This window comes from Lagopus leucura, unplaced genomic scaffold (genome assembly GCF_019238085.1).
Source record: "Lagopus leucura isolate 7727_CA_CO unplaced genomic scaffold, USGS_WTPT01 Super-Scaffold_100030, whole genome shotgun sequence".
NCBI lineage: Eukaryota > Metazoa > Chordata > Aves > Galliformes > Phasianidae > Lagopus > Lagopus leucura.
This window is the reverse complement of record NW_024962281.1, coordinates 2,157,940-2,228,199: the sequence shown is the minus strand read 5'-3', so window position 1 is coordinate 2,228,199 and position 70,260 is coordinate 2,157,940. Positions and strand designations below refer to the sequence as shown.

Below are 70,260 nucleotides of genomic sequence, written 5' to 3'. Positions count from 1 at the left end.
GAACTATTTCATATTCTAATTTTCTTTCCTAATTTTCTTTCCCTGTATTGAGCCTAAGTTTCATTCAGCTGCCTCTAATTTCTCCCAGTGATCCATCCTAGCCTGAGCACTTCCCTCTTCTCTCAGCTTATACCTGTCAGATATCCCAAACGATTTCCCTTGGTCAAAGACACGTGTATGCAATTCCCTAATCTCCCCTCTGCCATTCATTTCCCTCCCAGCTCTTCATCACTTTGCTGGCTCTGCCCTGAACCCTTTCCCGTTTATAATACCACTTTCTGACGATGTCTGAGCTGCACACAGTGCCCTGCTGCCCGTGGACACAGCTCACAATGCTGTGCTTTGTGCACAGACCCTGCTGAGCCCATTGTCTCGGCTCTGCCCTGCAAACAGGAGCCCAGCACGTCAATACTGCTTGCTGGTAAATATTGGCCCAGAATAAAGCATTGATGGCTGAAGACAGATAGTTTTTTCCTAATCACTTAAAAATCCTTTTCTGAAAGACTGAAAGCTTGCACAGCCCTTCTGCAGCGGGAGCAGTTGCTGAGGCACAGCTCGAAGTCATGCAGCTTGCTTTTTAAATGACTGTTTATTTTCCATCGATATTGTGTGCTGGGTGCACAACACGGTCAGTGCTTTCACTGTGCATGTCTCATACGTGCTGGGATTCTTGCTGTTGTCTTAACAATAAGGAAATGCAGTGTGTGTCTGATGGGGTGTGGTGGCTGTGCCTGAGTTGTTGTTTTAAGGGCTTTTAAGCTCGTCCGGAAAATAAATGGTTAGAGAGTCTGCAAGCGAAGTTTTTGGGTAAGAACTTTTTGAGACTTGACTTTGGCTTAGTCTCTGATATAACATTTGGGTTTCTTTCTGTAATGGGCGAGGAAGGCTGGAGAAATGTATGTTTAGGAGTCTTTTTATAGTAAACGAAATATGTTAATACATAGAACAGAAAACAACTTTTAAAACCACTAAGTGCTAGCAGTAAAGCACGATGACCACCAAGCATTCACTGCTGAAAATAGACCACCACCAGAGAATTACGTTTCAAAACGCTTTGCCGACAGAGCTGGTTTCTAGGAAGTTAATCTTTACAAGAACAAAAGGAAAGGCTTGAACAATAAGTCTGCATGAAATAATTGTGTAAGTAAATATCAAGAGAGCTAAGGGAGCAAAACTCGACTGAACCTCGTGCGCACGGCGGCCCTTGGAGAACAATGAGGCAGATGGGGACTGAGGTGTGTGGGCAGACCCTGCTTTGAGTGAACGAATGCCAGCATGTGAGGATGTGGCCCGGGGTTTGGGGTTACAATGGCTCACTCCTGGCTGGACTTCTGCTGACTGTGTACCTTTGCCTTGCCCTGTTTTGAGCAGAATAAGGGAAGGATGTAAGTGGAAGGCAGAGACTTTGCTTCACCTAAGTGCTGTCCGGTGCCTGTTTGGCATTTGTTACTCATCATTTTGCTGCTTAATGTCTTCATTTCCTTCAGTGTTTGTATCAAAGCTTATCTCAGCTGTGATCTTCCCTCTAATGCCATGGAATGGATGTCATGTGGGAGGGAGGGATTCTGTCTCCCTTCTTCAACAAAGCCTGAGCATTCTCTTCAACAGAGCTCAGCTCTGGAGGTGGTAGAATGGGGTAAAAGACGATCAGATGGGTACAGGATTGGAAGTAGGCTGATGTGGCACTGGCAGATGTCTTAGATCCTTTTGGTTTGTTTGTTTTCTTAGAAAAAAGAAAATAAAGAAGAAATCATGAGATCGAATGTGCCACGGAAATCCCTTAGTGTCACTGGAGCTCCATCCTTCTCACTCATACTAAGCCAATTCCTGGGTGAATCTGTAGCTCTGGGACTGAAAAACAATCAAAGTGGACTCTTCCCTATTCCCACCAAAGGCTTCTGTCAGCAGAGTGGAATTGCATCATCTCAGTGAAGCTTCCGGGCAAGGTTGGCCACTAACTATTGTTGCGGGTTTAAATATCCAGAAAGTTGTATCATAACAACATCCGTGGATCTGCAGTTGCACTGCACTTGGTTAAATGTTAGCTTTGATCTTCCCAGAAAACCTAACCATGGCCAGCTATTTAATGAGCAAGGGAAGGGTTTCTCAGGTCTGCTGGCCCATCCCCTGAACCACTGCAGAAAAAACGTCCGCTGTTGTTCCATTGAGAAACCTTGAAATCTGCTCTTGCAGTCCTCTCATGACGGGAACTCACATCTCCTCCATGCAAGCTGTTGCAGGGATCCCTTGAGAGTTTCCCTAAAGTTTGTAGTCTTGAGTCTTTCCTGCCAAGGTTGAAGGCTGTCCTCCTCCATTGTGCGTTGTGTTCACTACCATCTTTTCACCAGCTGCATCTGCTGGTGTCTATTGGTGCTCACTCTTTTTTGTAATGCTTATCCTGCCCATGATGAACCTCCTCTGTTGTTATTTCTGTTGTAATGATCATACTGAACTTTGGTCTTGCCCTTCAATATACTGGCAATTCCAGTATATTGAATTCAATTCCACAGTCCTATCATCTGTAAAACTAAAGATGCCCTTTCTTCTGATCATCCCTGAGTTTAGGGAAAGCACTGAACAAAACTGAGATAGTTTCCTGCAGAACTTCACTTGATGTGTGCACTTGACAGTGAGTTGCTGATGCTCACCCTCTGGGTGTGACTGGGAATGGGTGTCTGCTTTGGCTCCTGTGCTGAAGATTTACTCAAACCTTATGGAACGTACAGAGCTAAAAGTGGCCAAACAGCTCCAACTGTTCTACCTGAACCTGATGAAATGGGATGCTTTCGTGCCTGAAAAATTATAGTTCTTGCCAGTTCAGAATGGGAGTTACTGAAATCCTCTGAGGGCACAAGCACTGCCTTCTTTGGGAACTGGAAACAACCTGAGAGCCGCTGTCTCATGAGATTTCCAGCTCATAAAAACATAAAAACAGCTCCTGTGTGGGTAGGAAGCATTGTGGTAAAGGGATCTGAAGATGAGAAAGGGGCAGAAAACTTTTGAACCCAAAGTGTGAGCTGAAGCTCATTCAGATTGATGGAAAGTCTGTGAGTGGCAGCTCGTGGCCATGCAGAGCGGGGAGAGAAAAAATAAACTTGTTGAAGCAAACAGACTGTTGAGATAGGAGAGAAAAATGTATCTCTGCAGAAACTTCAAGGGTTATGAGAAAACATCCTTCCAAAGGCCACTTGAAATGTGCAGAGAAAGCTCTTTCCAGTTAAGTAATGATAATATAGGACCCAAAAAAGGGAGAGAGAGAAGGCGGGACAGAGCAGCAATAATAACAAAAATACAACAAATGCAGAAAAATTAAACCAAGTGAACTTCTGGCGTTCTGATGCTCCAGGTTGTGCCAGCCTTGCCGTGCTCATGGTTGTGTGCTGAGGATTAACCTTCTCCTGTCTGTGTGCTGGGAGAGCTGGGCTTGGCCTGGGAGTGCCTTTGGGACTCAGTGCCATGCAGATTCTTTCCTGTTCTCCTCTTGACAGCTGCATTTTGCACCCGTTGAAATAAAGGTGCTGTGGTTTGACGCGGCTTCCCTGTGTTTTCCCCAAGCAGACAATCTTGTGCCTCATGTCTCACCCTGTTAATTGCTATTAGAAGTGATGCTGCTGAGTCCCTTTTGAGGGGCTGCGTATGTGTGTGTGTTTATATGAAAGTCTGGGGGCAGAATCTGCCCTTTAACGTTTTATCAGCAGCAGCATAGCAATCAGAGGAGAATCAGACCCTAGCAGCTGTTCGGTTTCTAGTGCCTGTAGCCTGACTGCTTGTTACAATAACGAGAAATGCAAGTAAGCAGCCTCACATCAGCACTTGTAATCCCACTTTCTATTGCCGTCATCAAAGGGTTTGGGAAAGATTGCATTCAGTGCAGTTTGTTGATTTATTTTTTTAATAATACATATATGCATTTGCACAGTATTGTCTGGGAAATCCTGCACTATAAATGGCAGCTTCTGTGTAAGGCATGATTTAGGTTTGGACTCTTGGTCCAGTGGTCAAGGCCAGGTGAGAGCCAGGACTGGGAGCAGCAGGTCAAGGTAAGTGCAGAGGGTGGATGGAAAAAGCGTGGCTGGGAGCTGAATCACAGCTAGAAAGCTGAAGGAAGGTGGAGTTGTACCACCAGATGTGTGATGGTGATGTGGATTTCAAAACAACTGGGATCGTCCCAACAAAAAGCACACACACTTAGAGGCCTGTAGGTATCTTGAAAGTGAAAATCACCAAGAAGTTTGATAGGAATAAGAAATTAATCAACTGAAAAGTGCCTTCTACAACTGAGAAGTAACCTTTTGCTTAGAAAGAGCAAGGAATTTTATTAATCCCTTTTGCTCCTTTTTGCTTACTATTATCCCACCAGCCTGGAATAAAATAAAGCAAGGGATTGCCACAAAGTCTGTGCAGCTTTCATAGCTCACATGCAGTTTGAAGAGAGGCATAAATAGGGGATCCTTAAGCTGGCCTCACATCTGAGTGTCAACTTTTACTTCTGGCGAATGCTAAATGTTCATTTAGCTGAAGGTGAAGCACAACAATTCTGTTTGAGGACCTAATCCAGTTACTTGTGTGCCTGCCTGCATGGCAGGTTTGCACTTGGAGACTGTGTCTGGTTCCCAAGAAGCTCTGAGGAGGCTGGGAAAAGCTTTCAGCCTGTTTGTTGATGTCTGCTTCCCATTCTGATTTTACAGACAGGTTTACTTGTCTACTTACCCAAGTTGTGCTTTTTATCATCTGTTACAAAGACCCAAAGTTGTGTTTTTCATCATCTGTTACAAAGACCAAGAAGCCATCAATCACAGTTAAAACCAAACTACAGACTATGAGAGAAGGAGAAAGCTCTTTAAGCCATCCGAAAACGGAGTTAGTCAGAGTCATCATCTGGGTTTTATTGGATTGATTTCCCTTCATTAATTTTTAAAGATTGGTTGCAAAGAAATAGATCCTCTTCGGAACTGTGTGACTATTGGAATGAATATTTAACACACGATTCCCAGAGAGACGGGGATTTGAAACACACACAATGTTGTAGTTATTACTAATTAATGAATGTTCTCTTAAATATTTCTGTTTTATATCTTTGCTTCCTTTAAGCCTTGCCAGCAGAGGGGAAAAGAAAGCTTAATAAAAATAAGCAAATTGCTTTTCGGTTTGCTGGGAGTGATTAATTTCCATGGACAGCTGAATGGCTCTTTCAGCAGTGCTGGGAAACTGGGCAGGGATCTTGTGGGATCTCAGGTCCTGCAGCCTGAAGTTGTGTTTGAGTTGCCATGGCCTTGAATGGCATGAAAACGAAACGGAATCACAGGATCGTAGAATGGTTTGGGTTGGAAGGGAGCCTTCCAGGCCACCTGGTCCCACTCTCGCAATGTGCAGAGATGCCCAGAGCTCCATCAGCTGCTCCAGCCTGACGCTGGATGCCTGCACCTCTCCAGGCAGCCCGTGTCAGTGCCTCACCGCCCTTAACATAAGCACCATCTGTCTTACATCCAGTCTGAATCTCCCTTCTTTCTTGCCTTAGCTCTGCTCCAGCTCTTCCATGTTACAACCACTCCGCTTGACAATTCAGACCTCATTTTCCCGCTAAAAAGTTTCGCATGCTGATTGAAATATGTGATCAAAGATATTTATTTCACAGTTAGGTATTTAGCTGTGTTCCAGCTGTGGCCAAAGCATCCCATGTGAGCCGGGTGTGCGGCCAGCTGGCACCACGGAGGGCTTTCAAAGCTTTGTGCTGAAGAAGTAAGAGATACATTGGGACTTCAGTACAACGCTACAGATTTTAAAAGTTTCCATTGTTTACTTATCTAATGAAGCATCTATCTCCATACAGGCACATGAACGGCAGGTACGAGTCTATCTAGATGTCTATCTTTGTTCCACTGTACGTTTGCCAGTAGGTCTCTATACATAGAAACATAAAACGGCGTGTATATCCTGCTGGCTTTTGAAACTTACAGAAAATTACCAACAGTTTCTTTTCTCTAGTTTGCTCAAATGCTTGTGGTTAGGTATTCTGAAAGTATAGAATAAAAAAAAAAATAGAGAAAAGAGAAAATTCAGACGCTTTGAAAATCTGTTGCTTAAAATCTTTTTAAAAAAATGCTTTTTTTAAAAACAAATTCTATTTTTTCCTAATAAACCAACACAATTCTTGACTTCTGCTTGTCCTGTTCTGATGAGATGAAGCCAGGTAATGGGCAGTGCTGGGGTCACGAGTGCTGTGTGGCACCCATGGGGATCCAGGAGCAGTTTGGTGGCACTTTGGGTTCTGCATTGGGCGTTTGCTGCCTGCAGCCCGGCTGTACGAGATGAAGGCTTTGCTCAAAGCACACAGAGCCCCATTACGTCTTATTAACTGTCTCAAAATCCAACGTGTAAAACAAGCTGAAAGTTGAAAAGGGAGAATTTGAATAAGTCTGAGGGATATTCCTTGTAATTTTTTATTCAAATCAGAATCAAAACATTTGGTAGCAGCACTTAAACATGAAGAGTTAAATAAAAGGGGAAAATTCCTCGGTGAAATCATACCTAATGAACATAATGAGCACAAATCATATTTAATAATTGACTTAATCTGGCTTTCTTATCTCTTGGTTAAATTTGATTCTTTTCCCAAATGTAGGATTTGAATATTAATGGCTAAGGAGTGTAAACACACCTGGCCTTATTATTTGCTCAAATGAGAGTGAATCAGTGGGGAGCACTTGGAATGGAATAGTTTGCATCGGTGCTTGAAATCTCAAAAGGAACAAAGACCCGTAATGTGTTGTTTTAAACAGTTTCACTTTGAAAGTTATTCCAAAACTGTCCACAAATTAGTATCCAGGCAAAGGAAAACCCTCCACACCGGTGGATTTATGGTGCTGCAGTGTTCCTACTTCCAAACATCTTTCTCTCTGCTGTGTTGTGTGCTGAACGAATTCCGTACTATTCCTAGTTATGAATCTGCAGGGTTTTCTTACTCTTGATTTTGTTAGTTCTAATTTATATCCATTTCTGATGATTTTAGTATGGACTCCTACCAAAAAGAATTAATGGCTGAATCCTGGTGTTCTCCAATAAATGATGGGGCAGTGGCTTCAGTGGAAGGAAGATCAGTCCTGTTTCTTTTCGTGCTCACAGCCCCGTTCAGGTGCACCGTTAAGCACAGGCAGGAAGGTAAACACCTGCTCAAATCCCAGCGATTCTGGGGGTGTTTCAGGATCAGAGTGTTGGGAACATTTAGTCAATATTGCATTTCAGTGCCAGCTGCGCCAGAACTGTTGCAATCCAGCTGCCAAAATTGATCAGCTTTGTGTGGTACCAAAAATCTTCTCTAAGTTTATAGAAACGAACGCAGAAAATGGTGAATTTGTCTAAAAGGGTCCCAGCTCTTTCAGAAATGAGGACAAACCCAGCACCCAGTGCTGCAAGGGATGGTCCTTGTCCAGTTTTTCTTTTCCTCCAGCTGGGTGCTCTGCGAAGGGCTGAGCATCAGGTGTCTGAGGAGTGCCTCCAGATAGTCTTTTGCAATCAGAGTTCATTTGTGAGTAGCCCAGATCTGAAAGCCCAATTACTGGGCAGCAGTGGCTGGCTCTGTTGGTGGGAATTGCTCTTTTTTTTGATTGAATTGTTTAACTTTTCGCTTTGTTTCCATTGCTTCCATGGCTGCGCTCAAAACGACTATTTGCTTTCTGTAAGCACTCACACTGTTGGAGAAAAGAGCAATAAATCTTGACAGAATGTTGGGGAGCAGGCAGAAATGAGCAAGATCCAGTTTGTAGGGTGCTGAGCAGGACGCAGCCCAGCTGATCTGGCAGTGCCTCGGTGTGGTGGTTCCATGGGAAGGGTCACAGTGGTGATGCCCTTCTGGAGAGCCACATCTGGGCATCGTATGCCTGAGCAGAGCTGCCTTTGGTCTCAGGGAGAGCATTTCAGGTGATTCAGTTTGAGCTGTGATGGCATGGGATGACTGCATGGGGCTCTGAGCAGCCTGCTCTAGAGAGAGGTGTCCCTGCCTGCTGCAGGGGGGTTGGAACTGGATGACCTTAAAGGTCCCTTCCAACCCAAACCATTCTGTGACTCTATGGATGAGGGGTCTGTGCTTTGGAGGAGAGTTTTGTTAATGGGCCACAACAGCCCTAAGTTGTACGGGGAGTCTACGAACCAGCTATATCCCCAGATATGACTTTGATTTATCAGAGCTTCGGGAGGTCTTGTCTTAGCAGAATTTCTGGAAAAGATGGCTTGCATTAAAGAAAGCTGAGGGTTAGTTTTGTGCGTGCAAAGTTTTGGGATCTGCTGCTTGCAGGGGGCGTTTGAGCAGTGCTCTCTGTTCCCTTCTGGGACCTTGGCTGGAGGGACTGATGCTGCCCTGCTGGCGTGGGATCATAGGATCAGAGAATCCTTAGAGATGAAGGGACCTGTGAAGTCCAACTCCCCTTCAGTGAGCAGGGACACCGCAGGCAGAATGGGATGAAAGTGGCTCCTGGGCTCCTGCCACCAGCACAGGGCAGCGAGGACAAAGCCCGGCGTTCAGAGCCGCCACCTCCCTCACCTCCCTGCTTTCAGATCGATCTCTTTCAGCCGTTCTGTTAGTGAGAATCGCAAGGAGGGAAAGTTTTCATCTGAGCGTTCAGACACACGCACACAAATACGAATGATCTGGAAAAAATCCCCCAAACTCCTCTCGCCTGCCCCGCGCCGTGAGATGGAAACAGGGGCGGCTGCCGCCTGTACTCGACAACGCTGCGACGTGTGATATTTTCGGAGGTATCTCGGGAGCATCTACCACATTTACAGCATGTGAGCCATATCATCTGGAGCCGTTTTGATCTCCCCTAAGCCGTTCTCAAACGCACACATCTCATAACAGGCCCCGCGCGGCGATAAGCATCTCCCAGTTTCTTCTGCGCAGTATCTGCAAACAATTCAAAGCTGTTCCACACAAACAAATGTGAGAACCCCCTGACCACAGACTGCCTTTAGAGCAGACCAAGATTTGATGTTACTCATATCTTCCAGTACCTGTCAGAGTTCAAACAGGAAACCTGGTTTTTCCTCTCATGTCAACAACTTCTTCTCTGCAGCGGCGCTCGCGCTGAGCGGTGGAAGTCCTGTATTTCTTCGGGACAAACAAGCACTTGCCCTGGTACGTCATTGGTGACATTAACAAGAGCTGAATATGTGGTTTTCGGTGATCCTGTGGGTGCTTCTATAGAAACGGACACACTGGCTTTGAGCAATCACACAAGAAAGGAATTCATTCATACAGGATATAGGTAGCACACAGCCGCAGCTTGCTTAGGAAAGGTCAGAAAAAGTGGCTGCTCTTTCTTTCGGCATTGCGGGGTTTTGTGCTTATGCAGTAACACCTTTCATCGCTGCAGTGTTTGTCACTGGTATGAATATCCTGGTGCCTGTGTCGCAGCAAGGTCACATGAAAATATTCTTATCTAATGAGGGTTTCATCTGAGCATCTCGGCTATTAATTGACTGACGTGACCCCAGCAGCACCTCACACACGATTTGGCCACCTCACACCTTCAATTTGGCCACAGACACTTGTGTATTTTGACCTGTTGGGAATGGAAATTAGGGATGATGATTAACGTATGTCCCTCCTCAGCAGAGCCCATAATTTATCTCTTAATGCTAATCGATAAACACGGTTCAATCTGAAACTCTCAGCACGCCCCATTTCCACTGAAATGCTTTACTAACATTTAACTTAACCTCCCCACGAGTGTAGGAAGTATATAACAAAAATAATCATTGACATCAATTAAAGCCAGTGACACAACCATGGACTCTATCAAAAGATGCACTGGTCCTGAAGATCATTTTTCCCATTTGATTTATGCCTGACAGATGCAAAAACCATCTCAAAAGCATCTGCATTGGGGAAAGAACACACAGACATTTCCATGGCTTTCATCTCGCTTTGTTTTATGTGATTATAAAACATGCTTTTGCGGCATGCATAATCAAGGGGCAGAACATCTGGCAAAGCCTTGTTGCAGCAAAATGTCCATAAGTTAAATATTATTGTTGTCTTCTTGATTTTTTTTGTAACAACAACAAACAGCTGCATCATATTATGACTGGTGCTAATGCTGTGAGTGGTACTTGCTGAAATGATGCTACAGACCCATGCAATGAGCAGCACTGGGACAGAGCTGCCCTCTGAACCCCACAGGCCAGCTCAGCACTATGCTTCATCTGCTCTTTTTTTCTGTCATAGAATCATCAAAACATAAAAGTTGGAAAAGATGACCAAATCCAACCCCAACCCACCCCCACTGTGCCCCCTGACGTGTGTCCCAACTGCCATACCTCTATTCCTGAAGGGTTTCTGCCCAGGTGATTACATTTGAATCTCCTGCAGTTTTTCCAGTAGCTCTTTCCAGGCCAAGCACATCAATTAAAACCCAATGTTACAAAGACTCCTGGAATGGGGTACTGTTGTGCAGTTGGAGTAACTTGGGGATGCTGCTCGCTGTGCTTGCACTGCTCAGCCACAGATCTGAGATCTTTCCCACTCCTGGTAGGGCTAGAAGTTCTTGGTGGTCCTTTCCAGCTGTAATGGTGCTCTGATTCAGTCCTTCATCCCATCTCAGCCTGCAGACAGGTGGCAAGAAGACAGGAATTATTTGCATTCGTTGTAAGAAATCTTTCCTTTCTAATTTCCTTTCTAACTCTCAATAGTCTATGAAACCTCAAGGAAAAACTAAGTACAAATAGAAGGTAGTGATTTATAAACCTGATTCAGAAAAGCATCCAGACTCATCCCCTGGGGTACACAGCTAAAACCAAACATATGCTGCAAAGTCCTTCAGTACCTGCAGCTCAAATCAGCAGTTTGTAGCAGAAATGAGTAGTAAAGCAATTCCAAGCTCTCAGCTATTTGCTCCTGCTGCACAAAGCATTCACATGCATCGATGCTTCATGTTATCCCATGAAACTGCACCAAAGGACTGCAATCTGGGGGGGCTGAGACTGACCCAGTGCAGTGACATGAGCCCTGTGGCAGTGGCTGGGTCCCTCGCTGCAGGGTGACATGACATGGGGTGACGTGACATGGGGTGACATGACATGGGGTGACACGAGACGGCAGGGCAGCAGGCAGCCCAGCCCTGGGAACCAGCTGTGCTTACATGGGATTAACTGCTGGTGCTCGATTCCCAAAGGGCTGTGGGCACAATGCTGCAATGTTTCGAGGCATCTTCATGAAAGTGCTGCCAATCCCTCTTATTCGGGGTGTGATAAGTTGCAATTAGGTAAATATAAGTAATTACAGCCAAACAGTGTTTTAGGGCAAACTGAGCTTTACCCGGTAATTGTAGGCATTGCTATTTTCAGCCTGCACACAGTAGCATGTGTTTTCATGGCTGTGGAAGCTTCCTAGCAATTGGATGGCAGATTACTGCTACAGCAGGGAGACAAGAGAATTATTGTTTTGCTTTTTCGTGGATTCTGTTACAGACAGTAGAGTTGGCCATGCCGTAATGCATAGGACATAAATGAGTTCATCTCGGTGGAGATCAGCGTGTGCACAAGGAGCGTGTGCTCCAGCATCCATAGCAGTTGAGATTAACAGATTCTTTTGGATTCATGGAGGGTTTTTAATGGCTTGAGCAAAATGATGGAGAATGTAACACCACACCCCTGGGAGCGGGGTGCTTGCTGGCCCCTGGGATGTCCAGTGGGTGCATCTCCAGGCTTTGAACTCCACCAGTGTGTGCAAAGCTCGGGAGTTCCATTCCAAACCACGCATTTCTATACTATATTTTGTATTTTTTTCTTGCATTCTTGCAGATTTAAATTGCTAGGGTGCAGCCTAACTCCAGCCTGGGTGACAGATGGCGATCTTCCTGGCTCTGTTAGCCTGGGATGGATCGGATCTGTTTGAAGTGGAGGACTTCTCAGTATGCCAATATCCTCTCGTTTGGCTACCTGCAGTGTTTTACAGCACAGAAGGCAGAGAGTGGCTGCTCGTGTTAACCAGGTGCTCTCCAGACTCTGCTCAGAAGCAGCTGCAGAGCCTTGGCTTGGGTTTTCAGACTTGGGGTAACAAAAGGGGATTTGCTGGGGGGGGAAGGGAGGTGCACAAGTGGCAAATCACCGACAGCTCTGCTGGACCAGGCACATTGGGGTGTGCTTTTGGGAGGATGCAAAGCTTCTCCATGCCTTATCTTCAAGGCTATAACCTGATATGTCAGGATGGGGCAAAACCAGTCCTGCCTTCTTCTTTTGCTCCCACACATCTCTGCGCAGACCCAGCCAAGATGGCTGCAACCTGCAAGGGTTTTGCTGGAGGAAAATGAGTATCTCCAGCTGCTGCGAGTAATTCTGTTTTGGCTAAAACCAAACACAGCAGTCATGTGCCACAGCAGCAGCAGCGCTCAGGCCAGTGGCAGTCTGCTGAAGCACAAAGAGCCCCTTAATAGCTGAGATGGAAAGATAAGCACTGCCAAGCTATTTAAAGCAGAGCATTTATGCCTGAATAAAGTCACTCCAGTTTCAGAGCTGGGAGTTTGCCCGGAAAGCCGGAATTTACATTGCACCCCAGGGACTGCAGCACCCTTATACCCTTTCACATCTCCTTCCTTCAAAGCCATGCACCCCACCTGTGGGTTCCTCACTGCCTATATTGCAGCACACAGCTCGTAGTCTTGTTGCTTTTCTTGAGGAGCGGCAGTGACATTTGCTAGCTGGAAGCCTGCACCTCATCCCTGTGCCCTGATATCGGGCATGTGCTCCAGGAACTGTGCACCCAGCTTTGCAGGGTGGCAGGGAGTGATGTCTGGCTGTGCCCCAACCACCAGCCCAGCTCTGCTGCCAGGCAAGTCTGCAAATGCCATTGATTAGAAAGTGCTGGTGGAGAAAGGTAGGAGCGGCCAGACTGTGCTGGGAGACATGCAAAAAATGCACAGGAGGCAATAAACAGTGTCATGCAAATCTGCTTTGTACAACTCCTTTCTGCTGCAGTAACCTCAGGTGCTGTTTAGGACGTACGGGCAAGAAAATGTCTGTTTTTAAAAAGAGATATGGTTTTAACCAGATAAAAGCCCTTTAATTAGCCTGACGTTTTTGCTCATGTTTTATAGCTACATCTTTCCATGTGCATGCCAGAAAGATGGGGAGGCGTGGAAATCGCTGCTGGGATAAAGCAGATTATTGTAATGGAGCTTGGATGGATCCTCTGCTTGCAGAAAGCATTTATTTGGTGGTCCCTTGCCTTTGCTTTGTCATCATTCTCTGCACATCTGTTTCAGGATGGAATAAATGAGTCCATGCCTGAGAACCAGGTTGTTTATGTGATGCAACATTCAAATGATTTTTGGTTTTTGTATGTCTGGAAAAATAATTGTCATCTCAGTAGCAAGGGTTACCATAACGGAGCGCTCCCGTTACTGCAGGCGGGCGTGGGCCATTCTGCAAAGCACTTTTCTCCCAAATAGAGATGCACTCAGTCGATGCAGGGACAAAATTTATTGCACAGTGACAAAGGGAATTTTGGAGCCCACTGCAATACAAGTGATAGAGCTGATTAGCTGGGAAAGGGGAATTCCACCCCACGTTCCTCCACACAGAGCCCCACACTGATGGCACCGTGTGAGTCCCCACAGTGCAGTGCTGGGGCTGCAGCACCCCAACCCCAACCCCAGCCCATCTTGTGCTCAGTGCCTCGCTGCAGGGCTCAGCACAGGACCACCCCCTGCTCTGTGCCACCCGTGTGTGCATCTGAGCCCTCTTGTCTAGCCAGCGATCTGGTGGCTCTGCACAGAGCCCTCCATCCCCTTGAGTCTTGCAGCGATGTCCATCCTATCTCAGTTTACCCATCTGTAAATTGCTACCATATTTTCCCATCACGTTTTTTAAGCTGCTTTTCTGGGAGGATCACTGCCAGCTCACGTGCTGCCTCTAGCGATGAGATCTCTTCAGAACCATGGCCAGATTGGGGGCAATTTGCAGAGCTCTGCCCAGGAATCCACAGGCTGTGACCCACACCCACTGCACCACCCCCAGCTCCCATCCCACAGCCCTGCAGGGCAGTGCTGGCTGAGACCAAATGGGATCACCAAAGGAAATGACAGCAGAGATCCCCCTCGAGGCCCTGCAGCCATGCGGGTTGATGGGGTCTTGGACTGTGAAAATATATGCAATGTATAACAAAAGTGAAAACTGTCAGAACGGAGTATTTTGCACTCACTGTAAAACTGAAACTCAATTTTTTTTTTTTTTTTTTTTTTTTTTTTTGTGAAGAAATTCACTGATTATTTTTTTTTTCCATTCTAAAATGAGTTCTTTTCAAACAAAGAGATGAGGCTGTGTTTATAAATGAGTAATCGTTGTCCCACCTTCGAGCAGAGGGGATTTGTAATGGGAATACCTCGCTTTGCAGTGACATAACTCAGAGGGTGGTGAGGCACTGGCACAGGTTGCCCAAGGAGGCTGTGGATGCCCCATCCCTGCAGGCATTCGAGGCCTGGGCTGCTGGTCGGTGACCCTGCACATAGCAGGGGTTGGAATCAGATGTGCATTGTGGTCCTTTTCAGCCCAGGCCATTCTATGATTCTATAAGTGTGTGCATCTGTGTGCCAACTGCTCTGTGAGCCTGGAGAAGCAGAAAGCCACAGCTGGGCAGCAGTGTTTGCAGAAGCACCTGAAAGCCCTTGTGAACGTGAAGGAGGAGAAATCCTTTTGTTTCTACATTCTGTGTATTTTGGAGAAACGAGGACGTTTCTGCTGGCTGAAGGAGCAGTGGGTGACAGGAAGGAAGCCGTGCTTTTGCCATCTGCACCGTGGTGATGATGGTGATGGCTCTGGTTGTGCTCTGTGTTGCACGGCAGGGAACTGGGAGCAGGCACAGGGCTGGCAGAACGTTACAACACACTTTGTAAGAATCTGGGTCCTTCCCTTTCCTTTCAAGTCGGTCTCCTTCTCTTGTAGCCGTATTTGGATAAGAAAACACCAACAAGAAGACAACCAGACAAACCGAGCCCTTCTGTTTACCCATTGGTATTTGATCAGAGATGACAAAGATGATTAAACACCAAGATAAAGTTTCTCCTCTGCTACTAATTTATTGAGGAACTTACATTTTCTCTAGTGCATCATTTAGGTGATTAATAAAACTGGACAGTCTTCGAGGTCCCTCCCAACCCTAAGCCATTTTATGGCTCAGTCTGCTCTCCTGTACAGTTTTCAGCATTGGAGCATAGAAATTTCAGGGATTATTTTTTAGCCACCCATTCTTATTGAATTGCACACTATATAATTGAAGCACTGCTGATATTTTGTGCTGAACATGCTGGAACCCAAAAGCTCCAGCTCCAGTGCCCTGCAAGGGCAGCACCTGCACCAGCAGGAGCCTGGGTGGGGATGGAGAAGTTCTGTCCCTGTGAGGGGGGCATTGCCTAGGAGAGGCTGCAAATCCCACAGCCCTCATTTGGCTCCATTTTGGGTGTCAGAGGTGCAGAGGAACAGCCACAGATCAGTGAAGGCAAATAAAGGTTATTGACTTCTTGTGCATCCATACAGAGATAACTCAGCTCATACACTCCATGCAGGTGAGTTAACACCTCAGTTTATCGCCCAACCAGCACCTCCTGCAGCTCTTGGACTTAACATGACTTACGTTAAACCTTATCCTTCACAAAGAAGAGATTCTGTCTGCTCATTCCCAAGTCATTTCCAACTCACTGGTGCTGGGATTCTCCCCCTTTAGCTCCGTTTCTGCAGGCACTGTCACCATCTAGTGGCACTCTGCTCCTGGATGCAGGTGCAGCAGCTGCGTTGCCCTCCCCCGTTATCACTCATTTCTCCCGGGTGTTGGTGCCAGCTTTTACCAATGAGCACATTTAAAGCTGGCAGGTGTGGGTGCAGCCTTATCAGCCTGCATTTCCCTATGGCTCCATTAGGAAGTGGCTGTCTGGCTGTAGGAGGAAGGTGCTCCTGGTAAGTTCCTGAGGGGGGGTTCCTGGGATTATGTGGGGTTCTGTCTGAAGTGTTGTTTTCAGGTGTTTGAGTGCAGAGAGCTCTTATGGGTGAGCTTTGTGCTCTCAGATTATTGTAGGCAGTGTAGTGAGTGGTGACCTACTCTGAGGATCTCTGGCAATGACCCTATGGGGTATGTTTCTAATGCTTAGAAACTCAAAGGGAACAAGTGCTGTGGCTGTATACTGGGTTTCCACCCCCTTGCTGTGTCTGTGGCAGCCCTGGGGTGGGTGATGTATGCACTGAGCTGGAAGGTGGTACTGCCATGTGCTCAGTTTTGCAAGAGTAGTTTCTGTGTAGGAATGCAAGCAATGGACCTCAAATTGCAGCAGCAGTTTCCCTTCTCCAAGGCTGAGGAGTGACACTGGGCAGGCCAAGGCTCACAGTGTTCTGCCTGCTATTGTGGGTTTCTCAGAACTGATTTTCAGCACTTTAGATCCTGCTCGCTTTACATAACAATGTAACTTCTGGGTGCTTCTTCCCTACGTGCAGCTTCGGGCTGAGTTTCCTATGGTTGTGTGCCACTGGTGGTCCAACACCACGTGGAATATGGCTGTCAGCTCTGCTGCTAGGTACAGCCTCACTCCTTCAGCATGGGTCTCGGTGTTCAACTGAGAGAGGTTGTTTGTGGGATGCCAAAGGGAGGATGGAATTCTAAAAGCCGGGAGAGGAAAAGGCAAGGCTGGCTCTCCATCATGGTCAGCATGAGCTGCTGCACCACTCCTGCTCCATCCCAGCCCTGGGTGCATAGCTTGGCTTAGGAGAGACGTTTAGAACATTAAAGTTAAAAAATGGAAAAGCAGGCTGGCGTTGTGCTGTAACTTCTCCTGCTGCCAACATCTCTGAGCAGCTGAAGGTTTCACTGCAGGAGGAACATGGGGTCGCCTCCCTGGGGAGAGCGCAGTCCTGCACGGTGCGGTCGAGGGGCTGTGTGGACTTGCAGCCCCAGATAACGTCTCACCCCCTGCACTGGGAGCTGCGTGTGGTTTTTCAGTTTCCTATTTTTAACTTTAAAGATACCTTCCTCTATCCAAGTGCCCACAAGAGCCCTGTGAGCAGGGGAGAGAAGGCAAACAAGGAACCGTTCTAAGAAAAATGAAGGTAACCACATCTGAAAAAAAGAGCATAACCCTCACAGAAAATGAAAATGACTGCTTTTAGACCAATTAAGCAGCTTTTTATGATGATTATTATTAATCCTGGCTGAAGCTTGGAGCTAATGAATCATAGTGAGATGGCAAACAGATATCTTCCTTAGGACACCTGGTAGCCTCTTCCATGATAATTTGACACAAACTACTGAGAGGGTTACGTGAGTTTGAGTCAACATTTGAACTAAGCTATGAGAACTCATCTGCAATTAGTTTTGTTGTATCCTGTGTGTGGCACACAGGATAGGTGCCTATAGGAGAAAGATGGAACCTGTGCTCTTATTATTATTTCTAATTGTGATTGTTTCTGACCTTTCATTTTCCCTTTATTGGCATAACTCGGAAAAGGAAATGGGCCATGTTCAGCACATCTGCATCCTGGGTATTGCCAATTAAAGTACTTAGCGAGCTCATGCTGGAGTGAGAGGCAGCAATTGGAGGTTGGTTTATTTGCAGGTCCATTGAGCATTGTGGCATGGAAGGAGAAATCATGCTCGCAAAGCAGTTGGAATCTGCAATAGCAGCTATATGCCTATATGTATGGAGGCTTGTGTTAAGCTGCCTTAAATACCCAACCAGCTCCTCAGCAGCTGGAGCTGCCCACCGGCGAGGCACCCTGCCCTGGGAACTCACCTAGCAAAGGACACTGGAAGCCAAAATGTAATTAAGGTATTGGTGTTTGACCAGGATGCCGTGATCAGCTCTTGCAAGAGGTCACGAGGTCTCCACTAACCACAGGAACCTGGTGTGCATCTCATGGCACACAGAGAAAACCTTCAGTTAATGTTTCTGTACAACACATCAGGCTTTGATGTCTCTGTGCAGTAAACCTTCGTGCCTCATATAATAGGCTGCTGGGAAAATCCACTTACCTTTTTTGCTGACTTTGTACAAATGATTAATTGGACACCTACTCTGATACTTGCTCCCAGGTTTCTGATTCTTCCCACTGGTGTGGTTTGAGTTTGTCTATGGAAGGAGGAACAATGTCTGAAATGTCACCGTCCCCATGAGAAAAGCAAAGCTTTAAAATACTTCATGCAGCTGTTCTGCAGGACCTGCTTTTGCATCCTTTAAGAAAGGAAGTTTGGGGTTTTGGCTGACATGGTTACCCAGTGCCATGGTACATCTCTGGAGCACGAGGTGCTGGGTTGGGACTTGCACATGGGCTAATGGACACAAACCCATTAATGCAAGTTCTGACAGCGCAGGCCGGACTCGTATTTGTTAGTTTTAGGGTTCGTCTGTTCTCATTCCCCTAATTGTGCTCATTTTCTGCTTTAAAAATAATTGGCAGAAGCTTATGATGTGAAAACAAAAATCTGTGAAGACCAAACCTTGTAATGGAGCTCATGTATTGAGCTTTGCTGTCAAAGGATGCACCGAGAGGTGCGTTGTGCCACAGCCTGCCTCCAGCTGGGGCATGGGGTCAAAGCAGCTGAAAGGTTTTGATCAGACCTGAGCTGCTAATTTCTCACAGGTGGTCATGTGGTGAACCTTTGTTCCTGGGGCTCCTTCTGCTTTATTCCCATCTGTACTATGAGTTCAGTGGTGGCTTTGCTTTGGGGAGCTCTGAGGGCTCTGCATTGCCATGTGAAAGGAAAGCCTCTGTCCCATAGCCCCCAAAGCCTGGAGATGGGAATTCCATGCCAGCCAAGTCCTTGTGTATCCTTCAGTGAAGCTGCAGTGTGGTTTTTTTTTTTTTTTTTTTTTTTGTCCAAATGTTTCTTTATAAATCATATGCACATGTATGATCTCTTCTAAAGAAGATTCTCTTGTTGAATTAGCAGAAGCTTTCTGGGAAGCAGGGATAGAGAAAGGAGAGAAAGCAGGATGCTTGCAGCAATCCTGGCTAGACTGCTGTGTGACCTGCTGCAGGGCTGGGCATACCTGTGCTGGGCCCCCCAGAGCCTGGCTGAACTCAGACCCCTGCCTTCTGCTTGTGGGTCTCTGCGCAAAGCAGTGCTGGGTGCTGCGGCTGGGCCACGCATCCCCTGCTTTGTGACTCAGTGTTCTCTCCTATCTCCAGGAGGATCACAGACAGGGACCTCATTGAGGTCCTGTACAGTTTCTGTGCTGCCACAGTTTCACATGTGATTTTACTTATCTGTGTTTCTGAGCGATTTCTGGGTGTGTTTGGATTGTGAACCCAAGCTGTTTGCTTTCTTGCATGGTATGCTGCTGTTCCCTTGGCAGAAGGATGTGCTTCCAAGTGTCTGCTGTAAAGTCCAGCACAAGGAGCTGAAAATAGTCTTTTTGTGCTTATCCCAAAGTGTGGGATTGCAGTTTGCTGCCTCAGAGACTATTCCTGGAAGGTTCATATGCTCAGGCATGGCATTTTGTGAAGGCTTCATGGAGTGAGCTCCCCAGAATGGAAGTGCTTCCATTGTATGTCTTTCACGAGGGAGTCTGGAGGATAAAGCTGAATAATTCCTACATGGTCCTCTAAAAACTTCAGCCAAAATATTTGGGTGAGACCAGCACAAATAACCATGAAAATAGTGGAAAGGAATTAGATGGGAGATGGAAGCACACATTTGCAATGTGGGGGTGAGGCAGTTGCAGCCATTTTGTGGGCTGATTGAGGGGACCATTGGGACATCCCTTAGCAATTGCTGTTGTTTTTGCCAAAGTGAAATTTGTAGCTTTTTTTCAAAGCAAATACCCTTCTTTTTGTTGGCTTAAGAGAGACTGAAGTGAAATGCAGACCCTGCACTGGCTCTGCACAGTAATGCATTTCACTCCAAGAGAGCAGAGGGAATTGCTAAAGAGCCCTTATGGCTGGAGACCTCTACCAGGTGAAGAGATGCATCCAGAGGTTTGACTCCTAAGGCACAGATCAAAGCCCTAGAGAGTCTCTCTGAGGTGTGTAGGGGGGGGCTGTAGAATGCAGTGACTGTGAGGTTTCTGGTGGCTTTATAGCCAGCATGTGAGTAGAGATTATTCAATTCTGCTACAGAATTCCATAGGGTATAGTAGAAGAAAATGCAAGTAAGGCTTCATGTTTCTGCAGCACTTCATGCAAAGCCTTCTCATTGTTTTTGCAGCTCTGTCACATCCTTGTGGCATGAGGATTTCTTATACCTGCTGTTCTGGCAGTGGGGAGCTGAACGGCTGATGCCTGACTTCATGGAGTCATTACTCCTGTCTGCACTCTATGGAGCTGCCCATGATTTTTTTTCTCCTCTCAGATCTCACATGCTGGAGGCTCTGCAGTGGCCCCTGTTGCACAGAGCAACTAATTCTCTCCCCCTCTGAGAACAGAGAAAAGATGATGGGCTATTTTGTCAGCTCTGGACCCAGCTTCAGGCTGCAGTAGCTTTGACCGTGGCTGGCCCCACTCTTGCTCTGTGCAGATACATCAACTGCTTTTGTTTTTTAACCACATGAGGAAAGAAACTGCTCAGTGAATGAAGCCAGATGCACAGGGTTATGCTGAAGGACCTACAGCCCCTTTGTAAAGAGCTCCAACCAGAAGCTTTGGAAGAGGCACATAAAACATTTGTGGAATTTATTCCTGGCAATTAAAGGTAAACACATTATGCAGATATTCTCTTTTAACTACGCTGTACCCCTCCTTGCATTTCCAATCAGTCCATGTGGTGCAGGGCTGCAGCATGGTCTTTCTGTTCCTCATCATCTTGCACAACCTGCTGTAGGACACTGACCTGGAGCAGGGCTGAGGAGGTTCCCTGGGCTTTTATTGACAAGAATGGGAAGATCCAGCAACACAGGGCACCAGAGTAGCAGCTGTGAGAAGAGCATGCCTTCAGATGTTGGTGAGAAAAGATGCAAGGTAATTCTTGCAGTAGGGTCAACTCACAAGCTTGCACAAACACCGGTTTCAGCCTGGACGATCCCGTTGACCTGGGCAGTCTCTCCATTCATTAGTCAGCACAGCCTGACTGCCCTGCGCTGCGCCCTCAGCATGTGTTGGGACACGTTGTTCCATGAAATAAGCGAGTTAAAGCTTCCTGTGAGCTGCTGAAGCCCTGCTGCACTGAAAATAAAATGCCTTGTTAAAACTGGATGGGGTCAGAAGATGCCCTGTAACAGCATGGCTCAAATGCCCCTCAACTTCTTCCATACCCATTGTAGCAATACCAACCAGATGTATCCCCCATTGTAACCTGGGTGTCTTTAAAAAAAAAAAAAAAAGTTAATATCCGAAGTTAATGATTAACTCTTCCCTCAGAGTCTCATTTTGACCTCTGTTTAACCAGTGGCACCATCAGGGCATGCTGTGGCTCTTGCTGGCCAAGGCACGGTGCCACCAGCGTGGCCTGCGGCTGTGGACAGGACTGGTGGCAGCTGGGTCAGCACGGCTGATGCCATTCTCATGACACACAGGGACCAGTGCAATAAATAGGAGAGCCAGAACTTTCCAGGTGAAATGAAATTAAATCATTTGTGCTTGCTTTAATACAGGGATGTATGATATTATCTGTCTACAGCATTAGTCTGTTCTGCTGCCTTTGAAGCTAATAATTGGTATTAGGGTGGTGTGTTGGAGTTTCCTTGTTAGGTGAGATTTTGGAATGGATCTCAGTTATCCAGACAAATGGGCATTTTCATGGTATTACCCACTACCACATGATCTTACATATTCCTCAGCAGTGGCTGCGTTCAGGTTTGGGCATCACTGGGGTTTGGGGTTTTTCTTCAGCTAATTAAGAATTGTGAGAAGGGCAAAAACTATTTGGGGTGTTGGAGAAGAAAGGTTAAACTGGTAGAATGAGGCAAGCTTGGCTGAGTAGTGCTTAAGGTGGTCACAGCCTGTGGTGCTGTAAGGTTCCAACATCAGGAGGCCAACGTTCATTAGTGCAGTGTGGGGAGATGTAGGGAGAAGCAAATGCAGTTGAATTATCTGGCTGTGCCCTTGGAAACGACGTCTTAAAGGCACACGTTGGTTTCTTGCAAACTACATTGCTCAGAATCTCAAGGAGATCTGGTAGAGAGAAATCCCACAGCAGCACAAGGGAGGCTGGGCAGCCCAGGTGCTGCTTCCAGGCTTTGGTTCGTTGGTTTTGGGTGTAGCTGTTGACTCCGTTGCAATGGGCTTATATTAGGTATGAGTTGGATCTGGTTTGTGCAATGGCTTGAGTTTTTTTTGGATTACGAGTGCTTAGATGATGGCCACAAGGAATTTTAATTAGGAAAGTAAGCAAGGTTTTTCTGGGAGACAGGCAAACCACGAAAATTATTGGCAGTGAGAAAGCCAGCGAAGAACAAGTATCAGGGAATGTACATAGGTCTTATTAATAATTACCTAAATTGGGGTTTTAGGGATATCCACAAAAGAATCTCTTCAATGGCCAAGACCTAAACGATGTTAATGTCCCCTCCTGTGTTTTATCCGGTGTTCAGCTGTACTTACAGGCTCTCAGGAACACACAGATGAGACTCAGAAGGTGTGACCACGGCAGATACAATCCCTGACTGTTGGGATCCCTGGAGGAGCCCATTGGAAGCTGCTGGTCCTATCCCAGTGCCCATGGGAGCTCCCAGGCGCTGTTGAGGTGACTCAGACACAGGAGAACTCCTCTGTCTCACTGAACCACACATCCCTTGGATATCAACTAACCTGGGAAGGAGATTACCATGCTAACATAACGCATCCCTTGTTTGTGTTAAACTAACATGTCCAAACTCACAGGGAAGTGCTCTTGGAGTGCTTGCATGGCTAAATCAAGAATTCTAGTTCTGTCTTCTAGAATGCAGAGCTGCACACATTCTCCTCAGAATCCAGAGATGTTGCTGTGCTACTGATAAAGCCTTAGCTTTTCTTCATAGTCAGCTGATGGGACAGGTAGTGTACGTGGTGAATACTGGTATGGAGCAGGACACCTATACTGGGCAGGAGATGGCAGCCAGTGCTTGGTCTGGAAGCGTGGCTGGGCTGAGGAGTGTGCACATCTACTGTCATCTATTCCGGAGGAATAAGGGCACTGTCAGCTTCTGTGGTGTTACCTTCTGTTTCATAGAAAGATTTCACCAGAAACCCCTAAAAAGATTCTCATCCTATCTCTCCCTGTCTGGCTCTGGCTGAGTGCTGAAGAAGACTATTTGAGCAGTTGAAATGCGTTGACTTCTCAGGTGTATTCAAAGATCAGATCTCATTTTCTTTGGCTCTGTGGTCATGGCTTGCTCCTTGCTAATGCTACCTTTGTGTACCAGCAAACAGGGCTGCTGTCAAAGGTGCAGGAGGTCTGTGTGTGTGGGAGCAGAACCGGTGTCTGCAGCAGAGCTCCTGGGAGAGGGCGCTGGTTCTGGCACAGCCAGGGCATGCAGCTTGCACTGCTGCTCGGGACCAGAAGGCAGTTAGGTGCTGGTCACCTTTGAAAAGCTGCTCTTTAACCTCTTGATCTTCTTAATGAAATGGGAGGAACTTGAGCTTTCTTATGTGGATTTTGCTAATTAGTCCAGATGCTTCTAAAATGCACGTGGACTTTCAAGGCTATAGACACCATTAATGCAAAGTGCTTGCTTGTAACGGACTGAACACACCGGGGTGACCACAATGATCACACCAGCAGACTCCTGATTTTTAGGTTGCACAAGATTGCTCGAGGTGCACGTGGGAATGGGTTTTGAAATGGTGATGCTGCATTTTTCTGGTGTCCAGCTGGTGACAAAGGCTGTGGTAGGTGACCACAGGAGATAATGCTCAGTGCACCTGGTGCTCATTGCCTCCAACGCCCTGCGCAGAGCACATGACATCTACGTGTCTTTTAAGGTCTCCAGTCTTGCTGCTGTAGTATAAAGGGCTCCAACAACTTTGTGTGCCAGCTTGAAGGGGGAACACAACTGAAGTGTGTTTGAAGTTGCGCTGTTCTGAAAGCATGATTGATCTGTGAAGCCTCTCTATTGTCACAGACTGTATTCCTCTTAGCTCAGAAAAACAGACAGCTCCTTCAAGTAATGAATTTCAATATACAGAAGCAAATGGAAGAGTAGGAGGGAGGTGACAGTCAGGTGCTTCAGGAAGGTGCTGGAAACATGCTCAAACAACCATGAGGTCGCTCTGTGCCAGTGTCAGAAGCAGCTGCATGCACCTCTGCTGTCCTTGTGGAATGACTCTGTTCTTTCTGTTATAGCTGAGGCCATCAAATGGCTGGAGTAATGGCTTCTGGTGCCACTTTTGTACAGTGATTGTGCAGGATTTTAGACAGAGTTATTTGATTTCAGAGAGATTAAAGGTCATTTGTGAGTCTATATGATCAAGAGAAGTTTGGAAGGCTGGACAAAACCTGTCCCCACATTGGTTTTTCTGAGAAGCTGAGTGAAGAGCCCTTAAATTGTTGGGATAACCACAAGCTACAGCAGTGCAGCAGTTGTGCTTGGGGCTGGAGAGCCCTGGTGTTGGTAAGGGAACTCTGCACTGATGTTATGGACTTGTATGAAGGAACACACTGAGCAGCCATCATTAGAACAAATCCCATTTGTTTAATCTGACCTTATTTTTTTTTTTTTTTAAAGAAAGCAAAAATACCCTTCTTCCTATAAACCTAGAAGCTTTTAACCTCTTTCCTTCAATATGACACTTTCTGAAAATGCTTGCAAATGAGATTTTTTGCACGATGCTGCCATATGGTATATTGCTGCAATATCTTCCACTGCAGCTATTCCACAAGCAGATGATGATGCTTTTGAGAAGGGGAAAACCTTGTGCTGACTTTCTTGTGACCTACTTGGCTCAGAGAGGTGCTGTGCAGAGCAGCTCTGCACCTTTGCTGCGATGCTTTGCTGGGTGCATGGCTTACTGAGCTTTTGGGGGCATTTTTGGGTGGCTCTTGCCAGCCTTTCAGCTTCTTGCTTAGCCTGCTGAGTGTGGGTAGAGGTGGGAAGGGTCAGGGCTGGAGGGGAAGCTGGCATAAGTGCAGCTTGATGCTTTGAGCTGGATGGAGGGGGAGATGGGATGAGACCAACGCCTCCCAGTTGCCAAACTCCTCCAGAAGAGCTCGTGTGAGCCAAAGGAACTAACAGAGAGAGAGGAAGACCTAAACTAGGTCAAACCTGGCTTCAAAGTGGAACCAAGTGTTAACGCCTTGTGTGTGATCTGCCCTGGGAAAGTTCGCAGCCCATTTCTGTTTGGGGCTCAGCTGTAACGTATGTGTGCCACACACGGTCGTGGTGGGACTGCTGCTGCAGATGATCTGCAAGAGCCTGTGAATGTTGCAGGAAGGCTGCTGCTGTGCTCCTCTCCAAAGCTAGTCTCAGAAGGTGCCTTTTGCACAGTAATATTAGGAAAAATAAAGTTGACTCAGTCCTTCTTCTCCCTGATTTTTGTGTATGCTGCAGGATCAAACAAGGAGTGGTTTCCAGCATGGGAAGTACCATCCATGGCCTTGAGAGTGAAGGCTGTGGGCTCTGCTCTTTGGGGAATTTCTAACTTGTCATCTCTGGGTTATGTGGTTAAGCTCGGAGCAGGTACAGGGATACAGGATGTGTGGGCAGCTGCCACTGCAGAACTTGTTGGTCCTTAAATGAGAATGAATAAATTTCTTCACTTGTGTTTCCATTTGATGAGACCTTGCCAAGGGAGAGCATGAGAGTGGATTTCCCCAGGGGATGTAGGAAACTTGGGAGCAAAGTGATAATTCTTGCCCAGAGCACGAGCAGCTGTTAGTTGTCAGGATGTGTAGCACTGCCCAGAATTGCTGAGGGCTTTGCATGTTTCTGTGGCTTATCTTCCTGCACTTTATAGTTCCAGGCCCAAATTTTCTTCCTGAAGCCTTGAAACTGAATTAAAACAGGGTGTGACTTAAAGTCTGCTGTCATAACAATATCAGCTGGTCACCTTGAGTTCTGGATGTCATGCTCACATCATCCCATGGCACATTCCAGTGAAGGTCTGGCTGTGCCCTCCTTGAGCTGTTGGCTATAACTTAACAGTGAAGGCACACAAAGCTCTTTGCTACTTCTGTGAGAAATCTTAGGCTTAGGCACAGATGGAGGTGGACTTTGGGGATGGGATTCAGAGGGCACTGGGTCTCCAAATGGAGCAGGGAAGAAAGGAACAGGGAATAGCTGCTGTGGAACTAAACCTCCATTGCGGAATACAAACCAGCACTGGGAATGAGCAGCATGACTTCATCAGGGCACGCAAAATGAAAGAGAAACTATTCTTGAGTTTGTGAGCAGCCTGTCAAAGCATCGCCCAACTTGCAGGTTGGTGGAGGCTTTAAGTTCCCCTCCGGTCGATGAGGTTCCTGCAAGAGGAGAAACCTGGAGCATAAGAGAGCTGTGGTGCCGGAGGCTGAGCCAGGCACTGTCCCTGCTGCTGTGCTGGGTGCCCTTCTCAGCTGGAGCAATCTGATGGAAAGAGGAAAGGTTAGGGCCAAGAGAACGGGGACAACCAGATTTCTTGCTGAGGGAGGCGCCCCAGCAGTAGGGATGGAGGCACTATCAAAACATGAATGCAAATGGTGCAGTTATGTCTTTCAGGCTGGCACCTGAGGAGCACCTTAATGTCTTGCCAGGAACAGTGCTCTTAATGTTAAAAGAGAAGCTGCAGGCCATGAAAAGCAAGCAAGAAGAATTCAGGGCTTTCAGGTATAAACTTAAATATGAGAGTAGGTGGATAGGGAAATGAGAGATAAAATCTGTAGTTGTTTCAGGGAAAAGGGCAATCATTTGAGGGTTGAAAGTGAGTCGAACCATTCATCTTAGTGAAGGAGCAGGCGATTAAAGTTTAGGGAAAATCTGGAGACATCTTCTAGCTGCCCTTAGAGGAGAATGGAAGAGCATTTTGGGTCTGGGTATGTTCTCCTGGGGACATGCAGTCCTCTAAGGAGCATCCCACTTCTGGTAGGAAAAGGGAGTTAGTCTCCTAGAACTGGAAACTGTCTCAACAGTGGTAAATGAAGCTTTTGGGGTTTGGGACTGGTAACACAGAGGGGCAAGGTGCCTGGGAAGAACAGCTTTGGGAAGGGAATTGTCTATTTGTTCTTCTCTGCGCCTCTTGTGCTCTGGAAGAGTATTTCTTACAGAAGGTGGTGAGTTATAATAATCCTGTGTGAGGTGTGGTTGTCCTGCGTTGGGATTCAAATTGGTTGTGTCACAGCTGGAATGAATTTTGGGGGCTGCTGGAGCTCAGTGCCTGTGTCTGATTGACAGAGCAGGTTCACATCTCTAACACCCAACCCACAATGTGTCTGAGGCTGCTCTCATGGCCTGGTAAGTCCTGCCAGCCCCAGGGCTCTGTGTGTGTGCAGGCATGCTCTGCCTTTGGATAATGGTCCCAGCACATCTTTGATTAACATACTCATAGAAATTGTGTGGTGTTCTCAGGTTTCAGCCTTGGTTCTTCCCTTGCTGTTTAGTTTCCAATTTTGCCAGACATATTTTTTGCATACACATGTGGACATGTAAGATTTAAGCACAAGCCACGTACTGCAGAGCAGTGTGGGACGGGGTGCTCTGAGCACTGAGGTTTGCTCCTCAAACTTCCCTGAGCATTTCTGATCCTGCCGGGAGAAGTCTCCCTCCATGTAATACCAGGATCACTAGATGGCACATGTGAGCTGATCTCATCCTGGCACAGGACGTGTCATTTTATGTCCTTCTGAACATACTTCTGAGGGCAGGGAATGCACAGCACATCCAAACTGCCCTGTAGCCCTGGGAAGTGCCACACTGCTGTGCTCTGTCCCAGGAGCCTCAAGTCCGTGGTTCTGGTTGACCTCTGCCTTGTTCTGTTGGTGATTATTGTAGGAATTCCTGTTGCACAATGCTGTGCATTTGTCAGCAGTTGGTTTGCTCTCTCTGGGCTTGTCTCCCTTTCTGCTGCAGTTCGGACAGGTTCAGGCCTTGCAGGAGCCTCCTAGGCTGTTCTTTTATGGATTTGCAGTGGCAAAGCCCTCAAAGACAGTCCCAGCTCTTACAGGGGTTGTGTACTGAACCTCTTGGAGTAATGGAACTGCATTTCCACACCGCAACTGCTGTTTCTCAGAGCCGAGTGGAAAATTGCCTTTCCCTTGTCCAAGGTGGAGTAGATCAAAGGGCTGCATTTCTTCCAGACAACACATCTTTACAGCAAGCTGTTATTACTGTCCTTCTTGCTGGACTTAGGCCAGGCTGGATGCAGACAGGAAACCAAATCCCAAGGAGGAACAGGCCTCTGTTTTTGTGTAAACACAGAACTAAAAAGTCTTAAGTATTCTTGGCTCAAGTCAGTCACTGCTCGTCCCTGCCAGGCTCAGCAGGGTGGCAGATGTGGCTGGGAGGTTATAGCACTGCTCATCACCAGCTGTAGGAAATATTCCTTTAGGAATAAATCTTTTTTTTTCTTTTTCCCCCATGCACTCCTATAGCCCAACACGAGGGCTGGCTCTGGGCTGGGAGGTGTGGATTGTAACAACCACAGGGCTCCCATCTGAGGAGCTGGGAGCAGATGTGGTGCAGCTCTTCCAGCTCAGTGATCCTCCTCCACCTTCCAGGAAAAAAAAAACACAACTTTTTTTTCATGGAGCAGTCCCCTGACTTCAGCTGCACACTTGTCTCGTGCTAATGCAGTTCTCAGTTTCCAACCAGGAATGCAATTACAGCTGCACTCAAAGCCTGACTTTAATCTGATGCCAGGCCTTGCTTAAAGGGCTGAGGAAAGTATTTCTTCTTGCTGTCTCCTGACCATGTCATCCTTCCTCTCAAGTTTCTGATGTGTCCATGCTATTCTTGCCAGCCAGCGTTAGCTGACCAGTCTGAATATTTGGGGATATCTGAGCAGGGTGACTGGAGTGTGGTGGAATGGGTTTGAGAGCTGTCTGATGGGCCCCATAGGATCCTTAAGTTTGGAAGAGACATCTAAGGTCATCAAGTCCAAGCACCAACCCATCACTGCCATCCCCCTGACCACATCCATTCCAGCTCCTCCCAGCAAGGTCCTCTCTGTGGGCACATTGCTTCCCTGTCAGACTGCCTGGAAGGAGGTGAAAAGCTGCATGTGAAATAGCAGACGCTGCCAGAACCATCCACGTACACCCTCCTGTGTGGGTGTATCTATCTACTCTGGGATGTGCAACAACTTAATGCTATTTGTTAACACTAAAAAGTTGAACTCGCTCTGCTGTCTTACTCCATTACTCTGTAGTAATCTCCACCATCCTCAGAGCTGATTGTAGCCAGAGTCATCTGGCAACAACAGAATCGTTTTGTGAGCAGCATCAGAGACGCGGGATATCTTGTGTTATGTGCTCACCTCTGTGCTTTGGACAGACTTGCAGGCTGAATGTGTCCTGCTTTATTGGCTACTGAAATGCAGCTTTGTTTAGGGCTGAGGGCGCACACCCGTAGCTCAGCCACCTGTAAGTTTGCACTCCTGCATTTTGTTCTTGACTGCACAGCGAAACCCTGAAGTGCCAGACTGCATTGTATTAATCACATTGGTTTGCAGCCCTGTGACCACAAGTGGAAGTCTTATCTGCCAAATTAATACCAACGCTTCCTTTTACAGCAGCTCTTTGAGTTTAAATAGCCTACAAAGAATGTTGGCAGGTTTTTATCACTTATCTCGCATACCAAATCTTTGTAAAATCGTTGCTTCCAAGATAAGGTGGTCATGTAGATTCAGAAAACACTGTGGCTGTAGGGACATCTCACTGCTGTTCTCTGAGATCAAAAGAAGCTGTGGGAGTTTGCTGTTATTGTGGTCCCCCTTTATTTTCTGATGGTCTTCTTTTCTTACTTCCTTCAGCGATAGGAATGAAGCTGTGTTTAAATCAGCCCTAGCTATTAATGTAAAACACACAACATGGGGCATTTAAGCAGTGTTTTCCCCTTGTAATTTTGTTTTAGGCAGATAATTCTTACTGGAAACAGAAGGAAAAAAAAACCCCACAACTTCGTGTATGTTAGCCGTGTAAAAACGATGAATGAAAGTGCTGCTTCCTGCCCCCGGGTTGTGACAAACGGAACGGGAAGAAGCACGTTTTGACACAGAAGGGCTGCCCATCCCGTGCCCTGTGCATCACCACCGCCGCTCCAAGCAGACGCGGAGCTGAGCACCGGCAGAAGGCGCTGAGGGCACAGCAGGCGCACAGCCCGGAGCGCTGATCCACGGCTTTGTGCCCGACTCGCGTTTATTTCCTGCTCACACTGCATGAAACTGCACCCAATGCAGGGTCGCAGCCGCACAGCGCCGGGGATACGGCACAGAGCTTAGAAATAATCCTGTCGGATTTATGTAACAAAGAGAGGAACGGTTTCAGGTTTTCCACCAAACGCAAACCTTTCTGAGTGCCAAAGTTTCCAGCGGTGAAGAACGTTTGGGTGGACCTTGTGTGTGAATTATCTGGGGGCTTGTTAATTGTGGAATCCATCTTTATGTATTCTCTGTTATTCTGTTTCCACCTGGAAGAGTAAATTAAGACACAGCGTTACCCAAACCACGGACAGCCAAAGCAGGAGAGGGAATTGATGTCTAGAGTAAAATGCTCTAAATATCTAAATGCTCTTATTCTGCTGCTGGAACCTCTTTCCTATCAGGTGACATCACAAGCAGAGATTTCCCCCTTGGGGACAGGCGGTGTGATCCCCCGTTTATCCGGCACTCACCAGCGCAATTTGCAGCTCATGGAGTGGATGGGAAGTAGAGCCCTGCAGAGCAGCTGCCACCGCTGCCAGCTCCATCCCAGGGCGTCTGCTGCCATCTGCTGGCAGGCGCGTCATGCAAAGTGCTGCCAACGGTCCTTCCCTGAGCGCCTCCGCTTCGCAGCTCCTTCACCCACTGCTGCATCACGCAGACATCTCCGGTCCTACCCGTGCCCTCACTGCGAGTCCTCTGGGATATAAAAATCCCCTAAATTAGGGAAAGATGGAGGGAATAGGCTGTAATCTCTGCAGAGGATCTCAGCTCTTCACGCATACTTTATGCTCTTCTTTCTTTTCTTTATGTTCCCTAACTACAGACAAGCAATGTGCTCCTTGCACGCCACGTTCCCACACCTGCTCCTTTACAGCCTGCTTATGGCCTTTACAGTTCTGCTTGAATGCAGACACGGGAGCTTTCCATCAACTGGAAAATAGATCTGCTCCAATCTGATAGGAAATGCTCATCCACTCCCAAGAAGGGGATGAAGTGAACAACAGAAATGACAGCTGGACCACAGCATGGGGCGAAAACATGGGCTGAGCTGAGCCACCTCTGGGCTTGTGGCCCAGCTCTGGGGCTGCTAGGGCCCTGCAGAGGGGCCTTCCCAGGCCCCTGGTTTATGTTGATGCAGTTCTCGAGTGCCGTGTGCTCTGGGTTTGTTTTCCAGCGGATGACTCTGATCTCCTGTGACCGCAGTGCAAAGAGCTGTGCAAATTTATGGGGCAGCGCTGCTGGGAAAGCGATGGGGTGAGCCAAGCAAACACGCTGCTTTGCTATCTGCTCCTGATATGTGAAGGAGAAAAAGAAAGCAAGGAATCATTGTTAAAAATAATCATAAAAAACTTTGCACGGATGGGATGTGGAGCCTTTGTAACGATTTTTCTGACAACCCCTCTCCCCATATGCCGCGGCTAGTAGGGCCATATCAGGACCAGCAGTTCTCCGGGCGGATTGGTGCTGCTTATCTCTGGGGGACGATCGGAGCCTCCGGCAGAGCGGAGCGGACGGGTTCCTATCTCTGACAGCAGGGTTTTGCTGCGCTTTGTCACAGGGAGGACGTGGGTTTGGAGTCAGCCCCAGCTGAGGCTGATTCACGCCTCCAAGAGGCAGTTCTGAAAGGCGCCCAACGTCCTCATTCACCGGAGCATCTCCACGCCCCGCGGTCGGCCGTGCCCCGGGATGCTGGCCGCCTGCTGACTCACAGCCCGCCCAGCTACCTGCGGGAACGGGGATTCCAACCCGACACAGTTTCCAGCCGGGGCTGAGGGCCGCGCTCCGCCGGTCCCTCGGTGCCGCTTCGGGGGTGCTGCGTCCTGATCCAGCCGGGGTCGCTCGGTGCCGCCGAGTCCCGGGAAGGGCTCCCGGCTCCCGGTGCGGCTGCAGAGCCCGCCCCGTCCCGCCCCCGCCGCCCGTCCCCTCCCCGCCGTCCCCGCCCGCCGTCACGCAGCCGCCACCGCAGAGGCCGGGGACGCGCCGGGCCGGAAGGGGACGGGGTCAGGGGGAGCCGCAGCAGCCCGAGGCGGCACCGGGAGCGGAGCGCAGCGCGCGGTGCTGCCGCCGCGGCGGGGCCAGGTAGGGCGAGGGGGGTCCGGGTCGCCGGGTCGCCGCGCTGCGTGGTTGGGGGGGGGGAATGGCCGGTGCCGGGTGGCAGCCGATGGCGGTTCGCCTTTTTGCCCTCCGAGGCGCGTCACAACGGCGAATAACTGTTTTCTTACGTAATGTTCGGCACCCTGTTACGAAATCACGGCGCGGCTCCGGGGCCGTGACAGCTGAGGCCGGGCGTGGCGGAGCCCCCCGGGTCGGGAGCCGCTGCTGAGGGGAGCTTTGAGCCGCGGGGCTCCTGGTGTCGGAGCGAAGGTAGGCAGCCGCGCCTGGCACCTGCCCTGCCCTGCCTCGCTCCGGCTGCGGGGAGTCGCGGGGAGGCGGCCGGTGGCCTCGTGTTACCCCAGAAGCCCCGAGCAGCCGAGCCGCGTCCCTTTGCCGGGTTAGTTTCTCTTTCTCTTCTAATTCGGTTCTCGGGGTGGGGGGAAATGGCCGCCTGGGAACGGGAGGGAGTCGGGTTTGCCCTGGGAGCTCTGGGCGGCTGCAGCGGGGAGCTGCGTCCGTTCTGCCTCGTCACAGCCTCGCTGGGGACAGCTCTTGCTGGAGGGTAATGGAGTCCGTCTGTCCGTCCTGAGGGGTTTGGTTTAGGAAAAAAAAAAAAAAAAAAAAAAAAAAAAGGAGAGAAAAATGACAGAAAGTGAAGCAAAGCTGACTCATCCTTCCTGACCTGTGCACGCTGGGGGATATTCTGGGGATATATTCATGACAGTGCTGACATGGAGCCCATTGCGGTGTGATGGGGATCAGGAGCACTTGGAGGTTTCTGCTCATGCAGAGGATGCTTGAGTGTTCGGGTTGGGTATCAGGAGAAATTTCCATCGGTGATGGATGAGCATGGGCTGCCCAGGGAGTGGGGCTCACCATCCCCAGAGGTGCTCCAGAATGCAGGGATGGACTCTTGGGAACACGTCAGTGGGCACAGTGGGGCTGGGGTGGAGTTGGATTTAATGGTCTTAGATGATCTTTTCAACTTTAATGATTCTGTGATTCGTCTGCCTCAGGGGATTTAATCAATGTGATCTGGTCGGAGTTCCTTTCAGAAAGGCCTTACAGGGCCTTACCCTGCAATAAATCCTGCACCCAGCACGTTCTGTGGGAGGCTTACACATAGCCACAGTCTGCACCCTTTATTCCAGCCTGTTTGGGGCTGCGTGAGTTGGATGTGATGATGTGGGGCATCAATGGGGTTGCCCTGGCAGCAGGAGTGATGTCCCCTTGTCCCCACGGGTTGCAGTCAGGGAGCTCCTCACCTACGTGTGCTGTAGGAAGAGAGAACCCGCGTTGCTCTTTGGTGCTGGAGGAGCAAGGTGTCAGAACGTGCCGGGAGGGAAGGCGTTGTTTTAATTAGTCACCCCTACTGATGGATGTGAGGCGTTGCTGCAGAGGGGCTAGGCACCAGGGATGTGTCCATGAGCACGTTTGAGCTGTGCCCCTATGAGTGCACAGAGGGCCTTGGCCCTGCTGGGAGTGACAGCAGCACTGCTCCTCTCCTGGTCTGCAGGCAGCTGAAAGGAGCTGAGAGTTACTGTCATTTTTTAATTCAATGCACAGCATGTGTGCTTCTTCCTTCTTGCACTTTTAATGCAAACAGCAGCTACAGCAAGCTGCGGCATCCACAGCTCTGTTAAACTGATATTTATCTGTGATAGTTTAATTAGGGGTTTTGGTACAACGCTGTTCATAATTTATACCCGTGCAATTAAGAGCAGACTCTTTCTTTCTTTAATTCTGTAAATATTAGTTCAGACTAAATCACAGTATTTACGTTTGCTTTTAAGCTGTTTATTTCCCTTCTGCTCCAGTGTTTGTTGTGCTACAGATCCATAGCATAAATCCATCCTTAAAAACGAAATCTGCTCTATGGTTATGTAGTTTGAAAGCAAGGCTGCGGTCCTGCAGGTGCTGTAGATCATCACAAGGACGCTGCACATTTCACTAATACCTGCATGAATGAAATTGCAGGCTGCAGAGCTGTAAATTTGGAGCCATGATGGTCTGTGGATGGATGATGGCACAGCACAAGTTGGGGCAGAAAATGTTATTGTGTATTCTGTTCCGTAATGCAGAGCATCCCAAAAAACTTGTGTCCATGCCTGACGTGGTGTGTGACCCATGGCACTGCCCGGATCATTTGCGACTTAGTTTATTTTTACATCTCTGCAGAGTTGGGATTCAGAGCACACTGCTATCACGGCTTGGATCACAGAATGGCCAGGGTTGGAAGGGACCTCAAGGATCACGAATCTCCAACCCCCTGCCACATACAGGGCCACCAAGCTCCACGTTTAATGCTAATCCAGGCTGCCCAGGGCCCCATCCACCCTGTTCTTGAACACCTCCAAGGATGGGGCGTAATGAATGAAAAGCTTGAATGGCTTTGAGATCTGAGTGGGAAAAACCAAACTGCAGAGCCAGCGCCGGCCCCAGCAGTCAGTGCTGCCCCTGGCAGGGCAGGGTGCTGTGCCACACACTGAGCACTGCGGGTTCTTGCTGATGCACCGTATGGGAAACGGCTGCACAGCTGCGAGCCCAGAAACGTGCTTAAGAGCTTCATACCAAGGAACAATTTTTCTTTCCATAAAGGAGATAAATAGGAAATGCATCCGATCTTTCTTTTTTTTTGTCTTGAGGCAGAAGACCCTCATGTGATGATACCAGCACGGTTGGTGTCACAGCCTGATGCCCTTCCTCCCAGTCCATGTGTCGGAGGGATGCATCTGCTGCATGCCAGAGCTGTAGTGCTCATGGGCACAGGGAGCAGAAGCATTTAGGCCTATGGTTATTAATCAAGGAATGCTGCACAGGTTCAAGTTTATTAGGAAAAACGTGACTAGAGTAAGGTTAAATCCAGCCTTTTAAATTTCTTAGCCACAAATCTGATGGACTCCCCTTGTCTTCTTGGAAACTCAGCCATCCATTGTTTATATTCTTATTTTAAATTTTTTGAGAGCTCTTCCCCCTCATGTAAATTTCATGCTGTTGATAAGTCTGTTTGGGGAAGCATCGAGTAAGAGAGCAATCGATCACAGAAATGGACTCAGATTTGCAAAGGATGCCCTCATGGCTTGCTGTCTGTTGGGGCTGAACCAGAACCACACTGCAGACTGAAACTTTGCCACCTGTGACACTGGAAAATATTTAAACTCGTTCTGCTGGGCTGCCTTGTGTTCAGTGAAATTTGGCTAGGGCTGTGGGTGCCTCAGTCACGACTTGCATGGCAGTGTTACCCACTCAAGAAAATGGGAATATTTTACTACTTGAACATACAGTGCATAATCTCTTTGGTCTGCTTCGTGCTGGAGCTGTCGTTTGTGGTCACTCTGAGATATTTGCACAAGTGGAGAAGGATGAGAGCAATGATTTCATTTCTCTCCTATCCTAATCTGAGTTAATGTGCTGGGATCCTACTGGTGAAAAGCAAGGGCACTTGGCCACGGCCATGCCTTGATCCTTTAAGAGTTTGAATCCCCGCTAAGCATGCTTGTCTCACAACCTGCATTCGCACAGGATGTAATCAGTTTTGTTTTCCATCTGTTAAACGAGAGGCTTTGATGAGCTCAGGCAAACAGAAATAATTATTTTTGTTCTTGCTGATGTCAACAGCAAAGTTAACCAGCACATGCATATTTCATCACTCAGCCATTTCAAGCACCTTGTTCTGTGTGTTTTACCTGATTTGCCTTACAACAGGGATTTGGCTTCCAGTATTGTCCCTTAATTATAGTAATTGCCTAAGTGGAGATCTCAGCATCACCTGCTGTCCCATGGCAGCCGTGGCCGTGCTGCAGCCTGACCTGGCCTGTCCACCTGGCAAGCACAAACGCTCTGCTAAACCCAACCCAAACACACAAGGCATCCGATTTTCAAGAAAACATTTTGATTTTTATGAGTGACTCAAAGGGGCTGCTGATAAAACGTGTCTGATAGATGCCAAAATGCAGCTGGCGGAGCTGTGTGATCTAATTTTCAAGTGGAGGGATTTTAGCATTTTGAATTTTTGATGATGCTAAATGGGAATAGCCATCAGAGGGTTCTCCTGAGACCACGCTGCTCTGGCTGGGAGGATGCATTCCTCAGCCTTAACGACCCATCCCTCAATAGGGGGCCCTATGAGCGCCCCCGAGCTCTGCCCCGGGCTGCCATCTCCAGCACATGGTGCTGTGCTTTGGGGACTTCAGTGAGGAGCAGAGGATCTTCTCAGAGAAGTCTGTTAGTACTTGTTTTGTTCGTTGATTGATTTTGAAAGGCTGGTTTTCTGTTTCCAGAACCACATCTGATCCACTTTTGAAATGGTTTCTCCTGTAGAGAGCTGTGCTTGCAAACTAAATCCCAGCATTCTGCAAGAAATGGAGACATGTAGGCCTAATATGAGCAGCTGAAACTAATTGAAATTTGCTCAGAATATAAGTGTAGTATTTTCTAAATGTAACTGTTTGGCTGCTTACTCACGTGGAGTTGCAACTTACTAATGAGCTTTATCTGGACATGATGGGCCTTCTTGATGCATGCCTTCAAGAAAGGTTTGGGTTGGATACTGGGAGAAATTTCTTCTCCAAAGAGTGGTGATGCATGGGCACAGCTGCACAGGGAGCGGGGGGGAATCCCCAGTGCTGGAGGTGTTCCAGAGCCGTGGGGATGTGGCACTGGGGGGCACGGGGGGGTGAGGTGGGGTTGGACTTGGTCATCTTGGAAGTCTTTTCCGACCTTAATGGTCCTGTGGTTCCATGCAGGTTGTGTCCCCAGCTGAAGCCGCATCGCAGCACGCGCTCCGCTTTCAGTGCGTTCTGTGAAGACGGTTGGCTTTGATTCAGCCACCAGATGCAGTTTGTTCCCTCTAGGATAGGGATTCCTCACTTATGCAATAGCAATATCCTGCTTTAACAGGCAACGGCTTGTTGGGCCGAGCGGCTGCCCAAAGGAATGCCTATCTGCAGCTCGTGGGGTGGTACCTGCTAAAGAGGCTGCAGGCTTTGGGCAAGGCTGCGTCCCTGGTGCTCGCAGCCGGCTGCTCTGTTGTGGCTGAAGGGAAGGAAGAGTTTGCTGCTCAGGTTGGCTGTGTTGGAATTGTGGTGCAGTGAGGGCCGGCTCTGCATGCGTGGTTCATCTCCTTCACTTTTGTAAAATGAAGTCTTGCATAAAAAGGCAGGAGCGTACACTATTTCACATCACTTGATTTTGCTTCCCTAGAACAAAAGAATATGGATTTAGTTGGTTTGTTCCTCTCAGGATCATTCATGGTGTCCCTTCATTCCTCTTCTCATCAGGCTTGGGTTTTCACCAGAAAAACACTTCCAGGTCAATGGCTAAGGAGAAATTGTATCTGTTAATAGCAATTCCAGAGCCAAAGAAAATGGAAGGTGAAGAATGAGCACTTGTTGATTTTGCTAACATCAGTGTTAGCCATTTGCTGCTGTCAGTTAGGGAGGGATGGGAGTTACAGCTGCTGGATGTCTGTTCTGATTACATTTGCTGGGAGGATGACCTTGGCGTTCTAATTCTTTGCATCAGAACGCATCGATAGTTGCAAGTAACAGAAGGGTTTCCTAGAAGTTGTTTAAAAAGTCACTCATTCCTGTGGTTCTACTGATAAGGGCACAACTGTTAGCCCTTTGGAAAGGCACAGACAACTTACATGTGTTTTGTTGGTTTTTTTTATGTATTTGTTCTACAATCTCAGTGCTAAATGCATGTTTATCACTTAGCAAAAGGACAAACTCAAATTGCAGTATTTGCTGTAGCTGTTTCCTTCTGCCTATATCTAATTGATAGGTTGTGGATAGAAAACTGTCTGAAACTTAGCAATTAGGCTTTAGTTGCTTTTTGCTTAAGCAAATTAAATAAACAGCTTTCTGAGCACTGTAACCATCCCGTTTTTTCTTCCCCCCCCCCAGAAAATGGCTGTTCCACCTGCTTATGCTGATCTGGGCAAGTCTGCCAGAGATGTGTTCACCAAAGGATATGGTAAATAAAGCCAACAATAAGTGATTCTCTGATTCTTGAAGCTGTTACGATTTTGTTATTTTTCTCTGATAAATATTCCACTAATTTCCGTTAGAATCCAGAGTTTCCTATGTCCTAGCTTCACATTGCCATGGCTGCCTGCAAAGGCAGGTGACTTATTCTTGCTTGCACAAAAGTCTTCATGTTCCCCGTGGGTCTGTTGTCTGCTTTGAGAGCAAACGGGGTGTTGCATTTTGACTGTTTCCATCCATCATGAATAGGACTATTGATGTCAGTAATTTCCTAGTGAAAAAGCTGCTGCTCAGTATGAATGAAGGCATTCTTACCTAGGCTGCTCCTGGTGCTATGCAGGGCAGCAGGGCTGCTGCCTGAAGGCAGCGTGAGCTGTGTAAGCTGCTGCTTTACAACCTGGGATTCAGCAGCTGTAGCCATGTTTTGGATTTTGTTTTATTTTAATAGTTCACAGCAGATTTAGAGAGGAGCTTTGAGGAGTCAGTCAGACATGCTTTTCAAATTAACTTGCACATAATTCATGTTTTTGTTCATCTTCTAGGTTTTGGGTTAATAAAACTTGATTTGAAAACAAAATCTGAGAATGGACTGGTAAGTGTGGGCAGGGACTGAAATCCCAAACGTGGCAGTGTTCCTATGTTTGCCCTTTTTAAAAATAGAAATGCCTCCCTTGCTCTCCCCATATCAGCTTTCAGATATTATAGCCCTGCAAGTTACCCTGCCTTTATGCAGGACCTGGAGCAGGTGCTGCAGGGATGTGCTGTGTGCTGTTCTTAGCACACACTGAACGCATACAATGGACACGTAACCATGTGTTGGAGCTGATCTTAAGAGCATCTCTGTGAAGCTCTTGCAGCCCTCTGTGCCCATTCACAGGTACAGCTCACACACTGAGCTCTCAGACCAGCTGCCAATGCTGCGTTACACCGGTGGTAAGAATCTTCTCCTCTCTGCCCCACGTCCTTCAGCAGGCAGTGCTGCTTTTCCCTGACGTTTCTGTGGGCATGTTGATGTTAATGACTTGCAAACATGTTCTTAAATCTTTGAGAAAGATGCAGGTCTTATTGTCCCAAATTACCATGACTAATAACTCTACAAGGATCAGTGATCCCGTGAGTACAAAAAACAGAGTGATGTATATAACTTCCTTTTTCCTCTTCAGGAATTTACAAGCTCAGGTTCTGCAAACTCAGAAACGAGCAAAGTCAGTGGTAGCTTGGAAACCAAATACAGATGGGTGGAATATGGACTGATGTTCACAGAGAAGTGGAACACTGACAACACGCTGGGAACTGAGATCACTCTTGAAGACCAGGTAACTTTTGGCCTAAAGCATGCAGCTCCCAGATTCACTTGTGACAATGTCTGATTAGAAATCCAACCAGTGAATTTCTTTTCTGTTCAGCTTGCACGTGGCCTGAAGCTGACTTTTGACTCCTCCTTCTCACCTAACACTGGGTAAGATGTTAGTAAGCTTCAGAGACACACACACACACACAAAGCTTTTTTTGGTTGTTTTAGTCTTCCAAAGTACTGTCGTCTTTACTCCTTCTGTTGACCTAAGACATCAAGGCATTTAATAGTCTGCCTATGCACAATGAAATCTTGTATATTTAACTATTAGTGAACAGTCACTCTCTAAACCTAACTTTGAAATGCAGTAACTTGGAAATTACAGTCAGAATCAAGAAGGTTTTGTTTCTGCCCCTGTTGCTTACTTCTGGCCATGGCAGAAAACGAGTGCTTCGTTCCTGCCTGAATAAAAAATGCCAGACAAATCAGCTGTAATGCAAAGCTTAACAAGCTCCACAAGCCAGTTGGCCGTGGCTCTAATAGGTCGACACAGTAATTGGGCTCTTTTCCCAAGCTGAATTTGTCATCTGAGTTCCTGCTGGCTGCAGAGTGCCGTGGTGCTGCACCCTGCGATTGGATGCCACAGTTATGTGGGCCAGAGGGATTAAGCAGCAGCTGTAGGGCTGTATGTTGGTTTATTTTTTCTTTCCCCTCTTGATTATCTTTTTGCAATCAGTGCTGCCAGTTGAGCCACAATGGTCTGTTCTGAGCTGCTCAGAGCTGCAGTGGCTGTAGTCCCAATGGTGGCTTCATCCTGACTGAAATGTCGTGTTCCTCACTGCCAACTGCTTGCTGCCCATTCTTTATTCTGAATTAACTGGATGTTTTTGCATTTGTCAACCAGAATAGTCTCCAGTTTTTGTTGATAATTATTCCTTAGCTTCTGCAGTAATTGCAGGCAAGCTAATGCTAGCGTTTCTGGGACTCCTGCTCTTCCTAAATTCCTGAGTCAGAAATAATAGTAATAATTGCAATAATAGAGAGCAATCTCTATACAGGTCTGATGCAGCACGTTTTGCAGATCTTGGTGACTCTGCTAGCTGAAGTGGGCAGTTGATTAGAAATTTCATATCAGCCTTACTTTTCTGAAAGGATTTCAGTAAATGATTTGGTCAAAGAAAAAAGAGACATGAGAAAAGAAAAACAAACAAAACAACCTTAAAGAAGAGCAGCTGAATGTTACTCCTGCAGTGTGAGGATCTGCTCCATTGATGTCAGCAGTCATAAGGACACACGAGCAAGCACTGTCCTGGCCAGTAGTCTAAAAGAAGGAAGTGACTTGGGAAAGTTTCTTTCTGCAATTTGCTTTCTTATGGCTGTAAGCACAAAGTGCTCTAATGCATCATAAGGAGGAAAGGGGGCTGTCAGAGCCACTGAAGCAGCCTGCTTCCTTAGCAGCTGAGACCTTCCCCTGGGAAGCTGGAGGCAAAAAAGTGGTTTGTTGTTGTCTGTCAGAATAAGTGAAATTATGCAGTAACCAGGATTGCCTAAAAGCTGTTTGTCTGGGACAAAAGGTGAACTGCTTTTGTCTGTGGCAAACCTGTGAACTGTTAGTTTCTGTTATTCCCTTGTCACTCCTAAACTACTGAGAAATCAGTTTGTGGTGAGGATTTGCTTTTGTCACCTCGAGTCTGGCGACTTGTGCTGCTGCTCAGCAGAATGCAGCTCAGAAGGGCGTAGAAAAGCACCGCAGTGCCTGTGATTGCATCTACTGATGTGTGGATGAATGCATTTTTTTCAAACGTGAAACCTAGGGCGGTGATGTATCCTGACTCTCCAGGTACGTATACTTTATCCTCACAATCTGTTACATGGAGTTAAAGTAACTGATTTGATTGAGTTGCCACCTGGGAGTGCCTTTTCAAGGATGTGAGATTCTTTCCTTTTGCTTTAGGAAAAAGAGTGCTAAAATTAAGACAGGATACAAAAGGGAACACATCAACATGGGCTGCGACATGGATTTTGATATCGCCGGTCCTTCGATACGTGGAGCCCTGGTGCTTGGCTACGAGGGCTGGTTGGCAGGTTACCAAATGACTTTTGAGACAGCAAAGTCTAGAGTGACCCAGAGCAATTTTGCTGTTGGCTACAAGACCGATGAGTTTCAGCTTCACACTAATGTGTAAGTATTGGAGGATGGGCATTCAAAAGAATTTAAGAGGATTTTGATGCTTCCAGAACAGTGATGGGGCAGAATTTCAAAACTGGAAAAGAGGGAGAGGTGGCTCTGACATTGCTTCTTCATTTGGGATGGCAAGCTGAGTTTTACAGTTGCATTTGCTTTCCACGTGTATGTGGGTGCATCTATAGTCCATCCTTCTGACACACAAAGACACACAGTGACTTCTGAAATCTCTTAGTGAAATCATAAAACAAGTGGGTTTCAGAAATATTGTTCAGGAATGTTGAAGTAAAAGCAGTGCTTCCCTTTTGCACACATAAAAATTGAATAACTATAGTGGTTTGATCTGTAGAAGAAGGAATTTACGACAGGATAAGAGGATGACAGTAACAGAAAAGGGGGATCCGGTGGAAGAGATATGGACTGGCTTCATTTCAAGATTGGAAGGGATAGGATTGAAAAGTTTGCTTTAGTATTGCAACTCCTGGTAATCTATACATCTATACACAGGCATTTGTGTTTTCTGAACGTTTGTGCAGAGAGAAACCAGGATTAAATTCCTCAAATGTAGTTTTTGTGCCTTCTGTTTCTCTTAAAAAAAAAAAAAAAAGCAATTAATGTCTTTAATAAGACAGGCTTTTTAAAAATTATTATTATTTATTATTATTATTTTTAAGATTAGGCATTCCCTACTCCACCCCCTTTACCACTCCCTTGGGTAACTGCATATTTTGCATGTAGCAGAGCTGTTGCAGGCTGTTCCCATTTCAGGGCTGAACAACCATTCTGCTTTCCTGGAGCTGCTGCTTCAAAGGCTTTCTGTTCTGTCTCACGCTGTTTTGCAGAGATCTGTTTTAGGAAGCTGCTTTACAGAACAATTGAACCTTCACAGCCCAGGCAGCGTGTTTGAAGGACTGCCAAAGCACTAAAATGTGGGCAGAAACTTTCATCACACCAATACAAGGGGTTCCCTCCACTCAGCAGTTATGAACTATTCCTTCAAGCATGGCTTCCGACTTTGTTACACTGTAGTTCAAAACACTGTATTATTGGCTTTTGCTATAAAATGCAGTAATTGCTATTACTCCTGATTAAAGCAACAGCAGAAAATGACATCAGAGCGTTACAGTGGGAGCTGAGCCCCTGCTGCTGTTCCTTGGATCCCCAAGGGTCTGTTATCAGGTCATTGTTACTACGAGTGGATGATGAATGATCTTCAGACGATGCCTCATTTCCTTGTTTAGCATTCATACTAAACGCAAATGTGACATGAACAGAAAGCTTAATTATTGATGTTAATGGCTTAGCTGGGTGCTGATGGCATGTTTCAGCTTTGAAGCATGTAAAATCCAGGAAACTGTCCTATTTGGAATTTGCATGACTGGTGTGCTGGGTCCTTATATCTAGACAGCTCAGGGCATCAAAAGGATGCTGTGGCATGGGAGATGAATGGAGAAGGTGGGGCTTGAGGCATCGCCTTCTGCTCTGCCTGCTTCACAGAGCAGCCAGGGGCCTGAGCAAGTTGCTTTCCTTCATGGTGCCTTAATATCTGCATTTCCATAGAGGGGTAATGTGTTTGATCTATGTGTGAAAAGTGTTATTACGATTACTAGAATTAAAAAGAGCTTTGATTTTTTTTTTTTTTTTTAACTTTAAAATAATGTAATAATTCATGATAACTAAAGGGAGGCAGGGCTGGATAATTTCTAGTTTTAAATATGATTTTCCTCACTATTGGAGCTTAGCTCAGACCGCCCCCCCTAATGTTGCAGGTCAAGACAGAGCTGTATGGGAACCTTGCACAAAATCTGCCTGTGTAACCAGCTCTCCTCAGTCCTTTTTAATTCCTCCTTTTCTTGAGAGCCAAGCCCACGCAGTTATATGTGAGCTTCAGTCTTATCTGAAGTATTGTAGCCTTTTTCTGGAAGAATTGCTCTGACAGTTTAAAAAGCTGCTGCTATTGCTTCGACCATGAACTAGGCGATCACTGTTATGACCTCATGTGCACTGTGCCAAACAGGTACAAGTGGAAAGATTCTAAGGCTGCTTTGTAAAATCGCTGACGGTTTGCTGTTGTCCAATAATGGAAGCCCATTTATTTCGTAATTTAGAAATAATAATAGGTATTTATCTGCAAAGATCTTGTGGTGTAAAGCTGTGCTGTGTCCTCTGTTAAGAAAATGAGTTACAATGGACGTTCAGATGCTCGCTTGTTTAGAGGGACTGCAGTGCTTACACAAATTATTGTTTTTGTCATCTGGGTGCTGTAAGGTTTTGCACTCCATTTTCCCCATTTTATTCCCTCTGTGTCCCTGGCGTAAGCAGTAACTGGAAGTTCTGCTGCTCAGTAGCCAGACTGTGGGCTGTGGATGCTGTGGATGGCTGCAGCTCTCTGCAAACCCAAACGAGTTTCATTTCAGTTTCAAGTCCAGAGACTTCTATAATGCAGACATACCACAAAGGCCATTACAGGTGGTATTCATTTGTAAAAGCTGACGGACTCGGAAATTAAATTGGCACCTTCACTTGTGATGCAGTTCATCTGTGTCAGGTAAAAGCACACTGTGATGGAGGTGCAGCCTCTTCTGGGCACCAGGAAGGTGCATGTTTGGGAATGCAGTTATTTCATAGAGAATAATAAATGTTTTTTCTACAAAGATTCCTGTCTACAGAGCAGGGAAAATGGGAGGCTGTCATCGTTATCATTAATTTATTTTTGATAGTTTCTCGTGGTTGTTTTTTTTTTTTTTTTTTTCATACATTGCTTGTTGAAATATGGTAACCTTCAATGAATTTATGCATTTAAAAATGACTTCATAACCAATCTGGCCAAAATCTTTGTTGTTACCGAGAGATTAAATGAGTGAATGTTCTACAAATAGAGATCTAACTGGGGGAGGGGGGGGGAAAGATTGCTTTGGGATACAGTTTAAACCTTGGCTGCTGTGTTCCTTCCAGGAATGATGGAACAGAATTTGGAGGCTCCATTTACCAGAAGGTGAATGATAAACTGGAAACTGCTGTAAATCTTGCTTGGACAGCTGGTAACAGCAACACTCATTTTGGCATAGCAGCCAAGTATCAGATTGACCCAGATGCCTCTTTCTCTGTGAGTGCCATACATTTATAAGCATTTGAAAGTAGCTTCTTGTAGTAGAAATGTGAAGCAAGTTTACATCAATGAGTAAAGTAGTTTTGGGGCAATTCCATGGCATGTGCCAACTCTATTGCCAATTCGATTGGCACACGCCTCCACTTGTCTCCCTTTTGGCCACATGAGAGCACAATTATTGGATTTCCCTTGAAACTGATACAGAATGTTTTATCATATTTATTGGGCACTGTTTTGAGAAATTTTCAGTCCACATTTTTGAAAAAATTACAAATGTGGTCAACAAAAGCACAGTTTATGGTGACTACAGATGCATTGATTTTGGATTTAAGTTACAGCAAAAGTTATCTCCAGATTATTTTGTGTGTGTGTGATTTGAAGTGTGAAATTGTTGATGCATTTAAAAGGCATTACTTAATTTGTGGGAGGGGTTTTGAAGAAAGACAACAAATTCTTGACATGTGGTCTTTTTCTCCATTAAGGCTAAAGTGAACAACTCCAGTCTGATCGGACTGGGATACACTCAGACTTTAAAGCCAGGTAAGTCTATGCAGAAGGAATTCAGAGATCAGTAAATAGCATTTCAGTCTTGAAATATCAGAGAGGCTTTGTGCAACAGTATGTGGTTGGTTTTGTAACACTGCTGTTCTGTATGGCAACCCAGTGGTGAACTTCTCCACAGACTGCTCTGTTAGTTTGGGATGCCTGTTGGAACCAGAATTGCTTGACCAACACCCACTGACCATCAGATACTCTTTTGTAGACACCAAGTCCTGTCACTGAGTTTCTTTGCTTGAAAATGTGACGTTCCCATGGGCTGCTGGTCCAGGAAGAAGGCAGTCTTACAGCTGCCCAAGTGGTTTTCATGTAGTCTAAAAAATCTGCTGCCAGGATACCAAGCAGGTTGATTGCTACATCAGACGTGACTCAGGGCTTTTCATCCCAGTGTTTTAAAGAGGTGTAGAAAGGTGAATAAGTGTCAAGGTGCCAGTTTTCCATTACACCTGAGTCTAAAATTAGATTCATCTGAAGGCCGCCAGCAGTGAACCCACTGAGAGCTTCAGTTGTTTGGAAGGATAAAAAGTCAACTGTCACTGTGGTTTGTTTTATCCTAAGTTTGAGAATTCAGAAAGATTTAATATTTGCAGACTGTTTGAAGAAGTCCAGACGTTACGTGGCTAGCTGCCAAATCACACGAATGCAGCCACTCGGCAAATTACAGCAACACAGATCCTGCAGTTACTGAATGTAAAGCTCATTCCAAGTTTTAACTTGTCTTTCCTCTCGCTTCTATTTGCAGGTATCAAGCTGACATTGTCAGCTTTGTTGGATGGCAAGAATGTCAATGCAGGTGGTCACAAACTTGGACTAGGTTTGGAATTTGAAGCATAAGAAGAGATTTTACAATCGTTGATTTGAAAATACAGCATAGCTACCTTCAGAATATAGTGTACCTTTCAATGTTGTATGTCTGGGATGCAAGTAATGCTTATCAGTCCTGCTAGTCCTGGTTAAAGACAGCTAAGCTTTAAATTGATGTTTCAGAAATGGAGACAAAAAGCATTCTAAGAAGTCTGAATTCCAGGCTTTTATTTTTTTCTGGTTTGGGATGTTATTGCCCATCTTATCTGTCAGCTGCCATGTGATAGCAAACAGGAAGGTGATATTACCTTTACAAACATACTGACTGCACAAGGAATATGTTAGTGTGATACAAGAACTGTTATGTCGAGAATTGCAGACCACTGCTGTACTGTTACTTCCTTATGCAAAACGTTCTGGCACTTAAGGCCTCAATTCACTGTGGAATGTGCAAACTTGCCTGAAAAAAAGGGATTATTTTTTTTGTTCTGATGGATGTTTCACAACTGGTTTGTCTCATTTGGTTCTTCTACACCTACAGCTGTCTCGAGAACACTTTAGGTTGTCTACTTTGTGTAACTGCTGCCAAGAAGGTTTGATGTGACTCAGCCAATACTACCTGTCCTGTGCTGTGGTTCCTTTCCCTTGCACTGAATGGAAAGCTTGTAAGACAGGGCCATAGTCAGGGAAGAGTGTTTGTAACTGCAATCACATAGTTGCATCACTAAATTCAAAATGGACTTTTGTTTTATTACCACTTTTTTTTAGCAACTAAATGGGTACATTTTTAGAGTCTTCCATTTTGTGTGGAAATAGACCCCAAAGTGCTGTACCTGACACTACTAAAACTGGATACAGAAAAACCAAACCCAACTTGAATAAAATGTTGAAATATCACCTTTTACTTTGTGTATGAACTGTGGCGATGATTTTGTACTGCTTCTTTGGATCTGCGGGGAAATTGTCAGCAGTTCAGTGCTTTTTTTGGTGGCACACGTTAAAGAACTCAGAAAATACATGAATTAAAAATCAGAAGAATCACCAAAAAATACAGAGTATGAGAAGAGGAATGAGCCCCAGCTGTTTGGTCTTCAGAGTTGTCATTTTTTCTAATGCATTAAGAGAAATAAGGGCTCTTTTCACCTTCTCGGACTTTCTGCCCAGTCTTGGCTGCCTTGCATGAAAGCTGACTGGTGCCTGTGTGGAATGGCTCCGACCATTCAGACATGATAATACGGTTCTATCGCCTGTGAACAGATGGGTGAAGCAACAGGCAGATGCTTCAGGGATAACCAGGAGTTACTGAGGGCGCTGTTAAAATGCCTCTTGAAATGCTCATCAGGGTTGGGGCGTCAACCCCCAGCTGCCATGGTTGTCACTGGGGATAAGGGCGGGCAGTTATTTCTCTCCTGTTAAAGTCCATAAATCCGTCCGGCGTTTCTGGCGGGAGCGCGGGCCCCGCAGAGGCTGCGCCCGGCCTCCATCCTCCAGCTGAGCTCAGGGCCAGCCCTCCTCCCGTCAGCGCCGCGCTCCGCCACGCCCCGCTGCGACAGCCCGACCGCCGCGGGACCGCGCTCCCCACAGCGCATGCGCGTCGCTTTCCGCCCAGGCGCACGCGCGGCGGTTTTACGTCCGGCGCGCAGGCCTTCATTCCTGCGCATGCGCGCCGCCCTCCCTGCGTGGGGGCGGTGCTGTCGCCACGTCCGTGGGAGTGCCCGGCAAGATGGCGGCCGCCGGCGACGCGCGCTCCTTGGCGGGCCGCGCGCTCTGCCTCGTCTTTCTGTGCGGCTGGGCCGTGGCGGAGCGCGGCCTGCAGGCCTCCGGTGAGCTCGGCAGGGGGTGGGCGGGCCCCGGCGGTGGCGCCGGCTGTGTGGGGGCGAGGCGGTGCTGAGGGCGGACGCCCGGCCGTGGTTCGTTGTTTTTCTTCTTCATCACATTCACATTCAGCACATTTCGACCTAAGAATCGGCCTGGTTCCACCCGACCCGCCGGCGGCGGCGTCCGCTCCGTGCTCCCGCCGTTACTGCTTTCCTGACTGTTGTCTTCCCGTGTGCCGCCCGCTTTCTGTGCTGTGCCGTTAACCCCGCTTCTGCTCCTCTCCCGGCTGTTCTTCATACGCAGCTCGCTCCGAAAGTTCTGCCTCCCGTTTATTTCCGCGGAAACCACCGCAGATATCCCAAAAGCAGCAGTTCTTCCCCGCAGCCACCACCGTTAGCTGTGCGTTTTTGCCAGTGATGAACGAGGAGCTGCACCTGCCACAACTGCAGCAGTGGAGGAGGCTGCGGTGCCAGCTGGGTGCTCTGTGATCACAGCCGGGTTGGGATCCAGGAACGCTTGTCAGGCAGCAGGGAATGCTGGTGGGTGGGAAGGTCGGACCTTTACTGCCTCACCACCACCATCTGCCTTTGATGGCTTGGGCTGACATCATAAAATAGGAGGCGTGACCTTTGGAGCTGCATTCATAAAGTTTGTATTGTTCTGCTGTTGATTCTTAGTTTGGTCTCTTGAACCTGCAGGCCAGCTTTACCAATAAGATGTGTTTCAAAGGCAGTGAATTGCTGTTTGTTTTAGGTGGGCTGCTGCTCGGGTGGTGAAGAGAGCATGTGAAAGACAGAACAGCGCTGTTCTGCACCTTTGGTTCTTTTCCTGCCCCAGTGCTGCAGTGTCCCCACAGCTGCTCTGCCTGGCTCATGGGTGGGGGAATAATGGAGGAGGTGGCTCAGGGTGTGGAACAGAAAACTGTAGGAAACAAACAGTTTTTAGTTCCAGAAGCCGCCTTGCTTTCTAAGAAGTAAATTTCCCTGGAAGTGAGTTGTAACCCTGTCAGATATTTTTACAAGCAGTGTTTGCTTGTTTGTCTGTCACCACAATTAAGCATTAATATCTGTTTCTGAAGATAAGGCATCTCTGGGGCCAGGCACCATGTCTAATGTCATTGGACAGTGTTGTGTAACTGCAAACAGTGCAGCCACCCATTATAGTGCCAAATAGTTTTGAGTGGATATCATCAATTAGTGCTGGTGCTAAGCTTGCCACTCCTGTTAAAGAGTCAAAATTTTTCGGGAATAAGAGGAAGTTATTCCTTCTTGCTCGTTTGTGATCAGAATAAGGTGGAGAAAATAAAGCAGTGTTCCTTGCCTTGCTGATCAGGTCCTTAATAGCATGTATATTTTAATTTGATGCAAGTGACCTTCCAGAGAATTAACTGAGTGTGACTATATTTGGGCTCTGACATCACAGTCCGGAGATGTGGAGGTGTTCCTGGGCAGTTGTTGACATGCCCTTCCTATGGGCAAGGTACAAAGAATCTGTATCTGCTTCCCTTCTGCTCTTCCTTCTGGTTGAGCACTTAGATGAGAAATGTTTGTGAATTGTTCTCTTCGTTTCCCTATCTCATGAAAGAAGCAGAATTTGGAGAGATAGAGAGAGAGATGTTCATCAGAATTACTTAGTTCAGAAGTTGGAGTATTTGTAGAGAGAGATTCTTCTTTCCTTTCTGAATGAGAGACAAATAGTAATAACGAAATAATTTGCATCCAGTGTATTTTCTTGTCTCTGTGAAGTTTTAAATTGAGTAAGTTAATAACACTGATCTGTCTGCTAAAACCCAACTAGCTATAAATGTGAGACTTTCCTTGCAGCTGCCTTTCCTCATATTTATCTCCACATATGCAATTAGCTGGTTTGATTCCTGGGAGGAGAGAAGAGTTCCCTAAGCTTGTCTTCTACAAGAACTGAACAGTTAATGGTGATGTTCTGGGTAATGTTCTGGTTTGGACTAATAATTTCTTCAGCAATGACAAGTGTTTAAAGAGCTGATTTGGAGCTTAAGCCTTGAGCAACCATCATATCTGGTTCACGTGGGATGAGTGAGTCTTCTCTGTTCCGTGATTAAAGGGTATGGAAAAGGTGCCATACGAACAAGAAGTGTTGTAACTGATCCTCTGTATCTATATGTGTACATGAATGACATGATTCAGCATCCCCTGAATAATATTTTACTTGTGAGTACCTTGACACAAGCAGTTGGCTCAGTGCTTCATTTCTAGAACCTGTAACTTTCCGGTGAGGCAGGGAGCACTTAATGGAAGTCTTGTTCCTTGTTCTTGTAAATAAGGTTCGACGTGCCAAAAATACAAGGCGAGTATGGTTCTCCAATTGAGAGGCCTGCTGAGATTCTAAAATATTTCTTCACCTTTAAGGTGCCTCCTTGATTTGGATCTGGGAGTTTATAAGTAGCCCTTTTTTTTAATTCTAAAAGGAAATAAATAGAAAAGAGCAAACAGGTCGGGTTTACAGAGTGTTAATTCCTGATTCAGATCTCCCTGGTGATGAACAGCTGTGGTTGTAGGGAAGATGGTGACCAAGTGATCAGGTCTGTACAAATCTACAAGGGGAGCAAAGACACGTCTCTGACCTTCCGAGTCTGGGAAATGAGCATGTGAATTTGGCACACGTGTCCAATAGGAGTTATTATATAACTCAGGTTATTGCTCTTGTCTCACTTAAGGCTTCTCTTTTGAAGTTGCCGAAGTGCAGGATTCTGTATTTCTGTGGATGAATTTGAAAAGGTTTGTGGCATGAAATCTATCCTGCCTGTCTTTGTAAGGTTTCATCTCTGTGCCTGCAGTAATTTCTGATTATACTTGAAGTTAGTGCCTCGTCCTTAATGTTGACTGTTTCTCATCCCTTTCTCAGATGCTGTGAGAACAGAACTGGTTCAAAATATTTCTTCTGGAAATGAGAATGAGACCCTGAGCAGCTCCCAAAATTTGACAGACAACTGGCAGAGTGTAACCCCAACAAAAAAGGAGGCGAGCCCCACAACAGCTAAAATCAGTTCTGTCACCGTAGGAAAACCATCCACAGCAAAAGAGGATTCTGTGCCGTACGTTTCTCGTGTGGTGACTGTTAGTCCTGTATCTCAGGTGGATGTTGACGCTTCTGAGGATACTAAAATTGAGGAGGAAGACCTTCTGACAGATTTGAAAGATGCACTGAATAGTTCACCGCCCGCAGAAAAAGAAATTCTGGATTCAGATGGGGATGACTATGATACTTTTGAAATGACATCAAATTCCAGGTACAACCCAGACCTCCTCGAAATGCCAGAAGATGATGACTCTGACACCATCAGCAATTACAACGAGGAGATCAAGTCGCTGGATGAAAAGATCAAATACGTGTCTGTCTCTGGGTTGGAAGAAGAAGAGGACAGCCATTTCTTTTTTCACCTGGTTATAGTTGCCTTCTTAGTAGCTGTTGTTTATGTCACCTATCACAATAAGAGGAAAGTAAGTGTGCTTTGAAAGGTTGAGAGAATTGACTTTTGAAACCAAGTCGTATTGCTTTCTGAGCTGTTTCAGAGGAGGAGCTTAGCTTTTTGGAAAATGAAATCTTTGGTCACTTATCTTAGTTGTGCCACCAATGTGCAGACCATTACTGTCATTTTTATCTCTATAGTGAAAATGAATTTGAATCAAGCATTTTAGATGGGAAAATGAAATGATAGCATTGATAATCAGTTCGTGTTGAACGCTGGCAGTGTGTATGACTGAGTTCCAGCCATGGGAGATGAGCAAAGTAGTGTGAAGGTGATTTTGGTATTGCACAGGATTATAAACAGTGCATGCACTACACTGATGCTACAGAAATATCTGTACTGAAGGAATGATGGGCCGAGTGCTGAGTGCTGTGTTTTGCCAAACTGCAACTGAATTTGTCAGCATTTGATGGCATGGATGCTGTGAAAATGTCTGACTCTGGTGCTGTGTTTTATGGCAGCAGTAATATCGTTGCCAGGATAACTGGGCAGTGCTGTGGTGTGAATACAGTTGTTAAGCTGGCTGTCAAAACCAAAATGCTTCTCCATAGCACAACGTAAATTTGGGCTTCTTTTTCTTTCAGATCTTCTTACTGGTCCAGAGCCGAAGATGGAGGGATGGGCTGTGCTCCAGAACAGTAGAATATCATCGTTTGGATCAAAACGTTAACGAAGCAATGCCTTCTCTGAAAATTACTAATGACTACGTATTTTGAAAGCACTGTGATTTCAGTTTGCTCAACTTATCACTCTTTGCCTGCCTAGTCATGTAATGATACCCAGGTATTCTAAACATGCCACTTGTGCTGAAGTGAGAGGTAGTCTCTTGGAGCTGGGTGTTTTTGAGATTAAACCTCATGCAGGATCAAGGGCACACGGGTCTGTTTGCTACTTTGGTCAGATTTTAGATCAGCTGTAGAGGTGCAGTTTAATAATTAGTGCCGTTTCCATTCGTTAAGCTTCTTCATTTCTGTCTGGAGCAATCTTAATACCAATCCAAAACAAAAGCGTAAAATATTTTAGGTCTAATAAATTAATGAGTTTGGCATCACTAAATCAAATCAATATCTCTTTGCTAATCACTTATATGGCTCATGAATCTTGCTATATTGCAAACTTAAAATACAATTGCTTTTTCCCATGCTCAAATTCTGATGCTGCAGATCTTTCATCTTGTCTTTTTTGGTTCTGTTCTTGCTTTGCATAGCTTGATCCTGTTCTAGGCAGAATAGCTGGCATGACAGCTTTGTAATTTCTACATTTCTCACGCAGCAAATCATTTAAAAATAATTATATAGAAAGCATTTGATTTCAGAAGTTACTTATTGCAAAATGTTCCTGATCTGTGAGAAGGTGTGCAGCTTCGTGACTGTCCCACTGATAGTAACGACTATTGCATTTTCTTTTGGAATTAATGAATGGGAAATAAGCCTTGAACTGAAAGAGAGGTAGTTGACAGGCTTCCAATACAGCAAAGCTTTCTGTTGAATTTTAAATCCGTTGGGGAAAAAAGGTCTGTGGCTTGGTCTGTTATCAACAGGAGTGGGCTGAGAGAGTAAGAATGCTGTGTGTTGTTGTTATTCTGACCCAGGTAACAGGCAGATGGAAATAGCAGTGTGGGACTGCAGGTCTGCAGCCAGCAACTCTCCTACTTACACAGCAGTGTGAGGCAAGTTAGCGGTACGGTAGGGTGATCTGTTCTGTTTGAACCTTGTCTTTTCTACTTCCATTATTTATGTTTCCATGAGTTGTAAAATATAAAATCGTAGTTTTCTGTACATTCTGTCGGTGATTTTGTTTTCAAGTTGGTAAATATGTAAATAACGACGGGGCAGAACCCATAACTAATGGCTGGGTGCTGAAACAGTGATGTACCATTTGGGGAAAAAAGGAAAGCTTTGCAGCTGTTGGCTGAGGAACCGAAGGGCACAGTGCTGCCTTAGAAATGAAGTGCTACAAGCAGTGATTTGCTTTGTTTTCATAGCCGCCAGGAAGTAAAGTACAGGCAGAAATACCCCCCAAATCTTTTCTTGCAGTATTTTTGATCATATTTGGACTTGTATCACTTAGTATTTTTGAATAAGGTTTTTAAAATAAACGACAATAAGAAGTTTGTGTTTTGTTTTGTTTTGTTTTTTTTAATGTTATCTATTTCACTGCTTTTATACAATACCTTATGATAGCGAGCTTGCTTCAACTTGGGATCGAGCAGCATATCCAGAGTCAAATTTTGTTACTGGTGACATTGCTGTGTGCTGGGGCACTTGTTCCTTCCAGGGGAGCCTCTCACAGCTCTAACCTGGAGTCACTCACCAAACCTGCTTCTTTGCAGTTTGCTTTGCTGCCACTGCGGTGTATTTTGCAATGCTCTTCTGTGACAGCACTCACCCCACAGCTTTAGTGCCGAGAGTTGCATCTGCCTGTATTTAGGCCACCTTGGCTGTACTGCTGAAGGTAATACATTCTCTTTTGTTAAGGCCCTTTATCTGTCTTTGCTGAACGTGCTGGTGCATGTGGTGCCCTTTGAGGAGAAAATCCCATCTCAAGCCTTGTGCTCCTGCCACTCGTTTCAGTACAGAAGTCTTTTTGTTCATCTGACCCATAGGAGATCGTGAAGCCGTGCTCACACGTGTTCTGTAGCAGTGTGCAGCTAGCCATGCTTCCCTCCAAGCACTTCAGATGAAGAGCTGCTCTTTGCTTGCTCTGGCTATTTTGCACATTGTCTCACAAGTAAGAGAGAATTTTCTTTTAAATCTGCATTTTGTTAGTAAGGCTCTTTCTTTACCAATGACACTGAGGGAAACTATTCTGAGTGGTTTTAAATTATAAGCAATTAACATTCATCTGAAATCCTTGAAGTTCTTCAAACAGTGAGTTTCATTTGAGGTTGTCTGAACAGATGCATTCGTGGGATGCTCACGTATTATAAGTGCTTGGGGCTCCACGGGGCTGGTGGTGGCTGTATGAAGCTGCCCCAGCTGATAGGCTCAGTGTTGTGATGGTACTGGAGCAGAAAGTTTGTGGATGCATTCCAGCTAATCAATTTACATAATTATGTTGGTGGAATATCACTGTGTATGGGAACTGCTGAGTTCTGGCCTGAACCACTGATGGAGCACCTGGGGAAGGACCTGGGAGCACAGGTGAAGGCAATTCAGCTGTGATTGGAAGGGCTGCAGCCTGGCTGCACCTCTCAGACCCCATTTAAAGGCTGACAGCCAGTGGGGAAGGATCCCTTCCTGGAGCTCCCTCCTTGGTGAAGCTTCCCCTACAAACCTGGAATCTTCTGATATGGTGAGCAGTTTTCTTCCTTTCTAGCACCTCTCTACCGTGTTGGTCCTTCCATCATCACACCTTTGTTGTAACACCTTTCCCCTCGTGTTGATCTGCCCAGTTGCTGCACAAGGAAATCTTTTCATTCACAATAACCCTTGGAGTGCTGCCTGTGCAGGGGAAGCACCTCGATGAATTGTCTGGGTGGCTTGATGTGCTGCTTCCTAATAGCACCGATAAAAGGGGAAAGGTTTCACGTGATCCAATTCTGTAAGGGCTGCAGTCCCACCAGGAGAGTGGGCTGTTTGTCATCCCTGGTGCACTAAAAGAGCCATTTGCTGATGAGGTAATCAGGGCTCAACTACTGCTTTTTAATTTCTTTAATTGAATTTGCTCGTGGAAAATTAAGAGCAGGCAATGAAAAATGCGTAAGGTGCTGAGATCAAATAGAGGAAAAAGCGAACAGATTTATGTCGGATGTTGCCAACAAGAAATGTCTGATGAGTTCCTTCACTGCGGAAAGGGAACTTTCTCGCGTTAAGGTGAATTATGGCTTCCATCTGTATTCTGATAAAAGGCATAAAATAGTGGTGAAGAGCTTTCCCATTTAACTTCTCGAGGGGAAGGTTGAGGCTCTGTTTACGTAGGTTCTCATTAGTTGGGTTCTGTGGAATGTAGGAAGAAACAACGAGTGGGATTGTTTAAACAGATGATACATTTCACTTTTACTATCTAGGAAAAAAGCTCGTTTAAAATAGCTTGATTTTCCTACAGCTCACAGCATCCAGCCGTCCTCAGCTGCTGGGGAGCAGAGCGAAGTTTTGTCTAAGCTGGGTGCTGAGAGTTATGGGGGACGAAGGGGATGGAAGGTGCGGGGTTCCTACAGCGCTGCAGAAACAGCGGGAAGGGAAACGGGCCGCTTTGATTCCCCTCGCGCAGGCTGAGCAGAAGAGGAGCGCCGCGAGGGGAGCGGGCGTCCAGCACGGCGCGAGGCGGCTGCAACGGTGGGCGGGAAGTTTGAAAGCTGCTCCTGATTCAGGAAACGTGCAGGGAGAAGCGAGGCGGAGAGCGGCGGGGCGCGCGGAGGCCTGAGCTCCTGCGTCGCCAGATGGGCCGCGCTGTGGCCGCCCGTCTGTCCGTCCGTCTGTCCGTCCGTCCCCACGCCGTGCATCCCTGCCCCTAAAGGTAGGTGTGTGCTCAGCCCGGGGTTTGCTCTTTTAATCTTTTTCCTAGTTTGGTTTTTAGTCGCCCTGTTACACTGAACCGCCTCACTGTGCAGCTAGAGCAGAGCCGAGCTGGCCCGAAGTAATCGTCTCTTTCAGGGTGGAGATGGGATGCTTGTCTTGCAGCAGCAGCAGCAAGCTTAATTTGGCTGCTTTAAAGCTGTAATCAAATTCTCGCATAAAGCCAGCCCCCAAACGAGCATTTGACACGATGAGAGTCTGAGTGAATGGCTGCTTGCTGAGGTATCAGCACGATGATGAGTTCTGTTGCTGCAGGCCAGGCTGGCCGGCTGCTTTGGGCTTTCTTTTCACAGAATCACAGAACGGCCGGGGTTGGAAGGGACCCCAAGGATCACGAATCTCCAACCCGCTTTTGCTTAGGGCTCGCTCCTTGCGTTGTGTTCTAGGGGTGCAGGAGGTTTGGGATGCTGCCGTGCGTGTGGTCCCAAAATATCACAGCTCCCAAACCAAAGCTGCGTTCCTGTAGTGCTGAGGGTCGTTATGCTGCTAAACCCTCGTGTAAAGGCAGGTAGAGCAGCGATCCTCGGGGCCATGGATTCCAATGCCACAAAGCAGCAGAGCTAATGGCGTCCTTCCTGAATCTTTTCTTTCCCAATCACACTCTTTAAGGAGCCCAGGACGCTCTTTTTGTTAAATTTTTCTAATGCAGAGCACGCAAACGTCCTCGCCAACAAAAATGGTTCATTTCAGAACTTCTCAGCTTCGCTGTTTGCAATATACCTAATTAGAAAGAGAAGAATGAGATTTTTCTCTAATTGGTCTTTAAATCATTATCAAAATCATTTAGTAATCTCCTTAAACTTATTTTTAATTACAAGGCCTATTACCTTATAAAGTTATTAACACTGAAAATCACTAATCTCGGTGATTTCCTCTCCTTATTAAAACGAAACTACAAAGGTCGTGTTATCCTTATTGAGGTGCATTCATTACTAAATATTAAATGAAAGCAGATCTACTCTATACAAAGCTGTAAATCACGTTGAAATGTATGGAAGGAAGAGGCAATGGTTACATCCTCCACGTAACTGCCCCTCTGCACGGGGGAACAGCGAGCAGAATATTCTGGGATGCCTCCAGGGCGCAGCTTCCTGCATTATGGCAGATATTAAGGACTCACTTCAGGATGTCCCTGTTAAGGTTAACTTGCACTCAGCCTTAATGCTTCTGATAAAATCCCATATTTAATTATCGCGCGGTGATCTCTGGAGCTGTCATCGCTGGGGCAAGGGGCAACAAGGAAACCTTTCTTAGGGTGCAAAAGCTTTGGGGTTGCTGTGTGGGTCCGGCAGCCCGTTCCGCCGGGCTCAGCTCCCCCGGGCATTTCCCCGCGTGGCCACCAGGGGGCGCTGCCGCCGCGCCGATGCCCGCCCCGAGAAGCGGCTGCGCTGCTGTGTGCCGGGACTCCAATCCTTGCGTCCCCGGAGCTCCGTTTCTGCTTCCCGAGCGACTCGTGGCTCTCACACTTCACACGTTAGTTCGTCTGTAACTGTTTCACTCTTGTGCGACAAACCAAAATAACCTCCAGCTCCAACATCGCGGCTGTCGAACTCTCAGGAAACGTTTTCTCGACCCAGCGTGCGTTCGTGCTGTAGCACAACAGGAAAGCATGGGCATAAGGCACCAACCTGCCCAGAAGTCCCTGTGTGGGAATGGAGAAGTGGCTGCAAAGCAAAATGATGCTAACTGTGGCAGTATCAGGTGATGAATGTTACCTGAGAGCACCTCACCTTTCCCATAGCAATACCCAAACGAGTGCCACGTGTGAGTGCACGCGGATTTAGGGAGGCTGCCTGCACTTTACAGGCCGTCTGTATTCATGCTGCCAATGCCCGTTTCTTTGTTGTGTTTGGTGTCTGAAAAGTGGTTGCTTTGTGTCTGTAAGTAATTAGCTCACCTAATTACGTGCCTGTGCGGCACAGCTGAGCAAACTGTTGCACTCCGGGCTGCTCCGTGCAGTGATTAATGTCTGCAATCAGCTGTAGTTTCCAGCAGCAGTGCTGGAGCCAGTTGCTGGGGGTCAGGGAATGACCATAACCCACCATTAGGAGCCCCCACACCTCCTGATTCCTGTCCTTCTTTCTCTCTCTGTTAGTGCTGCTCTTTGGGCACAGAGCTGGAGCCCGAGGGGGAAGCGCCTGTGGCAGAGGTGGTTGCTCATTAAGAAAATGGCATTGAGACTTTGGGATAAGTTGGAGCTGATGTTGGGGCTCAGCAGTGGCACAGGGGTGGGCAATGGACCACGGTGGCTGCAGTGCTGCCTCAGGTACCTGATCATGCTGTGTGGGAGTGGAGAAGTTCTGAACTGACTTCAGGAGATCCCTGTATTAGTTTAATATAAGAGCTGTAGCTCCTTTAGGGCTGCATGGTGTGGTGCTTCCTGGGGTAAAGTCATGTGAAGCTCCTCAGGTTCTGCTGTTAATAGCAATAAAGGGTAAGGATGCTACCAGAGCTCCCCACTCATCTGCCTGTGGTGCTATCAAACAACCTGGCACAGGCTGAGCTCGGATGGATGGGCACGAGTGGGAATAACAGCTGCAGCACTCAGTGCACTGAGATGAATGGTGCTGCACTTTGCCTTCTTGGTGCCCCAGCTGCTGTCTTAATTCCCTCTGCTCACAACTGCAGACAGATGCTTGGCTAATTGAGGGCTGAGGTTGCAGAGGTGATGGTCCGATCTGTGCTGCTGTTTCTCAAGCTGGATTGCACCTTGCTTCATAAACAGTCCCACCCGTTTGGTGCAACAAAAAACACTGAAGGGAAAATAAAAAGCCTCAATTAAACTGAGCACCTCGTGCAGCACTGTGAATGAAATCAGTTCCTATTGTGGCAGCTGTGCTGGAGGTGCAGGGAGGGCTCACGGTGGTCTTCAGCCCTCCCTGTGTTGCTTTGGGTTCGGGGTCTGCAAAGGATGAGGAGGAAAGCAGGGATGTGCTGTGAGAAACTGAACCCCCGCTGGGGGGGCTGCAGGATGGGGGAAATGCCACTGCTTCTGCAGAACCTCCATTGCAAAGCACAGCCCAAAGCAGTCCCACTCACAGCCCCCCCGGCTGCTCACACCGGCGCAGCAGCAGTGAAGGCTTCTGAATAAAGCAACGAGGTTCTGTATTTCAGAGCAAGATTATCTTGAAATATTTACTATAGAGGTGTTGATGGAAGCAGCATGTTTGTGTCAGAGCGTCTGACTGACACGTTGGTTTTCAAATAACCCTTTGCTCCTGAGATACTTAAAAGCTTTTCTAAACATATTCTCGCATCTCTGGGGGGATAATCTTGCTGGTTTCAGATCTGCTCTGCTAAAGGCTGCCTTTTTGCTTGTGAGTGAGAATATTTGAATGTCACCATTTGTTCCGTTTGGTGAGGGGGACTCTCCCAGGTTTTTCTGCAGATGTTTACTGTTTGTTGTGCAAATCAGTGGTCGGAGGTTTGCAACAGAAATGAGAGATGCAATGTATCACATATTGCTGTCAAACCTGGAAAAAAACAAATAAACAAACCCAGGGCCCAAACCCTCTGCTGTTTTCCTCTGTTGAAGGCACATGAAAGCCCATTGCTTCCAGCAGAACATTGACCCCGAGATGAAAGTGTGAGAGTGAGTGGTTCTCAGAGTTACTGCAGTTGCTACAAATCCTTGGATGCAACAATTGCAATGTGAGGCACCCGGGTGTCAGAGGAGAGGTGGGAAATGTCTGCCATCCAAAGAGAGCCCTGTGACAACGTGAGGTGACCCAAGCAGTGGGAAGCAGAGCACCTGCAGACAGAAGAGAGCATCTGCAGCCACAGCATCTTGCTCTGCAGCTGGCTGGGCTGGGTGCTGCCATTGGGGATCACATGAAGTTCTGTTCTCATTCCACAGCCCAATGACTGCGTGGTGTTTCCCTGCTCTGCTCTTTGCACAGAAACAGGGGTTGCATGGCCCAGCCCACGCTGCCCCAGTGTTGGGATTATGGGAACCTGTGGCATAAGAATTTGAATCTTCCTTTTCATTTATTCTAACAAATTTTAGGGCTTTCTATGTGAACTCCAATCTCTTATTTACTTTAAGCAGATTAACTCTTTATAAATAAAGATAAGAGAATTACAAAAGCTCTGGAGAAGGCCAGGCTGTGTGGGGATATGCTGTGCAGGAGCCCTGCCAGCCCAGTGACACGCTTCATTCGGTGCCATGTGAAGGACAAAGCTCTCCTTGCTTTGCAGGATGCTCGCCTGCAGCCCTGGGCTGTAAAGGGCCACGGCCTTCCCTCATTATTTCCCATTTCTGTGCCCAGTGATGGCCATCAGGGCACGGTGTGCTGTTGTGCACCTTGGGCTGCTTGCAGCAGCACAGCTGTGTGTTACAGAGGGGAAGGAGATGCTGCTAATGCAGGCGTGTGTTCTCCAGTCCATCCGCACAATTGTCCTCTTTGACTGTAAGGCTTTGAATCCCAGTTGGGCACTGGTATGTGCTGTGAACGTGTTTATTGCTGATTGATAGCAATGCGATAGGCAGAACGTGCATGCAATAAAGCGTGGCTAGCTTTCAGCTGCTGTTGGCAAAATGCTTGATTTGGTTCAGACTGATCTCCACAGACCATCTCTGCTGGGGATGGGCTCTTGGGTGCTGTCTGAGCTGCAGTCACAATAGTGGGGCTGAAGCTGTGTCAGACTGCAGAGCTGCACATCCGTGGTGCTGCCTGCAAAGCGACACCGAGCATTTCCTTGTGGCTCTATGATTTCCTGTGAATAATTGTATTACAGTGCTGTCTACAAGCTTAAACCCAGCACAGAGCTGTGATGTGCTGCAGATGCTTTCACACCATGGGAAGTAGTGAAGCTGAGCTGACAGGGTGCTGCTTATATGAGGAAAGGTTGGGGGATCTGGGCTTGTTTAGCTTAGAGAAGACTCTGGGGGACCTCATTGCGGCCTTCCAGTGCTTGAAGGGAGTGTATAAACAGGAGGGGGAACGGCTGTTTGTGAGGGTGGACAGTGATAGGAGAAGGGGGAATGGATTTAAACTGAGACAGGGGACATTTTGGTTGGATATTAGGAGGAAGATTTTCACCCAAAGGGTGGTGAGGCACTGGCACAGGCTGCCCAAGGAGGCTGTGGATGCCCCATCCCTGCAGGCATTCGAGGCCAGGATGGATGTGGCTCTGGGCAGCCTGGGCTGCTGGTTGGTGACCTGCACACAGCAGGGGGTTGGAACTGGATGAGCATCGTGGTCCTTTGCAACCCAGGCCATTCTGTGATTCTTGGTGATTTTCTCACAAGCATTGCAGGGCTCTCTGGTCGGCAAAACATGGCAAGGGTTCACCTCCCTGCCTCTGGCTGTGGTGTCTGTGTGGCAGTTTGTATTTCTGGGGTGGTTGCAGCAGCTGATTTACACTCAGGCAGCTTAATCTTAAAAGGAAAGAGATTAACACTTCTGTGGCAGCACCGTTTGCAAGGAATAGCACACCCCTTGTCGAGAAGATCATCATCGCTGTAACTAATTAACGCAGCATGCTTAATTGCTTTGTGCAATTGAGGGTGGAGTTCCATTTTACCTCCAGTTAGATGGAGATGGAGCAGGGAGCTTTGGCATCCCTTGCATGCAGAGACTGGCTGTGTGCAGAGTTCAGCATCCAATTAGTTTATTTTCTTTTAATTTTTGAACGGATGGGCTGCCTGGCTGTATGGTTATCGGAATGGATCTGTAATGCAGGCTACCCAAATATTTGGAAGATGAATCTCAGCAGCCCTTTGGCGTTCTCCAACCTGCAGTAAGGGGCCTGGGTCTGGAGCCTGCAATTATTTTCCCTTGGTTGAACACTGAGAATATTTAATTGCCTGAAAGCTGTGATATCTGTCAATCACGTGTTGCCTCAGATTTGAGGCTGAAAGGGCACAGTGATTCCTGAAGACTTGTTGTTAAAGGAAATTACTGGTACAGCTGGCTCAGATATTGCTAAGAAACAAGATTATAGATGGGTAACGTTACCATGGAAAGCCAAATGCTTTAATCATAGCCCAGCACCTGGCAATAGAATTTTGGAAGCCACGCTACCACAAAACGTAACAAAACCTGTGTGTCAGGCAGGGATCTGAATATCAGCAGGCACTGAGGGAACTGCTGAATGGCTGAAGTGGCTGTGGGGTTTGCAGCCCCAGCACTGAGTTCTGGCGTCTGTCTTGCACGTGTTTTACATGTGGGTAAATATCTGCAGAGCTTCACAGGGCCAATGAAGAATTGAACCCCGTGGGAGGATGAACACAGAACTGTCAGTTTTACAGAAGGTGAGAAATGTGTGTGGGGAGGACTTTGCCCTGTGGGTTGGTTCCTGTTCACAGCTGTTGGGTGCACCTTATGTCTGACCTCATTTGGAAGCTGTTAGCTGTGACATGGGCTGCCCTCAGCCCAGAACTGTCCCAAAATTGGATGGGCGGCAAGAAATAGCAATGGCAAATCACTGCTGTGAGTTGGTGGGACTCAGTGGAGGAAAGGCTGCGTGGGACTTAGTAGAAGGTGGCTGCATCCAGTGAATGAATACGTCTGGTCCTTTAATTGCTGGAAAGTTTTCAGGCTGAGCACCTGATGGAGCTGTAGGCGTCCCTGATCATTGCAGGGCAGTTGGGCCAGATGGTCTTTAATGGTCTCTTCTAACTGAAACCATTCTATGACTATGATGAAAGAATTCATTTGCCAGCAGCGACTTACACCAGAGTCTTTGCTCCTCTTTTTCCTCCAGGGAGCAACTGAAGGAGGAGGATGAGTCCTTTGCTCAAAGCAGACATTAGAACTCTGTTCAGGCACAGGGTGTTGAGATGTCAGGGTCATGTTTTAGGGCATGAAGGCACTGCAGTGGGCAGCAGCCAAAGGCGTGGGCCAGGACAGTCTGCCTGGTTCTAATAGAAAGAAGGCCAATATCCAGGATCTGAATGTGTGCAGAAACACAATGCCAGCAGTCTCAGGTCTGTTCAGAACAGCTGAAATAGTCTCAAATGCCCAAATTTCTCTCGTAGCCTGGATTAGTTGGGTCTTACCATCCCCTGTGACTCGGGCTGAACTAAGCAGCAATCAACTCATTTGGGGTTTCCTCCTGTTGTGGGAAGGACTCGTCTGGACATTTCATTATAGCCAGCGGGAACCAAATGTAAATTATACGTTTAAAAAATGGAACCGATAAAAAATGAGGAGATTTAAATAGGAAAATGGCACATAGCAGTCAGATTTAAAGCCAGCTGGAGGTTATGTAGTGGCAATGAGCTTAGGAGAGCCAAAAAGAAAGCCCTGGGACATAATAGAGCTGATTTGTTATGGGTACATAGCTGAAATAATAATAATAAAATTCGATTCTGCCTGTTGCCACACTCCCTCCCCCTGATCTCATAACGTTAATAAGATCATAATGAAATGCTGGCAAGTTTTGGCCTCAGTCATAAAACTTGAAGGGCACGCTCTGGTCTTCCCCACCTGAATGCCACAGGACAATGCCTCTCCAAGCTGCAGGCCAATATTAGTTTCTTCTCATGCAATCAAGTTATGAATATTTTGATGCATGTTCTCTTCAGCAGGATTTAGTGCCTGAACTGTGTTGGTGATGAGATAATACCTTGCTTTCCCCTTCTCTGTCTGTGCATAAAGCACAAGCATTACGGAACACAGCAAGGAGGTGAGCCTGGTGCAAGCAGAACTTTCTGATCGTGCTCCTGTGAAGGAAGCCTGCTGCTCAGGCCTGCCTGCAGACGTGCTGACACACAATGAATACCTGCCAGCAATTTTCGTGATGGAAAAAGATATTAATCTGTTTTCGCAGAAGACATTTCTTGGTCCATTAGCACTGGGTCAGTGCTTTTCCTGAGCTCCCAGTGTCTGGGAAACAAAATGAGAGGAGTTTGCAAATGCATCTGCATGGAAGTTGGTGTAAAGCAAATGGGGGTAAATTCCTTTTAAGAGGTTTATTTGGTCTCTGAGATCAGATTCACAACTCAGTGACATTAGCAAACAAGTGATATTTTTAATCACTCCTTTTGCTGCTGAGTTTGCAGAGATGCCCTCATACCTCTGCGCACAGAGGCTGTGTGAGATGCTGGGGTCTGACACAAGCTCTGCCTTGTCATTGCCAGCTATGCTTTCCATCAGATGCCTTCCCAGCCTCGCTCTGCCAACAGCACTGAGTGTTGCCATAGAAATTCCAGCTGTGTGGGTTTATGCTTGTGCAAAGTTTGTGAGCTGGTGGCATTACGGCTTCAGAGACACCTTAAACATCTCTCCTGCTGCTTTCTTCTTCCTTTTTCACTTTCTGCCCTTTCTCCCTCACTCCCTTTTTTAAAACAAAATAACCTCCCACTTTTCTCTCTGCTACTGACCTGTGGACTTATTCTTAGACAAAGGATCTGGGCCTCCTGAGCAGAGGAATTTATTGGTTAAGCCAAAAGGAATGAAAATGGCACCATATCCCACTACATAAGCACTTAGCAGTGATTTAGGTTTGCTGTCAATAGTAGGTAAATGGAAGTCATTTTTCCCCTCCTCCCCATAGACAAGAGTAAATGTTATCTTGTTACACCATTGGTAGCACGTCTGGTACTATTCAGGCATGGCAGAGGAAAGGAAAATGTGGGATTTGGGAATATCCAAGGCAAAACTGGAGCTCAGCTGAGGAATGTTGTCCAAGGGTGCAGCGTTTGGTTTTCAGTATCTGTGTAATATTATCTCCAGCAGAATTTCTGTCTTTTTTGACCAGCTGATCCCTGGTGAGGCTGTGGGAGCTGCGTTGCAGGGAGGTTTGCTGCTGCACAGCTGAGGAGTAAGGCAATTAACTAAAGCCAAGCCTCTGTGGTTAGACAAAATGTTTAAACGAGATGACTGGGGGAAATCCGAGTGGGAACCAAATGTGCTGCAAGCTGCTGGCTGCTACTGAACCCAAGTGCGACGGCTGGGAGTCCTCCTGTGTGCCAGGCTCTCCTGGGAGGGCAGCAGTGGGTGCATGGGTCAGAGCAGTGCTCCCATCCAGATGCTGGGGAGGCCCCTCCAGGCTTTGTGATGGTGAACAGCTTTGTTGCAGACACCGGATTGCAGCATCAATAATTGAATTTTTTTTTCTTTTTTTTTTTTTTCTTCCCAATTCCTACCGAGATCTTGGCAGCCTGGAAGATCTCAGCAGTGAGGTAAAAGAACTTTTGTCCAAGAAACCTGTACTTCCTGAAGATGGGCTTTAATTGATGTGGCTATTAGTGCAGACGAAGGGAGCTGTACTACCAAGCAAGCACCCTCTGTGTGCTGTGCTCATGGATGGATGCCCTGTCCCAGGCTGCAGTCGTGGTTAGCTCCCAGGCAGTAAATTGCGCCGTAGTAAATTAATGAGGCACTTCATAACTTCAAAATTGATCATTTTTTAAAATAAATGTTAATATATTCAATGGAAATTCTCTGATCCAACCCTGTCGGCCAGTGCGCGCGTTAAGAGAAGGAGTCAATCAAGATGTAATTTTGTGATCCAGTAATTGAGAACGACTGTGCATTCTTCCTAACTCGCAGTTTTTTATTGCTACAGCTCTATTACACGTAGCCATAAAATGCTGTTTATGCCTATTCAGTCATTCCCTTGACCCTTATTTTAAATACATTTTTTCAGAATTCGTTTTAAACTGAAAACATGTCAATCTCTGCAGGTAATAAGGGCGCTAATAGGAAAACTCTCCTTAACTGCAGGCTTTTTTGATGCATTACACATCAATTGCTAATTGGACTTGGAGAAATTGCTGAAATGTCTTATAAATGTTGGGTCTGATCTGCTGGAACGTTCCTCTGGATCTCTGTCAGTAAAATCAATTACCCGACATCTGGTCCCTTTCCATTTTTTTAAGCCCAGAACAGTTTGGATTTGCAGAGTGCAGTATTAAAAGCTGGCTGAGAGTTGACATAAGTAATACAGGTCACAGCTTGGAACGATTTATATTGCTTAGCCTTATTTCCTAGAGAAATGACACTCGTGTTATCTTGCAGCATACATGTTTGCATGAGGATGTATCCCTTCTTCTGGCAACTTTGAACCCACTGACAAGGTTTATCACTCTTTTCTAATGATAGAGTCTTTGAAATGGAGAAATCCCAACGAATTTAGCAACGAGACTCAGACAGCAGAGAAAATCCTTTTTAGAGCTTTAGGAAGGGCTCAAGTGTGTCCTCAGCTTCTGGCTGAGCACCAGGAAGGCAGCGAGGCAGGGATCAGCTCGTAGGGTGCACAGGGGAGCAGAAAGCTTCCCCAAAGCTCAGGCTTTGGAAGACAGCCTTTGGATTCTTTGCTTTGCAGTGAATCTAGGGGTAAATCAATCTTAAAGAGGTGCTTGAATGCACATTTATAATGTTCTTGGTCTTGTGTTTGTGGCCAGGTTGGATGTGGCCCTGGGCAACCTGATCTGGTGCCTGATGCAATGGTTGGCAGCCCTTCCCTGCGGTGGGGGGTTTGGAACTGGGTGATCCTTGAGGTCCCTTCCAACCCAACCATTTTGTGATCCCACCTGCAAGGCTACATTCCTGCCTGCAGCACAGTGCTTTGGGGCACAGAAGTATTTTTCACAGCCACCAGTTTGTGCAGCACCCTTGTAGAGGCTGTGGTAGCTGGTAGTTGCCCTCTTGCTCATCCCTTGGGTTTGCTGTTGCTTTCATCTTGTCTTCTTACTGCCTTCCTTGTTTTTATCTTCATCCTGTTGTCTTTAATAAAAAGATCTTTACGGAACAGTGTCTATTATGCACATCTCCCTCTTTTATCAATAATTCATTAAACAATTTAGAGTAGAGAGAAAAGGCACCAAAACCAGCAGCGGGAAGTGATCAGAGCTCAGGAACTGCTCTGTGTGTTTTCTTCCATTTGCTGGCACTGCCCGTGATGTTTGTGGCAGAATATTTGGAGCTCTCCATAGATCTGCCTGTAAAAAATACCGTGTGCTTTTCTGCTGCATGGAGAAACGTTCCCTGGGAAATTGATGGATATTGAGCAGAAATGGCACCGTGCTCCTGGAGCCGGTGTTGGATTTTTGCAGGGAAGCAGACGTTGCATATGTGCTTATGAGCGTCTGCTGGGCGCAGCAATTACCGGCTCATCAAGAATTAAAATTCACCAGTGGCTGCACAGTCATTGCACTGAAGCTGCTTGTAATAAAGTCAAAACCGTTTCAATGACATGTAGGGATTAATGCCTGACTCCAGCAGGCTGCTTGTTTTTGCAGACAACAATCTTTGCCCGTTGTTTCGGTGCACATAATGTTGCCATAACCAAACACCTTCTGCACTCCTTGAAGCTTCACTTTAGGATTCACCTTTACTTGTTTCCTCCAGATGGGAGCTATGAAGATTTGCTTTGTTTTCCTACAACCTTCTGTGCTCCTGGTGCGAGCCACGCGGTGTCGCGTTGTTGTGATGCTCCATTAACTGCTTTGGAGCAGTCTGGGATCCGAACATGGCAATGAGTGTGCTGCTTATTCAATGGGAAGTAACTTCCCAGCGTCATTTCACATCCCCCTGTTTATAAATGCAGCCTAGTCACCACAGAGAGAGTTTACCCTCTAAGGAAAGTTAAAGGCTTCTCTCAGCGTGCTCCTGAGCCCAAGCTGGGCTCTCGTGGTGCTCCTTTCAGCACACAGAGCAGCACGCTGCATAGATGGAGCTCAAGCAGCCCTCTGGAGGCGGATGGATCCCCAAATACATAAGATGTTAAACAAGTTCCCATACTTCATCCTGGCTTCTGCCACTAAGTCACAGGAAGGGATAACATTATGAGTTTGTAATTTATTTCCATATTCTTTAATCATATTTCAGTGGCTGTTTGCTTTATGACCTTTAAAACCACCTTAGATTTAGATTGATAAATGGATGGCAAATAAATTTAGCAAAATAAGCAATTTCAGCCTATGGAAGGTCAGCAGAGGGCTGTGCAATCACGACTTCCATTAATATGTTATATTTCAGTCAAAAGCTTTTAAACGCTGAAGGTTTTCAGTGGGAAAGCCTATAGCTTTGATGAATGGGTTTCTTCTAATAGCTGAATGGAAAATGAAAACCAAAGCAAGGGAGGAACCACCTTGCTGCTGGCTGTGTGCAGCCCAGTGTGCTGTGCTGCAGTGAGAACATGGTGTGTCAGCCTATACAACCACTCGAATGTTGTTAATTGCTAACTGGCAGAGATTATTCTTAATTACCGCTGTTATTATGCAGAGGACAGGTAAACCAAAGAGGCATTGCTATGAGCAGACCCAAATGGGGAGATGGAGGGGAGCTGGGTGGCATTAACCCTTGTTTCCCACCAGCAGCATCAGTGAGGTCTGGGTGGAGGATCAGACCTCTCTGAGGAGGTAAAGTTTGTTGCATTTGTTCCTTGCAGCGTGTTAGTTCAGCTGTTGTCGTAACTGTGTTCAGGACTCTCTTATTTGCTGGAGTGGGGTGGGTTGAAGTAATGGAGAAAGCAGTGTGGGAGGCTGCCCTGGGACTGAGGTGGTATTTTCTTCACGCTGACATCTGTTGGAGCAGGAAGTCGGATCTGCTGAAAGCAGCAGAGAGAGGACAGAGAGAGATCCAGGAGTGACATGAAAAGAGGAGAGTAAAAGGAATGTTAGAGCTTATTTCTGATTCTCAGTATTTTTGCTACAAGTGGAGTTGAAAACCCGCTGTAAGTTCTCTCTCTCGCTCTCAAACAATGACATAAAGTCACTTCTGGCTTCTGAGAGCAGTGGGTCAGATCACCAGCCTGGAAATGTCTTGGTTATAAGAATATGTTGATTGGCTTCTGGAAGCTGAAGTTGTCTTAGAGTGGCTGCGCTTGTGGGGCTGGGGTGTGTGTGGGCTGGCAACTGGGAATGGAGGGACTGATGCACACCATGGCTGTGGGGCAGGAGCAGGGCTTGGTGCGTGTGGGCAGCTGTGCTGTCTCCAGAGCAGAACCGTTTATTAGTGCCTGAATTGCCAGTGCTGTTTGCCTCTGATTTAGTATCGCTTAAGAAGGTGATGTATGATTTCAATTAGGAAGCAAAGATGCTTACTGCATCTCCATGATATGTTTGGAAGGAGAAAAGTGCTTTGCACAGTCTTTCTGTTTCAGGGGAGGTAAATGGTGCAAAGTGTGCCGTGGGTTGCTTGCTGCAAAGTTATGTCAGAAGTTGGCAGGGAAGGAGGACAGCACCACGTTCATCCTGTGGGTGCCAGAGGCACGACGGGGTTATGGTGCAGGTGGGAAGGACACCTAAGGGTGGCTGTCCAACCTTCACCCCACCATGCCTGCTGACCGTGTCCCTAAGTGCCACAACTCCGTGGTTCTGAGCACCTCCCTGGGCAGCCTGTGCTGGTGCCTGACTGCTCCTTTGGAGAAGGAATTGTCCCTGACATCCAACCCAAATCTCTCCTGGCAAATGTCAAAAATGGCTGAAGCCAGAATCAATTGCTTGGTGCTTTTCACGCACTTCCATCATTCTTGCCTAGATATTGTTGGCTGGAGTGATTGAGGGTGCTGCAGACAGCCAAGCAGCCATTGTGCAGCACCCTAAAAAAGCAGCATCCACTGCCACCTCCCATCTCATGAATGACTGCTCCAGCTCTACCTGCAGAGCACATCGCTTTCCTGCACCTTCTCCAGCCCAGGGCAGCACATCTTGTTTCGCCTTTGGCTTTCCTCACAATTAAAGGTGACTTCATCACATTGCAGCACCAGTGCCCTCACACCGCTGAGCTCTGCTCCCCTTCACGCTGTCCATCCTCAGCTGAGATTCCCACCACCACATTTTTGAGCACAAGGTGAGGCTGACAGTGAGCTCTCCAGATTCATGTACTATCCACGCAGTCCTCTAGGCTCCAGTGAAGCCCTTATAAGATAATAAGAAGTTAATGAAACGTGGCACTCTACACCTCCACTACAGTTTTCATCCAGGGATCTCTGCGTTTCAGTTAATAAATATCAGTGAGAGTTGCAATAGTCTGGCTGGGTGCTGTGGGGCTGGCTAACACAGCTGCAGACATTTTGCTTTGGGGTGCCTCTGTCTCCAGCACTGCAGGAATAGGGGGAGAACTGTGGCTGGCAGCCTGAAGTGGTATGTAAGGGGAGGTGATACTGAATGTGGGTGAAGAAATGGAGGATGAGGTCAGCAACCATTTCCCAGCCCTAATATGCCCCACTGTCTGCAGGATGGCTGTGGCTGAGTTTCTCTCTTGTGCATTTCTCCTTT

General features: G+C 46.9%; 2 protein-coding genes and 1 long non-coding RNA gene across 3 annotated transcripts; all 3 read left to right on the top strand.

Annotated features, from left to right (window-relative positions):
* The first annotated feature begins 15,885 nt into the window (after positions 1–15,885).
* LOC122185625 lies at positions 15,886–31,068 on the top strand. The gene is made up of 4 exons (XR_006180934.1): positions 15,886–15,942; positions 20,324–20,662; positions 20,792–20,928; positions 29,928–31,068. It is a non-coding gene; the product is annotated as an uncharacterized LOC122185625 (long non-coding RNA).
* Positions 31,069–32,214: 1,146 nt separating this feature from the next.
* On the top strand, positions 32,215–47,151 carry VDAC1 (voltage dependent anion channel 1). Its single transcript, XM_042881592.1, has 9 exons — positions 32,215–32,295; positions 38,217–38,286; positions 38,840–38,889; positions 39,461–39,613; positions 39,704–39,756; positions 41,546–41,773; positions 44,732–44,882; positions 45,368–45,425; positions 46,186–47,151. Exons 2-9 carry the CDS (start codon positions 38,220–38,222, stop codon positions 46,275–46,277), a joined length of 852 nt encoding a protein of 283 aa, XP_042737526.1. The 5' UTR covers positions 32,215–32,295; positions 38,217–38,219; the 3' UTR covers positions 46,278–47,151.
* Positions 47,152–47,970: 819 nt separating this feature from the next.
* On the top strand, positions 47,971–53,683 carry CUNH5orf15 (chromosome unknown C5orf15 homolog). The gene is made up of 3 exons (XM_042881767.1): positions 47,971–48,070; positions 50,946–51,541; positions 52,155–53,683. Exons 1-3 carry the CDS (start codon positions 47,971–47,973, stop codon positions 52,284–52,286), a joined length of 828 nt encoding a protein of 275 aa, XP_042737701.1. The 3' UTR covers positions 52,287–53,683.
* The last annotated feature ends 16,577 nt before the right edge of the window (positions 53,684–70,260 follow it).

Coding starts and splice junctions, on each gene's coding strand:
- CUNH5orf15 (XM_042881767.1), top strand. CDS start 47,971: ATGGCGGCCGCCGGCGACGCGCGCTCCTTGGCGGGCCGCGCGCTCTGC. Junction 48,071..50,945: donor GCGCGGCCTGCAGGCCTCCG/GTGAGCTCGGCA, acceptor TCCCTTTCTCAG/ATGCTGTGAGAACAGAACTG. Junction 51,542..52,154: donor CCTATCACAATAAGAGGAAA/GTAAGTGTGCTT, acceptor TTTTTCTTTCAG/ATCTTCTTACTGGTCCAGAG.
- VDAC1 (XM_042881592.1), top strand. CDS start 38,220: ATGGCTGTTCCACCTGCTTATGCTGATCTGGGCAAGTCTGCCAGAGAT. Junction 39,757..41,545: donor TCCTTCTCACCTAACACTGG/GTAAGATGTTAG, acceptor CTTTTGCTTTAG/GAAAAAGAGTGCTAAAATTA. Junction 45,426..46,185: donor CACTCAGACTTTAAAGCCAG/GTAAGTCTATGC, acceptor TTCTATTTGCAG/GTATCAAGCTGACATTGTCA.